At 31.6% G+C, this 72,089-nt stretch overlaps 6 protein-coding genes across 8 annotated transcripts; 3 read left to right on the top strand and 3 right to left on the bottom strand.

The window, feature by feature from the left end:
* Positions 1 to 15,226: 15,226 nt before the first annotated feature.
* On the bottom strand, positions 15,227 to 20,361 carry LOC130950561 (uncharacterized). Its single transcript, XM_057879091.1, has 7 exons — positions 20,095 to 20,361; positions 19,933 to 20,000; positions 19,682 to 19,802; positions 19,075 to 19,505; positions 18,408 to 18,499; positions 18,188 to 18,321; positions 15,227 to 17,204 (listed from the first exon to the last, which is right to left on the bottom strand). The coding sequence occupies exons 2-7, from the start codon at positions 19,971 to 19,973 to the stop codon at positions 15,501 to 15,503; spliced, it is 2,523 nt and encodes an 840-aa protein (XP_057735074.1). The 5' UTR covers positions 19,974 to 20,000; positions 20,095 to 20,361; the 3' UTR covers positions 15,227 to 15,500.
* Positions 20,362 to 20,448: 87 nt separating this feature from the next.
* LOC130950562 (protein GLUTELIN PRECURSOR ACCUMULATION 3) lies at positions 20,449 to 25,003 on the top strand. Of its 2 annotated transcripts, XM_057879092.1 has the most exons (15): positions 20,449 to 20,633; positions 20,717 to 20,814; positions 20,920 to 21,061; positions 21,148 to 21,176; positions 21,301 to 21,397; positions 21,480 to 21,535; positions 21,657 to 21,764; positions 21,936 to 21,992; positions 22,387 to 22,478; positions 22,753 to 22,837; positions 23,143 to 23,295; positions 23,694 to 23,794; positions 24,053 to 24,330; positions 24,455 to 24,536; positions 24,786 to 25,003. In XM_057879092.1, exons 1-15 carry the CDS (start codon positions 20,572 to 20,574, stop codon positions 24,855 to 24,857), a joined length of 1,512 nt encoding a protein of 503 aa, XP_057735075.1. In that variant the 5' UTR covers positions 20,449 to 20,571; the 3' UTR covers positions 24,858 to 25,003. The 2 variants fall into 2 exon arrangements, with proteins under 2 accessions (XP_057735075.1, XP_057735076.1); XM_057879093.1 differs by lacking the exon at positions 21,148 to 21,176.
* Positions 25,004 to 25,585: 582 nt separating this feature from the next.
* LOC130950099 (uncharacterized) lies at positions 25,586 to 26,117 on the top strand. The gene is made up of 2 exons (XM_057878649.1): positions 25,586 to 25,777; positions 25,887 to 26,117. The coding sequence occupies exons 1-2, from the start codon at positions 25,586 to 25,588 to the stop codon at positions 26,115 to 26,117; spliced, it is 423 nt and encodes a 140-aa protein (XP_057734632.1).
* Positions 26,118 to 38,857: 12,740 nt separating this feature from the next.
* LOC130951742 (uncharacterized) lies at positions 38,858 to 39,997 on the bottom strand. The gene is made up of 4 exons (XM_057880451.1): positions 39,755 to 39,997; positions 39,460 to 39,570; positions 39,242 to 39,322; positions 38,858 to 39,122 (listed from the first exon to the last, which is right to left on the bottom strand). Exons 1-4 carry the CDS (start codon positions 39,965 to 39,967, stop codon positions 39,039 to 39,041), a joined length of 489 nt encoding a protein of 162 aa, XP_057736434.1. The 5' UTR covers positions 39,968 to 39,997; the 3' UTR covers positions 38,858 to 39,038.
* Positions 39,998 to 49,691: 9,694 nt separating this feature from the next.
* On the top strand, positions 49,692 to 55,672 carry LOC130948488 (uncharacterized). 2 transcript variants are annotated; one of them, XM_057877237.1, is made up of 4 exons: positions 49,692 to 49,874; positions 50,030 to 52,408; positions 54,197 to 54,507; positions 54,842 to 55,672. In XM_057877237.1, the coding sequence occupies exons 2-4, from the start codon at positions 50,067 to 50,069 to the stop codon at positions 55,207 to 55,209; spliced, it is 3,021 nt and encodes a 1,006-aa protein (XP_057733220.1). In that variant the 5' UTR covers positions 49,692 to 49,874; positions 50,030 to 50,066; the 3' UTR covers positions 55,210 to 55,672. The 2 variants fall into 2 exon arrangements, with proteins under 2 accessions (XP_057733220.1, XP_057733219.1); XM_057877236.1 differs by having other exon boundaries at positions 49,692 to 52,408; positions 54,842 to 55,671.
* Positions 55,673 to 59,077: 3,405 nt separating this feature from the next.
* LOC130948487 (pleiotropic drug resistance protein 2-like) lies at positions 59,078 to 68,823 on the bottom strand. The gene is made up of 20 exons (XM_057877235.1): positions 68,180 to 68,823; positions 67,748 to 67,868; positions 65,947 to 66,035; positions 65,611 to 65,695; positions 64,928 to 65,218; positions 64,747 to 64,837; positions 63,756 to 64,656; positions 63,309 to 63,469; positions 63,053 to 63,156; positions 62,810 to 62,975; positions 62,665 to 62,730; positions 62,175 to 62,296; positions 61,711 to 62,043; positions 61,338 to 61,628; positions 61,164 to 61,247; positions 60,949 to 61,082; positions 60,633 to 60,860; positions 60,160 to 60,331; positions 59,817 to 60,071; positions 59,078 to 59,535 (listed from the first exon to the last, which is right to left on the bottom strand). The coding sequence occupies exons 1-20, from the start codon at positions 68,548 to 68,550 to the stop codon at positions 59,266 to 59,268; spliced, it is 4,335 nt and encodes a 1,444-aa protein (XP_057733218.1). The 5' UTR covers positions 68,551 to 68,823; the 3' UTR covers positions 59,078 to 59,265.
* Positions 68,824 to 72,089: the final 3,266 nt, after the last annotated feature.

Genomic DNA, 72,089 nt, shown 5'->3' on the forward strand with positions numbered 1-72,089 from the left:
TATTAATTGGGGAGAATCTGAAAAATAAAGAAAGAGACTGCAACTTTTTAATGTAACATGTACCATCTCTGTGGATCTTATGACAGGTGAACTCCTAGCTACAGTTTTCGAGATACCGACTTTCGGGACTCCTGTCGACCAATGCAGTTTGCGAGCTAGTGGGGGCTTCGAATTTGCTACACGAGACTTAGGCCTCGGTGTAGAACGTTGCTCATCGATGATAACATCGTCATCGTAGCCCGGAGAATTGGGGACTATAATGTGAAACATCCCTACTAGGCATTCTCCTGCAATGCCTTTTCCCTTGTCATGCAAGTTGAATGTAGTTGTGTCTGTAATTTTTTTGTGCGCTGGCATAGGGATTTCACCGGGGAGGCATTCATCAGTCTTAGAGTATAACTTTGGAGCAGTTAGTTGTGCTTGTGATGGGTTCCGCATGCCCTGAGTATTAGTTCTACAGATCCCCGACATGAATGTTTCAGCACCTTCTTTAAGATGGGGTAAAGAGTTATGAAGGTCATTGAAGTTCTTCTCAATATTTAACAGTCGCTTCTCAAAACACTGCATGTTATCCTCGATGACAGCAGTTCTGACCTCATGGTTCTACAGAAAAAAACAACTAGCATTACTTTTGACTATACTATCAAGGGATGAAGTTCCAACAGAAGTGTCACAATAAAAATATGCATGGTTAAATAATTGATGCATAAGATTTAAAAAGCATTTATCTATGTCACAAGGCCTTGTCCACCCATATGAACACAACATGTACCACATATAACAATGAAAAAAACACTCAAAATTTGTACAGTATACAAACCTGCACAATATCTAGCACCTTCTGGATCGAGGCTTTATTGACAACGTCAACAGCATCATCGGTAGATTCCTTATGCACAGATTGATCTACTGACTGTTAGAGTCATGAAAAAGTGAGACAACAGCACAAACAACATGCGGCACGTTATCATTAAGTAAATAACTATAAAATTAACGAAATGAATATAAAAAAAGTTAGACACGTCACCCCTTGGATCATATGCTCCAGATTTAAGTTATTGTTGTCTTCCCCGGAATGCACCTCCAGGACAGACGTGGGACTCAGTGCTGGAACAACCCTACAGTACAAACAGTAATGTAGTATGCTTAAGCCAAGAAGTATAACAAAAACTAGTGTGGTTGGACATGTGGTCCGAAAAGTACACCATAAAACAAAAAGGAACTAACAGAAAACTTAAGGCATTGTTATCGCACTTACGCATCATCCATCTGAGGCTCTTGTGAGTCATCCGCAGGAAGTGGCCGATATTCTTCCATGGTCACAACAACTTCAGAACAAAACAAATATTAAGACTGAAAGTAAAGGAGGGAGAAATATGTAGACTGGTACATAAGAGCATACCTAAAATGCCCTATTTATAAGGCCAGGATGGTTCCTTCATTCTAACAACAGTTGCTGACTCCATTCCGTTATATTGCTCAAAGATTATGGCCCACAATTATTGGATTATTCAATCGACATGCTTTTTTAATTTAAAACAACTGTGAGAAATAAAACCGACTTAATATTAGAGTTGTTTAAAATTGTTGGTTTAGCAACTATCACAAAATAAATGGATATTGATTTTTTTTATAATAATTTAACTATTTTTCAACAAATATAAAATAATAAAATTTTTTTAATTTAAAGTATTTTTTATTTTATATTGGACAGTGTTTAAAACATCGTTTTAATATAATTTTTTAATATTATAAATATTTTATTGCATAATAATTAATCATGACGAATAAAATTCTTTTATATAAAAGTATTAATACATCTTATAATTTTTAATTAAAAATAAAAAATTAAATTATCATCTAAAGTATTATATATCAAAAAAGGGGTATTTATGTACTAAAAAATTCTATACTTATTAAAATACCTCAATTCTTTTTTTATATCAACTTCTAAATTTCGTTTAATAAAATCTGATGATATATATTAATGTGACATATCTAATGTGTACAGAATTGTTATACTAAGTTTAGACATATCTAAATAAAATATATTTTTTAATTAAATTATAGTAACTAATTTGACTAATTTACCCCATTAAAAAGAATTTGACTGATTTAGATCACATTAATATAAATATTATATGATCAAGAATGATCACCAAAAGAAATACATAATATTTTACTATATTTTATGAGTACAACAGATGAAATTAATAAAATTGAAAATAATTTTTTTATTGTATTTAAAAAATTTTTAATAGTAAAAATAAAAATAAGAATAAAATAAAAAAAAACATTTTTAAAAAGCTACAACTAACATTATTTTCCAAAAGATTTTTTTCTAAAAAAAATATTAACATACATGATAATAAATTTAAAAAAGTACTCTTATCTTATTTTATCCAAATATTATTTGAAAGAGTAAACAAGATTTTTTACATGAGATTTCAAAAAATAAAATTATTTTTATTTTTGTAAAAAAAAATTTTAAAAAACATCTATTTTGTAAAATAATTTGATGAATATTATGTGCATATAAAAAAATAAAAACAAGATATAAAATGTGCTGCTTAATTTAGCAAGTTTAATCCAAATAAACAAATAGAATAACAGAATAAAAAATATATAAAAAAATTAATGTAGGATATATTGTCGAAAATAAAAATAAATCAAACATTGATAACGTATTTTCTGTGTACTTACTTTATTTTTCAATCCTACACTTACCAAAATTTAAAGTCTCACCACAGTCTATAAAAATTGTTAATTAAAATTGCTTCCAAAAAAATATTAAAGACTACAGAGCATGGGATAACCAAATCGAGTTAAAAGATTTGGTTGCTGATCCGTGTTAGAAAAATCTTTTGGCATTCTGAATGGCATGATACAAATTTTGTAGACTTTCTTCATCTATACTGTGCTATATCTAGACTGACAAAAGCAACATCATCATTAAATTGTAACAGCTGCACCTTTTCAAGAAAATCCAACCTTTTCCGCCAAAGTTAATATGTTTGACATGGAGAAAAAAATTGGACTGATGGTCATCTCCAACCCTTGTGTAGTTCTCGGAAAGCCGCGTAGTAATTTTCTATGTTAGACACCTATTATGGGAATGGCAAGAGTTTTTTTCATGCCGTGGATTTTAAAAAGTCATGCTTGTGCCTATTTACTAACAACAAAAGTTAGTGATGGATTTAGGGGGAGGAAAGACACAGTGTAATTCTTTTATTTTGAGTGAAGATTAAAAATGTGAGTGAAAAGTAGGGCTTAACGAATTTTTTTCAAGTAATAAAAAAATAAATTCCTTTATTTATAAAAATAAAAATTTTAAAAAATACTTATTTTTAATAAATGAAATAATGCTTAGAGGAACAGCTACAAAATTTTCAAAAAAAATTATTTAGATATTTTAAATAAAAAATTTATGTAGCAAGTACAATTTTGTCAATAAATATAAAATAATAAATAATTAAATACTTATCTGTTACTTAATTTACTAATAATTTAAATTTTGTTTAGACTTCATTTTTGTTTTCATATATTTTTTGTCATTATTTATAAACTTTTTAGGATTTGAACATCCATATGCATGATTCAACTAGGTACGAAGGGCTACTATAAAAAAGAATAAACAACATTAATAAACCAAATAAATTTGAGTATTACATGACACTACAATAATATAGATTATTTTTTAGGGTTACATAAGTAGAAAGAGAATTAAAATTCGTCCAAAAAATAAAATTTGACACTATTTTAAGTATCAAAATATATGCATCACAAATATCATATGCATCACATGTAACTTTTTTTTGCGTCACTGTCTCATTAGAATTTGTCTGTACCTCTTAAGGCTGGCAATCTATACCTTATTCGCGGCTATTCAATCCGGATCAACCCATTCGGATAGAATAGGATTTAAAATTTTAGGGTGCGGGTAGAATTAGGGTTAAGAAATTCTCAACCCGCAGATAAGATAGGATAAAATTTTAAAAAACTTTTCAACCTACTAATAAAATTAGGGTAGAGCATGGGGAGTGGAGAATTAACTCATCTTAATTTCATTCATCAATTCCATTAAAAGCTTTTTCACTCTTCTCTCTCTAGTTTCGGTCATGTCACAACAAAGAAGAAGTAAGTTATCAGAGAAATCATGAGAGGAGTGAGTTTTGAACAAACAAAAGGCTAGGGTGATGGTCCTTGCAAAAGGAAGATCTACAGCATGAAGTGGCTGAGATCTTTACCACAAATGACAAGATGTGGTGAAAAAGTCTCAAGATCTCTATGTCCAAAAATGGTTGCTATCCGATTCGGTCAGAAAAGAAGATTCCTTAGGTGAAGCTCGTCTCTACTTTTTGTTCATCCATCACAGAAGGTAGCTACTGTAACTATGTGGAGGAGGAAGCAGAAGTGGAGCAGATGGAGCTGTCAAGGATCAAGGGTTCATCAAGGATCAGAAATCCTTCTTGGTGACCAAGTCAAGATGGAAGGCTTAGATTGATGAAGCTTGATGAGAAGGAATGAGAGAGAGGTAATTGCATGTTGGTTTTGCTGTCGGTTTCCCTCTCTCCTCTCTCTGTCTGAACCGATTTTGGTGATTGAAGAAGAAGAAGTTGGCTTCGTTGAACCGTTTCAACCTTGGAAGCTTTTCCTTCTATAATAACGGTGAACGGCCAAGACAAGGAGAGAAAGCACAAAGTTCTCATAGTTACCCAAAGCTAACAAAAGTTCTTCTCCTTCAATGTGTTTCCTTTTGTATTTTCTTTAGTTTTGTCTGTCTTGAGTCTCATGGTGAAAAAGACAACAGTGTGAGGTTTGTAAGAAAAAGCCAATGAGCGAAAAAAGGCAGACTGTACAAAATTAAAAAAAAAAATTTATAGGTGTCTTAGAGGTCCTTTGTACATCTATGTATTGTGTATCATGATTCTGTGGGAGTTCCCTTACAAATTGGGTTAGCACTTAGCAGTTGAAAGTTTGGTAGGTGACCAAGTCAAGTTTAAGATTGGGGATAGATTCTGGACTTGTCTCGGATAGGAAAGGTAGTTCATAAGGAGAATTGGTGTTTGTAATATGTATGATTATAGTGAAATTCCATCATAGTTGTGATGGAGACTGGATGTAGACTGCATTGCACTTAGCAGCTGAATCAGGATACATCTTGGTGTGATTCTCTCATTATCTTCTACTCCATTACTGCTTCTGTTGCATAGGAAACAAAATTGAAAAATATATCTTCATCAGTCACGAGACAAAAAAAAATGTCTCTTAGCCAGTAATGAGACAAAAAGTAGAAATATCTCATAAAAGTTTCTTAAAGGGCAGAAAGTGTTCGCAGCAAAAAAGGAGTTAAGATTCAACCCCCATCTTTTAGCCACTGATAACCATTAAAGACAAAAACATACATTTTCTTTAAAATTCCAACTCAAATTTAATAGTAAAAAGAATAAAATTAAAAAAAAGACAACAATTTAGAGCTTTAAGAAAGAAAATAATTATCAATAATATCATCCTATAAATATTACTTAAAACTTAAAAGTGTCTTAAAAATGTTTATTAAAAAATTAAAAACTTTTTTTAAATATTTATTAATATCAAAATCACATTATTTCATCATTTTTAAAAATTAATCAATGACGAATCTTAAATATAAAAATAATTTTAATATATATATCCAATTATATATTATTAAGACAATAAAAATTATTTATTTATATTTACTGTCTGAATAATTATAAAAAAAACAACAAAATAAACTATTTTATCTTTTTACTTTTTGACTATTTCTAAAAAAATAAGGTCTTTTTAAATTTATATTTTGAACTAACACATTTAAAAGATGAAGACAAAGATAAATATTTATGACATTTAGGTAAAATTTATCTTTTATAAATTATTTCTCAATAAGATAGATATATATTTATTGTGTACTTTTATAATTTAGTATTTTAAATGTATTTTTTATTAATTTTATTTTAACAAAAAATTAATGATATAAATAAAGTTAGGACAATATTAAAATGATAGAAAATATTTAATTAACAAAATAAAGTCTGAATAATATAATTAAAAAAAATTATTTTAAATAAAAAATAATAGGAAAGCAGCTGAACATGCACGATAGTATCTGTTGAGCCGCTAATTTCTATGTAAATTTAATTCACCAAATTCAAATTACCTTCTCTGATGTTAAATCGAATTAATCTTATTCGAATTAATAAGATAAATGGGAACTCGAAATTGATAACTTTGATTTATGAAGGAATAAAATTTGATACAAGTAAATCGACACATGTAAATTTACTTGAGTCTAGATATGTTGATTTACTTATATCGAATTTTATTTCTTCATAAATCGAAATAACCAATTTTGATTTATATTATTTATCCAACTAATTCGACTCACATTGATTCAATTTAATACGAAAAAATATAATTCGAATTTCATGAATTCGATTTACATAAAAATATATATATAAGATTCATATAATGTTTTTTTTTATTTAGGACTTTCATATAATATTTAAATTTGTTTAGTTTATTAGTTAGATTTATCTATAAAAAAATGAGACTCACCTACATGTTACATGTCCCTGTTTGTGCTTTTTACCACGTAATACTGTGTCCGTCTTTAAAAAAAAATTAAACAAGGAGAAATATTAGTAAAGATGAATTTAAACAACATAAAATATAACAACTAATTTTAAATCAAACTTTAATTATTCATAATAAAAAATTAATAAATTATTCAATATTCACTTCTCATGCAATGTGAGTTTTTAACTCTACCTCAACAATATATTAGCAATAATAATAGACTTCCCTATTATTTCGAAATACATTAAAACACAATAATAACATAATTTTTTAATATCTAAAATTATTATTTTCAAAACATGTAAATGGGCTTAATTTGTTTCTCCTTTTAAAAAAACACTATATTTTTTACTTATGTTGTTTTAAACAGTCCAAAATGTGGCCCATCCAATTCTACTAGTCTGAACAAACAATACAGTAGTCGACTCTAGTTAATGTCATGGCTGGCTTAAAAGCTCATTAGGACAAGCTAGACCTTATCATTGTCAATAAATGGGTAAATGGATCAATCAGTCTAATTCCATCCTGATCCATTTCGTGTTATGCACACAAAATTTATATCCACCAAATCTGATCCTTCCATTTAATTTATTCATAAAATGGATGGTGATTAAATTTGGTATAACTTAGTTCCAATAAAGTGGAATGGAACAGGTGAAAACTTTCCATTCATATATATACGTGACGCACGATGCTGGAAACAATTTTACGAAGCGCGCAGCGATTTTGTATGTGATGTAAACTGTGCGTATATATATATATATATATATATATATATATATATATATATATATATATATATATATATATTTATGGATGGCTCTGATACCACTTGTTGGAATAATTAATTTTCAATAACCCAGATCATCCATATTGAATCACAAAAAATATAACATAATGCGGAAGCGTACCTGAATTCATAAACATGAATCATACGATCGGAAAAATTTGGATCTTGTGGTTCTTTCGATCTTCCTCAACCAAAACCTTCTGTATTCCTAGGCGGCTGAACTGTAACTCTTTTGATGGGGAAAGAGCAACAAAGGCGGCTTTGGTATATTGGGGACCGAAACCCTAAAGGTCTATTTATATTTGAGCATGGCACCCATTAAACCCTTAAGCCCAAATAAAATAGTATCTAAAACCCAAAAGATAATATATCTAAAATCCAAAAAATAATTATCTAAGGAACAAAAGATAATATCCGATTTTATTCTCATTTAATTCCAAATCAAAAGTAATAATGACTTATTCAATTAGCATTTATAACAATAAATGAGATCATCATTATATAAGTCATTTAATTTGAAATAGCATCATTTGTGATTATAATTGATATATATATATTGCCCACAAATAAGTTAGGAAATTAAATAATTTCCTAACAAAACTAAAATAATTATAATTAAAATTTAAAATTACACCATAGAATATCATCTTAAAAAAACATTCACACCAACAAATAAAAATAATTTATCTGCTTATAATTGAATATAATAAATAATTATATTATCTATTACATAAAAATACTAGAAAATACACATAAATCAATATGGGCAAAAATAACATTATGGACAAAAATACTAATTTTGTAACTAAGTCTCCGCCGTGACAAAAACGTTAAAATTAATATTTTGTTAAATTATACAAAATTTTAAGTCAAATATTAGGCATATTCGTTATGTTTAACGGAATATTATGTTAATTTTAGTATTTTGTCACGGCATGGACTTAATTATAAAATCTGATATAGTATAACGACTCAATAAAAAAAAACAGTATATGGACTTAATTGAAAATTCAAACTATAAGGATCAACCAAATAATTAAACCAAAAAAATATAGAGTTTAATTTTTTATGCTCGGACAATGTAAAATGTTTTACACATTCGTGTAACCATATTCATTTTTTTGGATAATCATTCACGCGATCAATGAAGAAAATAGTAATTATTTTTTATGATGTAGTATTTGTGATTAAATGTACATGTAAAATTTTTTACGTATCAGTTAAATTTTAAAATATATCCATGATTTAAATTTATCTTTTTATATTTAAATATAAAAATTATTTGTTATATACTTATTGTTCATACTCTGACCCAACTCTAAGACCCAGGTCCAAACTACAAATCCAACCACAAGATTGGGCTCCTCAGTACACCGACCTTCTCTCAAGAAGTCGGTTCTACCCACGACTTGCTCTAAAGAAGTCGAGAGCAAATATTAGCTGGCAGATAATAACTGCCCCTAAAATCTTTCAACCCACTTCCAGGAGTCATATCGTAACCTCCCTAGGATAAAGGGACGGTTATCCACCCTAATAGGTGAAACTACTCCAACGGTAGTTATTGGTTCACCACTATAAATACACTGACACCCCTCAGGTATCTCTAAGTCCCAATACTCTCTAGACCTGCTCACACCCTTGCTAACTTAGGCATCGGAGTGTCTTTGCAGGTACCACCCCCATTCTCTCACACTCACAAGTCGGAAGGAGTCTCTAAAGGTGCAAATCCGCTCAAAGGCTTCCTCCCTCATACGATTGGACCAACCCAACAAGTTCAGCTCGTTAACCTCCGATTACCCAACGTAACACTTATATTATACACAAATTAACATAAGCAAATATGTAAATATTTTTTATTTAAATTTAAATAAAATACTAATAATACTTTTATAATGTAAAATTTAGATAAAACATATGAAATCTTAAGTTCAAATATTGTCAGAGTCTTGTTTTAATTGTTATATGTTAAGTTATTTTTAGAGATTATTCAAAAACTAAATGAAGCAAAATATATATATATTTAAATTAGTATATTTTAATTTCAGGTAATTTCACAGTTTTTTATAATAATATTTGATTTTATAATTTTTTATATTAATATTTTATTTGAGTTAAACAGTATATGTTGTTACTAATATTGTAAAAGTTTTAAGACCCGTTTAAAAAAAGATTACGTGATACGCAACGTTGGCTCGGATAATTTATTTAATTATGGCTGGACTCATAATGAAGTCTTAAAAATCTTTTTATCAGTGTCAATTTTATCAGAGGAGAATTGGATAAGAAAACTATCAGTTGAAGACCACCTATAAACCACTCACATTGCACACCCACAACATATTTTCCACCTCAATCTTGACCGTTAATATTTTTTATATTAAATTTGAATGATTAAATAAGTTGGAACGAAAAGTTTCAAATTCGTACTATAGAATAGGTGATAAGCTTCCTATAATATATACGGAAAATTTTCACATGTACTCTGACAGAAAATGGAACATGAAGTTCATGTATACGAAAAATTATTTAGTAAAAAATTATTCTTTATTGAATAAAAAATGACTAAATTAACCTTATTTAAAGAGAAAAAGTGTCAAAAAATGATAACTTTAAAAATAGGTAATCAGCTTGTAGCTTATTGATGTAAAGCAAATGGCAACCTTGAAGATATTGGGTCATTAGAATTTTTTTAAAATTTAATGCTACTACTACTTACATGATTATTGAAAATGCTAATGCTACTACTTACTATGCAAACTCGATTAGATTAACTTCATTTCGCTTTTTTGTGGTGAAGAATTAACTTTATTTTAATCATATTTAAAGGCAACAAACACACTTGGACAAAAAGGTAAAGAAATATGTTATATCGAGAAATTTTCACCTTTTCATCCGATTAAACACAAAAAAGCAAGAAGTTAGACAAAAGATTGTGAATATCACAAACTCTATAGATATTCTACCAATGATTACTATGATTTAAAGAATGTCATTGAAAAATTTGCTAGAGAATATCGACTAAATAGGTACTTGACAGATAGATTAGACGATTAAAGAAAAAGAAAAAAAAGATGAAGAAGGAGGACGACAAGAACGTCTACCTCAAACTCCCGAACAACACATACACATGATTAATGGCCGGAGGATTAGTTGGAGGAGGGATATCAAAATCATCATGAAAAAGGCATCTTAAAGAGGTGTACCATGTCGGGGAAGATAGCAGATCTCCCGACTTGCCAACCATCTCGTTCACTAAAGAAGATCATTAAGGGATAATGCCTGGCCATGACGATCCCATAGTTATAACAATGATCCTTGCCAATACAAACTTCCATAGAACACTAGTGGATCAAGGAAGCTTGGTAGATATATTGTTTAAACCTACTTTTGATAAGTTCGGGTTAAAAGAAAAAGATCCAAAGGCATACCCAGATAACATCTTTGTGCTGGGGAATACGCCAGTTCGATCTCTTGGATTTATCTCCTTATATACTACTTTTAGAAAGGATGCAAAGTAAAAAATATTAAGCATTGATTACATCATTGTTGACGTTACTTCGGTATACAATGGTTTAATAGGTCGGACAACCTTGAACTGACTTGTATAGTAGTCGTTTCTACATCCCATCTATGCCTGAAGTTTTTTACTGTAGAAGGAATTGCCACTATAAAGGGAGATAAAAAATTAGCACGCAAGTTTCACAACGAAAGTCTTAATTTAAAAGGTAGCCCGAGAGAAAAGGAAGTCAACACCATCGAGTTTGGAGATGTTCGAATTCGGGAAAAATTGCGATCCCAATGTGGAGAAAAGGTGGAAGAAGTTCAGATTGGAGATCAGCTCGAGAAAACAACAAATATAGGGCCAATGCAACCTGGAAGAAGGACTAAAAAAGTTCATTGACCTTCTAAGAAAAAACTCCGACATCTTCGTCTGGAAAGCCTTCGACATGCCTAATATAGATTTCGACCTGATGTCTCATAAGTTCACTGTGTATCCAAGCTCCCGACCTATCCAGCAAAAACGTCGAAAACTTGGGAAAAAAAAAAGAATATAGATCGTGAAATAATAAGTGCAAGCATTATTGGAAGTCGGATTCATAAGAGAGGTAAAATATCCACTTGGCTGACAAATGTGGTTCTCGTAAAGAAGTAGAATAGAAAGTAATGGTACGTATTCGTTGTTTTAGTTAACAAAATAATATTACTAATTTATCTTTAACATTATTTTTATACTTGTATTTATAAATTTTTATTAATAAGAAATTAGAATGTATAGTTTATGAGTTTAATTAAAATTTTAGATTTTAGAGAATATTATATAATTTATAAATAACTAAATATCATTTTTATATTCAATAAATTAATATCCATTTTATTTATCTTAGAATATATTTTTTGTAAATTAATTAATATTTATGTTATCAAAAAATGATATTATTATATATTTATAAAGAATTGAAAATATATTATTTAAAAATAAATTATTAATTTTAAAATTTAAAATGAATTATTAATTTTAATTTACAAAACCAAACACATTGCATTATGACAAGAACGCAAATACTTTATAACAAACCATTTACATATATTATTAGATAATTAGACAAAATTTTGCTTAAATAGCCCAACATGATGTCGGTTCTGCTAAGCTCCCAACATGGCTTTTCCATAGTGCACCACGAAGCTACATTCTAACCGAGCAGGACACAAGGGTTACCTTCAATTTCACGCAAACGGGTAACACAGTTGCATGTCCATGCTTAAACTCTATCACCTGCGGTCCACAATAGATCAATTTCACTGAATTATGACCCTTAACATTGTTTAAATTAAATCTGCATGGTCTGGACAATTGGAACAAAAAATTTCCAACTTAATACAATAGTATACGTGAACATCTTCCAATCATATAAGCCATGTTATATGTCCTTTAAGCAACGGATAAGACAATAATATTTTTTATTCTTATTAATAATAAATAAAGTTTGACCTAAGGCCAAAGGAATGGTACACCAAAGTGTATTTCACATCATCATTTTCAAAATATAATATCATTATCCAATTTTAATAAGTACAGGAAATGGAGATGACACCATGATGGCCGAAAAATAATTCAACTCGTATAATAATGAGAACATGGATGAATTGACTAAAAAAAGCATTTGAATATGATTTTAGTTTTTATAGAATAGAATATACTATTCTTTTTTCTATAAAATTTAAAAGATTTTAATTGTAGTCATTGTAATTAATTTGCTTCGTTAAGTATTGATATGAAATTAAAATGCTGATATAACAAAACATGTTAAATTCGTGGGGTTAATGCTCAAATTCGTCCCTGAAAGATCACACGATATTTATTTTCATCCTTGAATGATTTTCTTAATTAAATTAGTCCCTAAAAGATAAACTGTTAGTCAAATTAGTTCTTCCGTCAATTCAATGATGACATGTCACGTTAAGTGCCACGTGGCATAATGACGTGACACGCCACGTAGCAGGACAATGACACGTGACACGCCACGTGACAAGTCAGTGACACGTGGCATGTCACGTGTCACTTGACATATAAAAAAGTTTTCTATTAGTCAAAATAGTCCTTGAAAGTCCAGACGTAAGTCATTTTCATCCCTTAAATTTTAAAAATTAGTCAAACTAGTCCTTATATAATTTTTTTTCTTCATAAAATTATCTCTCTCCTTTAATTCTTCTCAAAATCTCTCTTATTCTTTTCTATTCTAAAACATTTTTTTTACATTACTACATTTTGCTGGAATATATATATATATATATATATACTCAAAATTGAAATGTATGTATTTATTAACCTAAACAAAGTTATATGCTCAAAATCAAAATTTATGCATGTTAACCTAAACAAAGTTATACCACTACTTTTTTCTACTACATCTTTTAGGGACGAATTTGAGCATTAACCCATATATATATATTCTAGCAAAAAGTAGTAATGTAAGAAAAATGTTTTAGAATATAATGGTTTTCAGTGGCTAAGAGAAGGGGGGTTGAATCTTAGCCCATTTTTCGTACTCTGAACACTTGCTTGTCTTTGAAACAACTTCTGGAGACTATTTGATTTTTGTCTCGTCTCTAGCCACGAGACTTTTATTTTTGTCTCGTCACTTGGCACGAGATATTTTTCAGTTTTATCTCCTGTGCAGTATAAACAGAAATGAAGTAGAAGAGAAAGAATATTACATCCAGATATATCCTGGTTCAGCTGCTAAGATCTCATCACCATATCTTACCATAAGTGATAAGAATCTCAGCCATTACATTTTTTATATTTTCTTTTTCGTGCCATCATAGTGATGGTCTTTAGGCGTGCTTCTTCTTTTCTATGGTAGCTTGCTGTAGCTTCCATGGTTGCTGAGTGAAATGACTGAAAGAGAAGCAAGTAGAGAGAGAAGTGAGAGTAAGAAAGAAAAGCAATTAAATGTGTTTGAATAAATTAATTAAAATGATTTGCTTTTACTTCCCTTTAGTTGAGTAGCGTGTAGCATTGATGATTATCATCATGTCAGTCACACTTTCTCTCTCATTGTTCCAAGGTCTGCAATAACTCCAGTTAATAAAATTTGGATTCCACCAAAGAGTAAAAGTGATATCCGTTGGAGCATGCAGTAACATGATCAAAGGAATGGGTTTCATTTGTTAAAAGGATAAAGCAATATTGTGCCCCATCTCTCAATTTTGAGAAGAATTAAAGGAGAGAAATAATTTTATGAAGAAAAAAAATTATATAAGGACTAGTTTGACTAATTTTTAAAATTTAAGGAATGAAAATAATTTACGTCTGAACTTTCAAGGACTATTTTGACTAATAGAAAACTTTTTTATATGTCAAGTAACACGTGACATGTCACGTGTCACTGACCTGTCACGTGGCATGCCATGTGTCACTGTCCTGCCACGTGGCGTGTCACATCATCATGCCACGTGGCACTTAACGTGACACGTCATCATTCAATTGACGGAAGGACTAATTTGACTAACAGTTTATCTTTCAGGGACTAATTTGATTAAGAAAATCATTCAGAGACGAAAATGAATATTGCGTGATCTTTTAGGGACGAATTTGAGTATTAACCCTAAATTCGTGTTTAGTCTTGTAACGTCAGTATTTAATAGAGCAAATTAACAAAAAAAAACACTTTTAAATTTTACTAAACTAAAACAAAAAGGGAATCACTTAAATAAAGATGTCAAAAACGTCTTTTTTTTAAGATGTTTTTTAAAAATTAAAATTTAATACATATAATCAATTAAATTATATTATTTTTATTAAAATTAGACTGGATAAATCAATTTAGCAAAAAAATTAATAAATTAAATTTTAAATTGGTATAAATTAATATTTTTTATAAAAAATTACTACAATATTCCTATTATAAACACAACTAAAATATCCCTATTATATATATATATATATATATATATATATATATATATATATTGAAATCTTTAAATTTTAACTCTATAACCATAGAAAAGAAAAGGGTTAGAATTTAGAATTCTCAAAATTAATATATATAATAAGAATATTTTAGTAATTTTATATAATAGAAATATTGTAGTCATTTTTTATAAAAAATAATATTAATTTAGACAAATTTAAAATTTGATTCACTATTTTTCGATCAAATTAATTTGTCTGACCTAATTTTAACAAAAATAACATAATTTAAATGATTATATGTGTTAAATTTTAATTATTAAAAAATATCTTTAAAAAAAACCATTTTTTGCGTCTTTATGAGAGGATCCAAACAAAAAACCTTATTTAAGTCCGCCATAAGATTATAAGTTTGTTTTCCGTCATAAATCAATCTCTTCCCACGCAACTGGATACAATACATAGAATCATTGCCAAGGAACATGAGAATAAAACAATCACTTCAACACCATTGGTGAAGCTGCTAGAAAACTAATAATGGAAATTATATATACATGTTTGCTCTTAAACTCACATCAACTAAAATGAGAAATCATATGCTCCAGGAATCCCAATCCCAATCCCAACCCCAATTTGCTTCTTGTATCGGATCTTGAAAGAGCATCACCAAATGGCATTGACATCAGTGTTGTTGCATCTTTAATAGATTGGAAAGATAGGAAAGCAAGGATAAACTTGTTTCGTAGAAGATAGTATGCCTCCATCACAGAAAGCATCATAGGGGTCCTTTCTAGAATTGAATCTTGACCCATTTAACAATTGTGGGTCGGCAAGAGATTGATCCACTCCAGTGAGGCTCCAAGTTTTGCTAAAATAACCATTAGTTCTAGATATTCTTCTATCAAGGAAGAAGTTTGAATGAAGTCTGGAAGTCGAATCTTGAACATTAGAACCCGTCAGTGCTTCATCAGGAAAATGTGTTGGTTGCCGGGAGAGACTGGAACTTCTGGCCGGGAAGTCTAATTTTTTCTCACTTTTGCTAACATAAGCCGAGGGTTTACATGCTTTGGTGAAGTATTCGGTGTCGACTAGTCGCAGACTATTATTGAGCTCTTGTAGGAATGTCTTAGCTTGTTTGAGTGATTCAAGTACACCACTGAATTGATGAGGTTGTTCATGACAGACTAATGCATTGAGGTCATCTTTTTTGTTTCTTGAGGTCTCATTTTGGTGCAAACCACCATGAACATCAGTTGGGAAGTGATCTATTTGCTTGTAATCAGGGTAATGATAACCATATGGTTCTTGATTGTGCATATTTGAGGAATCATGATAGTCTTCTGTACTCTCATTTTGGTTCTCCTTCAGTTGGGAATGTGAATTTTCATGAGCAAAGAAATCAGAAACACTAAAAATTCGGCTCCTTTGGTTGCTGTAACCTTTTGTTCCATCAACTGACGTTTGCATCTTTTCCTTGGCCTCGGCTCTTAATATTCCTTTAAAGAAGGAAAAGTCTGTGGGTTCTGCTTTATCTATTTGCTTGGAATCAGGGTAATGAAGACCATATGGCTCTTGAAGGTGCAAATCTGAAGACTGATAGTGGCAGTTTACCAAACTCTCATTTTGGCTCCTCTTTAGTTGAGAAGTTGAATTTTCTTGACCAAATAAATCAGAACTAAAAGGTTTGCTCTTTCGATTGTCATAAGAACCTTTTCCATCAAATGATTTTGGCATAATATCCTTCACACCAGCACCTAATAATTCTTCTAAGAAGAGAACGCGTGAGGATTCTGCTTTATCTATTAGCTTTGAATCAGGGTAATAATGACTATATGGTTCTTGACTGTGCCGATTTGAAGACTGATAGTGGCAGTTTACCGAACTCTCATTTTGGCTCCCCTTCAGTTGAGAAGTTGAATTTTCTTGACCAAATAATTCAGAACTAAAAGTTTTGCTCTTTAGATTGTCATAAGATCCTTTTCCATCAAATGATCTTGGCATAATATCCTTCACACCAGCAGCTATTAATTCTTCAAAGAAGAGAACACGTGAGGATTCTGCTTTATCTATTAGCTTGAAATCAGGGTAATAATGACTATATGGTTCTTGATTGTGCTGATTTGAAGAATGAGAATGGTAATTTTCTGGACTCTCACTTTGTTTTTCCTTTAGTTGGGAATGCAAATTTTCTCGACCAAGGAAATCATCAGAACTAAAAGTTTCGCTCCTTTGGTGGTTGTAACCTCTTGTCCCATCAAATGATTTTGGGACTCTTAAGGATCGTTCAAATAAGCAAATATCTATAGCTTCAGTGTCATCCTCTTGAGCATTTGAGTTAAGCTGAGCCTTGCTTTCATCTTTTTTCTCATACATATCAGAATGATTCCTCCAGTTATATGAGCCCTGGATTTATGACCCAAAATGTAAACTTTAGATGAATGAATATAAATAGAATAGAAGAGCAATGGGAAGCCTACTTTGAATACAAAAGATCATTTAATATACAAAGCTAATTAAAAAAAAATCATTTATAGATATAGCATACAATTTGAGCCATCAGGAGAATGTAATTATTACCTCAAAATTATTAAGTACATTTTACAATATTTAACGAGCAACAAACACTCATCTGATAAAATGAACTTCAATTAAGGGTTTTATTAACTTATTAACTCCAACAAACACTGTGCATAAACCCTAATAGAAATACAACCTTAGAAAAGAAAAGGGTCTCAAAAATTTAGGCAAGTGAACAACTTAAAAGTCAATTACACAAACTAACAATTTCCTAGCACCATATAAATATATTCACATTCCCCCTAAGCAACAAATGATAGGTCTCACGAATTATATCACACCCATCTTCCAAATCTCCATGCATGATTGCCCACTTCCATGATAGAAAAATTTGAGTAAGCAAGGAACAAAGTTATGCTATATGTTAAAGTTTATCAAATCTTTACCTATTGCCACGTGTCACCTGCCAACTCCATTTATAATAGTACCCTTAAACTTTAAAGCAGTATAAAATACAAATGATTTTTTTTATTTAAACAAATTAGAGCTTCACAATTATAGAATAGGGACAGATTGCTTTCTTCTGCACCCTACTAACTCCATATTTTAAGGAATCTCTGCCTCCAATACCATGGTCATGCCAAAAAGAAGAAGATGCAAAACCTAGTATTGTCAATGGTTACTAAAAAAAGATAAGATCCTATGAGAAGTCTGGCATGCTCAGTTTCAGCAATTTCTTTAACATTAAAATTGGATCAATGTATCCTCAAATAATATCTCAACTTCCCTACCAGTATCATATAGGCAACAACCAAACAAAAACATTTTGAAAAGAAATTAATACTATGATAAGTTAAGGTGAAGCATACTGATATGGCATAGTTATTCTCTCTAAATTTCTCTTCCAGATCAATTTGAGCTTTAGCCATTGCTTCATACTCGTCAATAGGTAGGCTCCGGTGTTCAAGTGCCTTCTCCATGTCCTTATCTCTTTCATATCCATCTGTTCCATGAATTTTGTTAGTTAAGCACGTCTCTGAATCATCATCCTCTTAATATTATGACATATTATTGGCACATCAGGCTCACCTGAGCAATTTTGAAATCCTTCAAAATAGGGCACAACTTCATTTTCTTGGCAGTCAACCTCACCAGAAATGTATCCAGGGATTGATGCTGATCTGAGAAAGATAAAACTAATTATTAACTTAACAGGCAACCGAAAAGATAAATGTCCCAAGAGAAATATAAAAGTAATTACCCAACATCATAGCCAGCTTAGTCAAAGTTTAAAATAGAATTGCAATTAAGAGCTTTCAGCCTTTGATGATTGTCTTTTCTATTATAATTATCCTTTTCTTTCTTCCAATTCAGCAGAAAAAGAATAAGTTATGAAAGTAGAAAAATATTTTCCTCAGAATTTGCTCTGATCAATAATATTAATATCAATATCATGTGCATACTCATATTATCGGTCCCCATTCCACTTTACTATCACCATTGTTTAGTTTATTATTCTCACACTGTAAGTTAATATACACCCTATGTGCTGAATTTCAATTACACACAACACAACCTCCTGGATTAGACAAAAGAGATCAAACCAAATTCAACAACATAGAAATGTGAATTTAGCATTAGTTATCTTGCACAAAGGGAAAAACAAAAAAAAGGAACAATGTTATACTTATTAGTAGACCTGATAAATTAAATGGCAAGAGTACAAATTTAACGAGAGTAAAACACCAAGAGTTACCTCGTTTTTTTATGTCTTATCTTGTGAAAAGACATTCCATGGTGATGATTCTTTGAAGAAGAACTGATAGATGACCAACTGGTTTCCCTTCTATGTTTGGGATTGTTGTACTTTTTTCGAGAATGAGAAGAATCATGATGTCCTTTCCAAGGGAAACTACCATATAGTGGTGAAGAATCCGTATCAGAACTAGACAGCGCTTCTGGTCCATTCTGTCTCCCTTTTGAGCTCAAAAACCTCTCACCATTGTTTCCAGAATCATTATTCACACCATATTCACATGGTGTATCACGGCCTGATTCAGATTCAAATTCATTAGATAAATCACTTAGTCCATGATTCTCCAAAATGGCAAGAACATCTGCCGTTGCTTTCTCAGCTATCTTCCTCTGCAGAGTCACCATCTTAACTTGTTCTTCTAATTCAATGACCTGATTGGTTTTATTTTGGATAGAAAAAGAAAATGCAATTGCAAGAGAAGGCTACATTAGAATCGAGGATGCTGACGCCGAAAAATGAAAAATCACAAAGCTAAAACCTAAGAGGATGAACCATGGAACAGCTCTTAAAGATTTGTAAAGAGAAGGTTGAGGAACCAGAAATATGCCTTTTTTTCCAGATCCTCAGCTCTCTGTCTAGCTCTTCTTGAGATGGACCGTTCGAAAAGCAACCTTCCCCGAAGGAATTCAATAGTTAATATAGTGGAATCCTCCATGAGGGAAGTTCTCCTAAGTTATGAACACATTTCTAATTAATATGGCTCAAAAGAAGATCCAATACAGAAGAACAAAACCAGCAACATTGAAAACAGCATAGTAAAACATTGGAAGCACCTTAAAATGGTGAAAATCGAATTACCTCCGATTAAGTGGATCCATCAAAGAGATTTGCACAACCATGAACAAGCTTCCAAGTTTGAAATTCAGCTGCTCATAAAAAAATAATAAAGGAATAATGAATAAGAATTCAGCAGTACCAATGAAAGAGAAGCCAATTGTGCAAAAGAGAAATGGAATGTACCTTTGAAAGGAGGAAAAGATGGTGTAGGCGAATATAAGAAGGAGAAGGGAAAAAAAAAAGAAAGAAAAGAAAAGTGGATGAAGAACCCTAGGTTATGCCATTCTAACCCTAGGTTAATAATGAATAAGAGTTGGTTGTTTGGGGCAGCATTTGATTTTGAAGTGGTAATCTCATTCTAACCAACTCCACCTTCGACCTCTCACGACGGAGGGAAGGGAGAGAGGTACACTACCGGATCTTGCTCTTGCCCCGATCTTCATCTATTTTCTTGCGGGAAACTCTACGGTGAGATAGTAAAATTTGTCAACACATGAGGATCTGACTTGGCACAGCTGTAACAGTGCCACGTGTCCCTCGCAACTACTTCTAGGTTCAGATTGTACAAGAGATTCATTCATACACTTTACTACTAAGTTCTAATTGGATTGCATCTTCAACAACTTCAATTCTTAAAACCCTTTCTTGATTGAATGAACCATGCATTACTGGGTTCGAGCCACCTCTTCTGATTTCGCTGGAACTCCTCCCCAACCTCGCAGGTAACAAACACAACAACACACATCTCTGTCTATTGATTTTTCGATGGATTAGGTTCAAGGAATTTTTTTTCTTTTTCTTTTAGTGGACACTCTGCTGTTAACATCGGCAAATCCAAGGTTGTAGTCTTCGGTGGTCTTGTCGATAAGAAGTTCCTCTCCGACATTGCTGTCTATGACACTGGTTCCCATCCTTTTTCTTTTTGCTTTGATTTTTTTTAAAAAAAAAAAAACAGATGGTATTTTTGTTACTTTCAACAAAATTAAAGCTTGTTTTTGCTTTATTCAGAGGCCAAGCTATGGTTTACGCCAGAGTGCACAGGAAGTGGGTCAGATGATGGGCTTGTGGGTCCAAGCCCGCGGGCTTTCCATGTTGCTGTTGCCATTGATTGTCACATGTTCATCTTTGGTGGCCGTTCTGGTGGTAGAAGGTTTGTGATTTCAATGACACACTCACTTTGTTTAGCTGCTCTAAATGCGTGTGTATAATGTTTCTAATAAGCTCTGAATTCATCAGGTTAGGGGACTTTTGGGTATTGGATACTGGTATGACATCTTGTATAGTCTTTGAGTTGTGTTTCTATTGTGAGAGTTGATGTGTTTTGGGTTAATGCTTTCATTTCATGGCATAATGACACTTGTGGAACAAATGATCTGATCGTTGTTACAGATATATGGCAATGGTCTGAACTAACCAGTTTCGGTGACATGCCTTCACCACGAGATTTTGCTGCAGCTGCTGCTGTTGGAAACCGGAAAATTGTTATGTAAGGCCTATGGCATTTGATTTTCTCGCATTCTTTTTTCTCCTTAAAAGCCATGTAATTAGATGGATTTAATGTGATGCAGGTTTGGTGGATGGGATGGAAAAAAGTGGTTGTCTGATGTTTATGTCTTGGATACAAGTATATTCCTTTTTCCCAGGCTTTCCAAATATAAATTTTATGCACCAAAAGAAAATGTTGTTATACTGTGGAAGAAAGTGGCAACATAATAACATTCTCTTATTCTCTTTTCCTGTTGTAGTATCGCTTGAGTGGATGGAGCTCTCAGTTTCTGGAACATTGCCACACCCTAGATGTGGCCACAGTGCTACCATGGTTGAAAAAAGGCTGCTTGTTTATGGCGGCAGAGGTTAAGTGGCATAGTTCTCCTCTATTAAATATTGATTTTCTTTGATGTTGAATTTTAAGGAATTTAGCCTTGTTATTCAAATTAAAGAAGAAAATAAATATAGGGGCCTGTGTAAGTGTTTTGTGTATGAAGTTATTAGCTGAAATACGTTCCCAACCCTTACTTTAACAGGAGGAGGTGGACCGATCATGGGTGATTTATGGGCCTTAAAGGGCCTTATTGAAGAAGGTGTGTATTTTCACCATCTTTATCTCGTGTCGTTCTCTGCAAGTCATCATATCTGATTATCTGTTTCTATTGAAATGTATAGTGATTAAATGGTGTTGTAATTTATTTTAATTTTCATCGGTTCTTCCATAGATTGTACTCCCTTTGATTCATAACAACTATTGCTTGACCAAGATACCTTGATTTATGTATGTACCAAATTGGTCGAGCCATAGTTATGAAACAGATGGGGTACTTTGTTTGAACTTTGAAGCAAATCCTATGGTTCCTCAAGTCGCACCTTCCTTCTCTAATCATGATACAGTTTCTCATTCTAAAAGAAATATTTAGTTCTAGGTATCTACTTATTCAGTTCGGTTATTTACTTATAGTTTGTATATGTTGTGGAGGGAAGAAAATGAAGCTCCTGGGTGGACTCAATTAAAGCTTCCAGGTCAAGCTCCTTCTCCTCGTTGTGGCCATACTGTTGTCTCTGGAGGACACTATGTAATCATATCAGCACAATCCTTCTTGTTCTATTACAGCACAATACTTGTTAACTTCCAATGAAGCTTTTCTGATTAGAAAGAGTTTAAATTCATCGTCTGCAATTACAAAGATTAAATTATGATAGTATTATGTTGCTATCATCATATTGTTTCTGATGCGGTTCCAATTCCCCCATTCTCCCATTGGGGACTTAACTCTTTATTTGTTCCATATGAGTGATAGTTTCACCTCATTTATTTATTTATTTATTTTGTTGGAATTGATTTTGCAGTTATTGATGTTTGGAGGGCATGGGACTGGTGGATGGTTGAGTCGCTATGACATCTATTATAATGATTGCATTATCTTAGACAGAGGTGAGAAGTTTTCTATCTATATGTGGCATTAAGACTTATTATATTGTGTGCCTCTATTAATGTGTTCTATACTTCTATTTACATCCAACTAGTTAATAATCTCTGGCATCATCCTTCCTTTTGATGTTAGCTTTCTGAATCTCCATGTTGATCTGTTGCCTGTTGCAGACTTGTATACATTACTACTGATGCTGCATGATTAACATTTATGTTCTGGTTGAAGAAATTTGTTTTCTATTTTTTATTTTAGATTGACTTAGTTGTTGGGTTAGGTTAACTTTTTTTTGCTATGCTGTTGCTTATAGTTTCGGCACAATGGAAGCGGCTACCCATTGGCAACGAACCCCCTCCTGCACGAGCATACCACTCTATGACAGTAATTGGTTCGCGGTATCTTCTAATAGGTGGCTTTGATGGAAAATCAACATATGGTGATCCATGGTGGTTGGTCCCTCAAGGTTTTCAATAGCTAAATTATTATTTGGTTTAATTGCTGAATTCTCATTTTTGAATCCATATATTTTGACTGATAAAGTATGCAAATGAAGTTAACTGATTAACTGTTTTTTATTTGGCACTGATTTCAACTGATGCAAGATTTCATCTCTCTCTCTCTCTCTCTCTTTGAGACAGAAATACTCAATATTGGATTTTTTTCTTGTTTGTTTTGTGCTTTGAAACACCCAATTGAAAATGATCTTTTAGTCAATGCTCTTTTTTGATAGGGAATATTTTCTTAGATGCAGAAATATTTCAAGATTATACAAGTTTTAAAAGAACTGAACAGTAAACAGTCAGAGGCTCTAAAGTCAAACCACATCCTAATTTCCTTTTGCTTCTGTTTCATCTTCTTCAGATGACCCAATTGCGAAGAGATTAACTGCATCTCCACCTAGAAATATTCCTGAAAGTAGGGATGCTGCATCACTGAATGATGATTTTCAAAATCAGTTCAAGGTATTCGCTAAATTTGTTGCGAGTTGTGAAAGCACCCTTCATTTCTCTGATCTAGATTCTGGGAAAAGTGTTTACACCTTCAATATTTCTTTTTCTGTGTAGCCCATGATTATTATGACTTTGATGTTAATCTTTAAAATCTTGAATTTCACCTTTTAGTTCTGTTGTAAATTTTGAACACTTACACCATGTTTTTTTTCAGTCATCTTTACGGATTCATCGTTATGTCCTTAGATTAATTGACTGCTGATATGCCAGGAAAGCCAGGTGGAGAAATTTCCTTTCGCAGAATTGCAAAGAAGATTGCAAATATCAGTTCCAGTGTCCAATTCTAGGCTTCCAATTGTAAGTGAATTGGAAGATAAAGAGCTTCTTGAAGTAGCATCAAGATTAATTGGAGGAAGAATTTCTACAAGTGACAAGGCAATCGAAGCACTTCGTGAGCACTGGAAGAAGTCTGATCCGAATTTAGTTAAACTCAAGGAGCTTGGACCACTTCTTCGCGACTACCAACGTCTAATTTACCGGCACTATCTGTAAGAACTATATCTTTCGAAAATTCTTTCTTTTTACTATCTTGCCCTTTAATTTTTACAAGGCTTGTTCTGCCTTTTGAACTTGACTGATGAATATTTGTTTTTGTTGTGTTTGTAACTTCAGAGAAAGAAGTGCATCTGATGCAGAACCGGGAATTGGTGAAAAAGTGATGCATCAATTTTACCATGTCAAAAATGTTTCTCAGGTGAGGTCTGCTTTTTGAGGTTTCATGTTATGTATATCAACTCAAATGTTCTTTTCTTTCTTATTGGATATTATGGCTTCTCATTTTGAACTAACAAGAATTATGCACCTAAGACACTTCATTATATTTTCTTTCTCATTTGTCTAGTGTGCATCAATAATACTAAGTGCAATTTACCCTTAGTAATATCACAATTTATCTATACCCCTTTTTCCCTCTCATTGATTCCCCCCTTTGATCCTATTGCAGTTGCACATGGATGATGTTCCAAAACTATTGGCAGAGTACAAACTGCTACCTGTGATGAGCATTGACAAATAGATAGTCCCACTCAATTAATGGTATCTCATTATGTATATCAACATATGCTTGATGATTTTGTAACTGTCTCCTTGAAAACAAGGATCAACAGAGCACTGTGATGAATATGTTCTAATTTATAAGAAATGCAGAACTCTGTTGCCACATATTCCTGAATTACTATATACTTTTTCATATATTTTGCAAATTTTGGTTATTTAGCATATAATCTATTCATAGGCGCCATTTGTGAAATATGATTATAATAAAAGAATAAACTACCATTTTTACCCACAAAATGTTAAACGCTTGACAAAATTTACCCATAAAAAAAAAAGAAATTAAAGTTATAACCAAAAAAAGTTAAAATGAACCAAACACTAAAAAATCAAGTAAATCCCCATAATAGTCTCTGAGATTCGAGTCGTTACCCAATGTGATCCCTGAGATCCCAATTGCACCATTATAATCCTCCAGATACGGCTTCGGGCACCATAATAGTCCCTGAACAGTTTTTCGGTGATGAGTCATCAACAAGACGCTGACGTGGCCTCATTTTGCCACGCTGGATGGTGCTAACAGCTAGTTGAGCTGGCACAGTTTCAGTTTATACCTAATGTGGTCCCTCCCCCTATATTTAACCCTAAATTCCCAAAATGTTCAGTAATTTAATTTCTTCTTCTTCTTCTTCGTTCTTTTTCCATTCTTGTTGTTGCTGTTGTTCCTGGAGCTGGAAGTGAATATCCATGATGGGTGGTGGAAGCACTAGAGTTGGAAGCTCTATTAGTTCACCGTGCAGTGGCCATCGAACGAGAACGCAAAGCAGGAGCAGAAGATCCGGGGTGCCGGAATGGTGCGGTTGCGGCTGCCGGCCAGTTCTCAGGTGGTCTGGGACAGATTCAAACCCAAATAAACCATTTTTTGGTTGTCCCAATTATAATGTGAGTTATCAGTATTAGTTGTGTTGTTATGATTGCTCATTCCTACCTGACTGTTCTTCTCTTCTTCTTCCCTGAAGTTTGAGCATGTTACATGTTTGCTTGATTACAGACAAGTGGAAAGAGATGGTGTGGGCTTTTTGTGTGGGCAGATACTGGGCAGGATGAACCAGTTGAGAAACCAGAATCTTATGGAGATAATCATGAAGTGAAGATGAACTTTGATTGGAGGCTTGGGAGATTAGAAGAAGATGTCCGGAATCAAAAATTGGTTAACCAATTGTTGGTATTAGTTGTGTCTGTATTGGTTGTGTTAATTGTTATCCTGTATTGTAAAGCCTGAGTTAAAAGAGTTGGTGGTGTATACCCTGTATTCATTGAATGAATAATATGTAAAAAATGATAACATGATTATGGTATTAGAAACTTTTGAATAGTGTTTGTTGATGGAATGTAAACTTGGATAACTCAATTAATTAAAACAGTAATATGCTAAAGAAGGCAGCATAAGTGATTGAAAACTAGCCAACACTAAATTAAGATAATGGTTCAAACTTAAAAGATAATTGTATTAAGCTAATGGTTCAACTTAACATAGTTAGTCACATAACAAAAAGGGCAGCCATCTAACATGAGCATGTTAAACAAAGTTGCCTCAAAAGGGAAGACTTTACAGCAAAACATAAAGGATTATTTTTTCCTTGTGTAGTCCTTGTCTAGCAAAAAGTACTAACATCAAAACAGATAGCCCTAAGTCCTTGTCCTTGCATAGTCTTTTTCCTAAGTCCACCACATGATTAGTTGGGTGTCCATGCACCTCAAACTTTTCATATCCATTGTCCCCTGTCCAAATAGGCTTCCAATTCTTAGATTCTTTTATAACTTTCTCCAGTCGACTCTTTATAACTGGTGTGAGCACTCCATTGTGATTGTTTAGTTTCACCTTATTCTTGGCTATGCTTCGCATTACGAACATTCGAACCTCCTCCAACAATGTTATAATGGGCTTGGCTCTTGCATCCTTGATCTTTGCATTGAACACCTCGCATGCATTGTTACAAATACTATCCAACTTCGGCTTATGGCTGAATGCGCTTCTAGTCCATGCATCTCTTTGCCATTTATCTAAATATGCCCATGCATCTTCATTCAGTCTTTTTATTTTGTCCATTCCATCCCTGAACTCTTGATGAGTTGTTGCCCTTGCACATTCCCACAAAAGCTCCCTTAGTTGTAAATCCTTCCAACTCTTGTTAAAATTTCTCCACAAGTGCCACACGCAAAAACGATGGTGCACATTGGGCATCACCTCTTGCACTGCTGATATTAGTCCCTGCCAGTCATAGTCAATTAATAACACATAGTGTATTAGTCCCTGCCATTCATAATCGATCACCATAACAGTCCCTAACATAATAATACCTTCCCCATAATAGTCCTTCACATTTAACACGAGTACACATAATAGTTCCTGACGTTTAATTCGATAGCCCATGATAACTATGTACAATGGTAAAACAACATAGATAGTAACTATCACATGTTAACAGCAACAATAGGCGCACTAACCATGCCAATCAACAATTCAGTCAAATAACTTCAACAATTCAGTCAAATAACTTGCAAACTAAATGAAACCTTCTTCACAAGCTTGCTGCAGACCAAATTCCTATTAGCAGCCCTATTTTTGTCTTCCCTGGAACATGTGTGATCGTCATTAAAGGTTTTGATCTGCCAACAAGTGTCCTCATGGTCCCTTGATGCATAAACCACCCAAGGGCACTCCTTAACCTTACAAACTGCCCTGCACCTTATATTATCGTTCTTCGCAAGGCGTATGCGCCTACCCTCTTGAATTGTATACTCCCTAACAGCTTCTCTAAAGTCCCACTTTGTGCCAAATTTCATACCCACCTCAAGATGCAATTCACCAAATCTTGCACCCTCCCTAAACACTGGACATGCGTCATCAGAATCGTTGTCTTCTTCTAGTTCATCTTCTGAATTTGGAGGAGTCTTCATCTCCTCTGAGTGCCATGAATTGGCATCATCCGAGTCAGCTCCAGGATCTAGACCATACTTTACACCTTCAGCAAAACTACCAATAAAACCAAGATCAACTTCTTCATCACTAACTTCTTGCACAAATGCATCATCCTCCACCAGAATCTTCTCCTTTCCTTTAGCTAGAGGACCAACATTTCTCAATATCTTCTCATTCTGGTTCTTGTTCACCCTATTCTGACTCCCATTTTTGACATTCTTCACTCCAGTATCTGAATTAGAAGAGCTGTCTTGGTCAAGAGTTGGCTTAGAAAGGCTATCTTCTGCGCTCTCATAAGAGTCAGAAGACACCTCGAAAGGAATCTCATTATTAAAAACTTTGCTTTGGAATCCTCTGGCAGCAGACCTTGTACATGGTCTCCTAGATATACTATTTTTGTTGGGCTGCTTGGACTTGTTGGTTTTATCTGTTTTGGTGTTTTGGGTGGTCTTGATGGGCTTTGTGGGCTGGATGCTAACAGTGGGTTTGTTTGGCTTGGCTCCACTGACTTTGTTAATGGATTTTTTGGTCTGATTTTGATTTTTTGAAACTGTTGATGGTGGTTGTGTACCTTTGGTGTTTGAGGCAATTTTGGTGTTTGGGGGTAATGGTTGTGTTAATCTTGGAGAATTCTTTTTCTGTTGTGTATTTCCCTCCAAAACCTTTGGCAGTGATGCTCCATGCTCAAAATATACATCAATAACTCCGTTATTCATCTTAGCACACTTCACCATCTCTCTTATTTCCTTGTCATTATTCAAGCTTCTTAGTCCGTTCTCTAAACCTTTCCCAGGAACTTGCCACCAGCATTGCTTTATCTCATCATAACCAAGCTTTTTATGGTAGTTCCTTAGATAGAAGACGTCTAACGTATCCACATCTAGGTCACCTAAACAAGCCTTATTATCCGGATAATATACCATTGTTCCTTTTTGATCTTCTTTGAAATCACTCCCGTGATGAAACATAATATCCAACATCTCTCCCATCTGAAAAAAAAAATTCAAAATCCATTATTTGACAATCAAGATAAATACAAATAGATTTTTCTGTCCTATTTACACTAACTATTCAAAAAAAATACATATACACAAAAATACACAAAAAAATACACAATAATATTTTTCCAAAAATACACAAAAATCAGCTATACAAATATATTTGTATGTATGTGGATATACACGTTTGTATGTGTGTTATCATACATATATTTATTATATATTTTACATTTTAGTATGCGTTATATATGAGTGACAAATTAAGTAATTGAATAACAAAGTTCAGTTTTATGTGCTTCACCCTGTATGCGTCTGTTTCAAACATGAGCACCCTTCCCTGTATTCTTTTCATAGATTTCACCACCTCCTTCACCAACACTACCGCAACCAAGTTAGCAACATCTTTGCGTTCTTCGTCTACAACAGCAGCAATTTGCATCTCCTTGAGAAGAAGACTTTGGTGGAGACATTATTCAGATCTAGTGGCATGACGAACCGCAAGGGGAAGCAGCCGACGATGGGTGATAGTTGCGGTGATGCAGGGAATGGCGCTAATTTCGTCCAGGATGGAGGTCGCGAAGCTCTTCCTCGCGGTGGACCTCGAGAGGGTAAAGAGGAGGAGAAGACAAGAAGGTTGGCGGGATGCACGGAGGTTGGACCTTCGATGTCTCTGAATTGGTGGCCGGCAGCTGGTCCTTCACAACGAATTCAGTTGCAAGGGAGATCTTCTCTCTAACTCCTTCTCCCACCACACAGCCCTCTTCCTTACCTTCTTTCCTCCACCTCTGTGTTTGTCTTCTATATCTCCATTAGAGACAATTTTACTTCTTCTTTCTTTGCATGGTCTCTTTCTTTATTTCTGCATTTTCTCTTTTAAAAAAAATTTAAAAACTTAAAATTGAATGTTGTTGCATTTGTTGTTGTTGAATGATTAGATGCTAGTGATGGTGGGATTGTACCACTGCAGTTAGAAGATGAAGAGGGTAAAGGTGTTAGTGATGGTAAAAAGATAGAATTATGGGACTGAGAATTTGGCGGTGTAGTGAGGGGTGTTTGGGATTGACGGCGGCAAACGAAGATGAGGGCGATGGGTGGTGGTTGTTAGAAAAAGAGATAATAAATTGATGTTGAAGATTAAGAGAGAAGATGATGATAATAGTGGTAGAAGGAAAGATAATTTGAAAATTTTTTGGTAATTTTGTAGGATTTGGATAATTTTATAGTAGGAAGTTAATTTTTTATGGGTATAATTTTAATTTTGTTGTTGTAAAATAAATAAGAAAGAGAAAATAAATATAAAATAAAAAAATATATAGAAGATTATAATATTAATATCCACCAATATTAATATCTCAATATAATAGAGATGATTGATATATGTATTTATTAATATTATATATTATAGTGTACATATATATAAAGAGGGAGAGAGAGAAGTATTTAGTTACAACGTAAAAGAAGAGAGAGAATTGTTTTTTATTGCTGCATGTTTTTGCCATAGGCTTAACCTCCTATTTATATGCGTATAGAAGGTAACATTTTTAACTTTATTAAATTCATTCTCTCTTGAGAATGGACATCCACGTAGTGATCTTTATCACAATATTTCCCTTGGATATTTATTTAGGATTATGCCTCGTTAAAAAATTGCATAGGAAAAAATTTTAGTGAAGAAAAAAAAAGTACAAAATCATTTGCGATGAGACTGCCTCATTAAAAACCTCATCAAGAAAAACCAAATAGGAAAAAAAAACTTATCAAGGAAAAAAGAGTATAACCTCCCCCTCTTGTCACCATTATTTAATATCTCAAAATTGGCGCATCCTAATCTGATGTACCAATCTTTTAAAGGAAAATTTTTGAAGTGACTTTATAAATAAATATGTCAAATTATCGCTTGAGCGGATCTGTTGGATATCAATTGTTCCTTGATTTTAAAGATCATGAGTGAAGAAGAATTTGGGAGAAATATGTTTTGTTTTATCACCTTTGATATATCCATTCTTAAGTTGAGCAATGTATGTTGTATTATCTTCAAATAGGAAAGTTGGAGCTATCTTATGATCAATTAGTTCACATGATGACAGAATATATTAGATCACATTCCTGAACCAAAAACACTCGCGACTTGCTTCATGAATCGCTAGTATTTTAGCATGATTAGAGGATGTTGCTGCTATCGTCTATTTTGTGGACCTCTATGATATAGTTGTATCACCATATGTGAACAGGTATCCTATATGAGATCTCCCTTTGTACGGGTCAGACAAGTATCCTGCATCTGCATAACTAACTAGTTTTGATTTGGATCCATATGGATAAAACAATTCCATGTCAACCGTTCCATGAAGATATCGAAAGATTTGTTTGATTTCATTCCAATGTCTTCTGGTTGGAGAGAAACTATACCTTGCTAGTAAGTTCACAGCAAATGATATATCAAATCGTGTATTATTAGCAAGATACATTAGCGCTCCAATGATACTAAGATATGATACTTCAAGATCAATGATATCTTCATTTTCTTCTTTAAGACAGGAATTGATCATTTTTCACATCCAAAGACCTTACGATCATTGGGGTACTTAATGGATGTGATTTATCTATATAAAATCTCTTCAAGATCTTTTTTGTGTATGTTGTTTAATGAATAAAGATCTCATTTTTTGTATTCTCGATCTGCAAGCCAAGACAAAATTTAGTCTTTCCAAGATCTTTCATTTCAAACTCTTCTTTTAGAGCTTTTATAATTGTTGGAATCTCTTCAAGGGTTCCAATGATATTTAAATCATCAATGTACACAGCAATTATAATGAATCCAGATGCATATTTCTTTATGAAAACACATGAGCAGATATCATCATTCTTGAATCCGTTTTTTGCCAGATACTCAATAAGACGATTATACCACATTCGTCTAGATTACTTTAGACTATATAAAGATCTTTGCAATTTTACTGAGTATAACCCCTGCAAATATTCATGGCATGATTTAGATATCTTTGGTCTTTCAAAAACTTTCATATATATATATATATATATATATATATATATATATATATATCACGTTCTAATGATCCGTAAAAATAGGATGTTATCACATCCATTAGATGCATATGTAGTTTATGGTATGCGGACAAACTGACCAAATAACTCAATATTATTGCATCCACTACAAGGGAATATGTTTCTTCATAATCTATATCGGCCTTTGTGAAAAACCTTGTGCCACAAGTTGAGTTTTGTAGTGTACAACTTCATTTTTCTCATTTCGTTCTCTCACAAATACCCATCTGTATCCAACAGGTTTTACATCTTTTGGTGTACGGACTGCAAGTCCAAAGACTTCACATTTTGCAAGTGAGACTAACTTAGCCTTCATAGCTTCCTCCCATTTTGGCCAATCATTCCTTTGTCGACATTCTTCGACTATTCTTATCTCAAGATCCTTACTTTCATACATGATGTTTAATGCCACATTATATGCAAATATTTCATCGACAATTGTCTTATTTCGGTCCCATTTTTCTCCTGTAAAGACATAATTTATCGAGATCTCGTCATTTTTACAATTTTCAGGTACCTGAACATCTTCTGGCGTCAAAACTATATCAGAATTTTGGACAACTGCAGATGTCTTTACTATGTCTTTATCTTTTTCAATAGGAATAGTATTTACCTCTTTTCTTTTTCGAGGATTTTTGTCTTTGGAACCGACAGGTCTACCACGCTTCTGGTGTGAATTTTTTTCAGTGGCCACTTGTCCAACTGTGATATCAATTTGAATTGGGGCATTTTCAGCTGATATATAAGATTTGGTTATCCTCTTTGTATTAGAAAATATATCAGGCAATTCATTTGCTATTCTTTGTAAATATATAATCTTTTGAACTTCTAGTTCTAAATGCATCAAAGATAATGCATTCCAATTAAGTTCCTTCTCAATAAGCTTATTTTTTCTGCCTAATGTTGAAAATTTTGATTTATCAAAATGATAATTTGTAGATCGGACTTTAAATACATCACCAGTTTGTATCTCAAGATATCTCATTATAGAGGAGGAATCATATCCAACATTCCAATTTTCTTTGGGGTCCCATTTTGGTGCGAGAAGGTGGTGCAATGGGAACATATATTGCACATTCAGATATTCTTAAATGAAAAATATTTGGCTGCTGGGCAAAAGCTAATTGCATAGGAGAGAACTGATGGTAACTTGTTGGCCTCAAACGAATAAGTTCTGCGACCTGTAAAATAACATGTCCTCAAACCAAGGTTGAGAGATTTGTTCTCATAAGAAAAGGTCTAACAATTAATTGGAGACATTTAATAAGTGATTCTGCTAACCCATTTTGTGTGTGAACATGAGCTACTAGATGTTCAACGCTTATTCCATTAGCCATACAATAAGCATCAAATGCTTGGAAAGTAAATTCACCAGCATTATCAAGATGAATTTCTTTGATTGGATTTTCTGGAAACTGTGCTTTTAATCGGATAATTTGAACAAGTAATCTCGCAAATGTCAGGTTGTGAGAAGACAATAAGCACACATGTGACCATCTCGAAGATTCATCTTAAAACCATTATCTAAAAAATCCACATGGTGGATGAATAGGTCCATATATATCGCTTTGAATCCTTTCTAGGAATTCAGGAGACTCAAATACAATCTTTACTAGTAATTGCCTTAAAATTAGCTTTCCTTGAGAACATACAGTACAACAACATTCACTAGATTTAAGAATCTTCTGGTTCTCTAGTGAATGTCCATGAGAGTTTTGAATAATTCTTCACATCATTGTTGTTCCAGGATGGCCAATTGATTATGCCAAGTTATAAATTCATTTGGGTTAGTAAACTTCTGGTTTACAACAGCATGTGATTTAATTGCACTAATTTTAGTATAATATAACTCATATGAAAGTGAGGTTAACTTTTCTAATATAACTTTTTTATTTGAATCATGAGTCGTGATATATAAGTACTCATGATTTTCCTCATTCATTATTTCAATATGATATCCATTTCGGTGAATATCTTTAAAACTTAATAAGTTTCTTTGAACTTAGTAGACAATAGTGCATTATTTATTATAAATTTTGTTCCTCCGGAAAATAAAATTATAACTCTTCCGGAGTCTTCTATCACATTACTTAAGCCAATAATAGTAAACATATTATCAGAACTTGCACTATCCGCAAGACAAACATTTTCATTATATGCCCTTGACTCTTTGCCATTTTATTCAAAAACAAATAATAATAATAATAATAAAATGAGTAAAAGTATATACACAGTAAAATTATTTTTTTGACTGAAGTCGTTTTTCTAAAAAATATTGTACATAGTATCATATACTAAAAAATTTTTTTATTATTATTATTTTAGAACTTGACATCTTTAGTAATTGTAAAATTCATAAACACACATATTTTATTAAACATTATTTATATACCTCATACTTGAAATTCAAATACATAGGGAATAAACTTAAATTTTTTTTACATTATTTATTTACATGAGTACTTAACATACCCACATATTAAACTATTCCATCATTGATCAAATGACTAATATTTCCTTCAGGATCCTCAAAGAAATCAGATACTTCATAATGAGTGGTGTAATTTTCAGCAACATTGTTTGAAACAAAATTCGTCTCTTTTCTTTTATCGTTCTTTTTCAAAGATGCTTGATAAAGATCGATTAGGTACCTTGGGGTACAACAGGTACGCGACCAATTGTCCTTTCCACCACAACGAAAATATTTGTCTTCTGTTGATTTATTTTGCCCATTATTTCTTTCTTTATCCCACTTCTGGTGATATCATTTCTTATAAACATAATTTTTCTTGTTACCAAAACTTTGTCATTTACCTCTTATGGGGTAATGATTTACCGCATTTGCTTCAGGAAATGGGGCAGCGTGCTTCATGATTTTTTAAAAGCAACTCATTGTTGCGTTCAGCAATAAGGAGACAAGAAATTAGCTCAGAATATATTTTAAATTCTTTTTCTCGATACTGCTGCTATAGGAGCATATTCGGGGAATGAAATGTTGAGGAAATTTTCTCTAACACGTCATTATCAGTTATCTTTTTCACACATAATTTCATTTGTGAGGTAATTCGAAACATTGTTGAATTGTATTCATTTATGGATTTAAAATTCTGTAGACATAAGTGCGTCCACTCATATCGGGCTTGAGAAAGTATCACTGTCTTTTGATTATTATATCTTTTTTCAAGGTTTTTTCACAGATCTGCAGAATCTTTTAGTGTGAGATATTCATTTTTCAATCATTCGTCAAGATAACAATGAAGGAAGATCATGGCTTTGTCTTTATTCTTCTGGGATGCATTATTTTCAGCTTTAATGGTATCTTCTAGATCCATTGAATCAAGATGGATTTCGGCATCTAGTATCCATGATAAGTAGTTATTTTTAGATATATTAAGAGCATTAAATTCAAGATGAGAGAGTTTTGACATAATGAAAATTTATTAACTGAGTCTTCCTAAATTTTGATCAGAGTCTCGTGCTGATAACGTGTTGTAAAATAAATAAGGAAGAGGAAATAAATATAAAATAAAAAAATATAAATAGAAGACTATAATATTAATATTCACCAATATTAATATCTCAATATAATAGAGATGATTCATATATATTTACTAATATTATATGTTGTAGTGTACATGAGTAAAGTACCAATCCGCTCCCTGTCCATTTCCCAAAATGACAAGACGATCCTTAACCAAAAATTCTTTCCATTACGGTTCCTAACCCTGTACTCCGTCTGCCAATCCAGTCATTATGTCAGTTTTACGGCGAAAACTCGGAAATTGCTGACGTGTCAGGTGCAAAAATGGACAGAGACCTAGTTGTCTCTAAATTTAAATTGGTTAGGGGTTTATTTGTCCTTATTATTCTTTAAGCAATATTTTTTAATTATTTTTTTATTCATTGTATTAATATTTTTTTTAATAAATAAATATAAAGTAATTAATAAATTATTCAAATTCTTTTTTTAATAAATAAATACAAACTAATTAACAAATTATTCAAATTTAAAAATATCATGTATTATGAAACCAAATAAATAATTTTTAAATATATAAATAATAAACATTAAAATTCAGTTAATACATTAATAATAATAACCCTATGATATACTATTAGTATTATGATCTAGCTAATTTTCACAATAAAGTGAAAATTAATGAACACAATATTTGATATATAGTAAACTTTTTTTGACTAATAATAAATTTAATTTTTAATCTCTTTAAACTAGATTAATAATTCTATTATGTTTTATTTCATTTAGTATTAGTAGCCTACTTATAGTGTATTTTAGTGCAAAGATATCAAATAGAATTATTAATTTAGTTTAAAGAGATAAAAAATTAAATTTGTTATTAGTCAAAAAAAGTTTACTATATATCAAATATTGTGTTCATTAGTTTTCACTTAATAGAATTATTAATTTAGTTTAAAGAGATAAAAAATTAAATTTGTTATTAGTCAAAAAAAGTTTATTATATATCAAATATTGTATTCATTAATTTTTACTTTATTGTGAAAATTAGCTAGATCATAATACTAATGGTATATCATAGGGTTATTATTATTAATGTATTAACTGAATTTTAATGTTTATTATTTATATATTTAAAAATTATTTATTTGGTTTCATAATACATGATATTTTTAAATTTGAATAATTTATTAATTAGTTTGTATTTATTTATTAAAAAAAGAATTCGAATAATTTATTAATTAGTTTATATTTATTTATTAAAAAAAGAATATTAATACAATGAATAAAAAAATAATTAAAAAATATTGCTTAAAGAATAATAAGGACAAATAAACCCCTAACTAATTTAAATTTAGAGACAACTAGGTCCTTGTCCATTTTTGCACCTGACACTTCAGTAATTTCCGACGAGTTTTCGCCTTGAAACTGACAGAAGGACCGGGTTGGCAGACGGAGTACAAGGTCAGGAACCGTAATGAAAGGGGTTTTTGGTTAAGGATCGTCTTGTCATTTTAAAAAATGGACAGGGACCGGGTTGGTACTTTACTCTAGTGTACATATATATAAAGAGGGAGAAAGAGAAGTATTCAATATAGTTGCAATATAAAAAAAGAGAGAGAATTATTTTTATTGCTGCATATTTTTGCCAAAGACTTAACCTCCTATTTATATGCGTACAGAAGGTAACATTTTCAACTTTATTAAATTCATTTTCTCTTAAGAATGGACATCCACGTAGTGATCCTTATCACAACAGTTGTTCATAAGTAGATTTGTTGTGTCTATAATTTTTGTGGGTAAAATAATAATTTACTCATATAAAAATAAGTGTCTTTTTCAACCTTTGGTTAAATACATCAATTTTTCAATGAACCTAAAAAGTGAAAGAGATACTTATTTTAAAATGGCCAAAGTAAGAGTAAATGATCAAATTAGTCCCTTAAAAAATCACGCAATCTCCAATTTAGTCCTTGAAAGATTTTTTTTAATCAAATTCATCCCCAAAAAATTTCAGTTTAGTCACGTTAATCCTTTTGTTATTTTCTACGTTGATGACATTAACGGAAACTTACATAGCACGTTAAGAGACATATCAGCATTAAAACGGCGTCGTTTTTAAAGGTGAGGAACAGTGATTGAAACTACGTCGTTTTGATCTCTCTCACTTCAATTCACTCACAGCAACACACAAGACTCTATTTCTCTTACAAGAGTCTCCCTTTCGCTCCCTTTTCCACGTCGCTGAGAAGACGAAGAAGTCTTCATCCTTGTCGTCGATTGAAGCATCCGGCGCGGCGTCCCTGTTTCTCTCACAAGACTCTCCCTCTCACTTCCTTTTCGATATTGCTGAGGAGAAGACAAAAAAGCCTTCATCATCATTGCCAATTGAAGCATCTGGTGCGAGGTTCCTGTTTTCTCTCACAAGACTCTCCCTCTCACTTCATTTTCAACGTTGTTGACGAAAAGACGAACAAGCCATCATCATCGTCACCGATTGAAGTATCCGACACAGCGTGTTTGCGAGTTCGCCATTGAGGAGTGGCTTCAGCACAGTGATTGAAGACATGACCGATGACCATTTTTATTATTGTTTAAGGTTTTATTTTGTTCTGGTTACTAACCTTGTTGTTAGGATTGTTCCATTGATAAAATTTGTTTCTTGTTAGTGTTTTTTGTTGGAACTGAAACCGATTATGGGGTTGGGGTTTTGCTCTTTGTTGATTCATGAAAGTTGATCAAGGATTCTATTTTTCTGAATATTAAAGGAGCACTGGTTACCAATTTCTCTTATCATTGTTTATGTTCAGTGTTTGTTTTGTTGTTTGGTTTTGGGGTTCGCATTTTCTTCGTAGAATTCGATTTTGTGAAAAGGAAGTTTTTCTTTTTAAGATTGTGCCATTGTTAAATTTGATTTCTTGTGGTGTTTTTTGGCTGAAATTGAAAATTGTTTTTGGGGTTAGGATTTTGTTTTAATTGATTAAACATTTTCAATAGCTCAAAGTTGATTAGTTCCACCACCATAACCTCCATCTTCACCAACCATCATACTGGCGACATCAAATATTGTCGTCTCAATTGCTACAACTACACTTCATAGGAAGGGGATATATATGCAACATTTTGGGATTAGGATTTGTCGTTTAGGGACTGATTTAACTAAATTTCATAAAGATATTGTATTGGCTGCCAATTAGAATGTAGATGGGTATGCTGACATGTAACTTAACGTGCCATGGCAGCTTCTCTTAATGCCCTCAATGTAGAAAGTGACGGAAGAACTAACGTAACTAAACTGAAATCTTTCAGAGATCAAATTAGAGATCGCATGATTTTTGAGAGACTAATTTGACCATTTACTCGCCAAATAACACAACAAAAATACCACCGAACTATTAATCATACCTAGCGCTCATGGACATAACCTTTGATGTTGAAATTTGTTGGTAGATTTAGAATGGCCATAACAATTTCTGGCTACTCTTTGCTTCTTTCAATTGATAAAATGTGAACAATTAGTAGTTAGTACATTGCTTGCATTGTCTTTTTTACTTTTCATCATAAACACAGCAACACAACAATTTGAATAACATAAAAATGTAAGTACAATTAAATACAAGCCACTGAAATTAAACAAATCAAGCTTAATATAATAAACATAGCACCCGCATACAAATATTATTGTTTCCTTGACAATGAATCTATGGTCTTGCATAGCTCTTCCAGTTTCTTCATCCTCTGTCTTTCACTCTCAGTTAATAGCTATAAACAAAATTTGCATAACATAAAAAGATGTTAAGCAGTTACCAAGAAAGTTAAAAGCATAGCATCAGAACTAATTGTCTCTATAAAATCCCAATCTTAACTATATAAAACTATACCTCAACTAGTGTGGTTACAAGATGAGATTTCTCTTTGTTCTTTTCATTGAAAGCTTCCAAGGCCTCTTTATACTCTTTCTCCTATAAGTAAACCAAAGTTAATCATTATTGAGTTCTGCAAATTCATGATTAAATTTTCCTTAAACTGGTAGAGTAGGATGTTATATACTAGGAGTGGACTAGTATTTATTTTGTAACCTCAAGATCAAGAATTTTACCTTCTTCTGGTAGTTTTGTCCCAATGGCTTCAAATCTCTGATAGCCAAGTCAATCTTCTTGCGCACAATTGCAACTTCTTTCCTCAAAGGATCATCTAGCACTTCAAGCTCCTAGTACAAATCATGAAATTTGAAAACACATTGAAGATATGTGAAGTATGATTAAAATTAAACACAAATAATGAAAATATATAGATTCTAATACTACATAGAGAAATATTTTATTGTACTTATTTTGTTCAATATTTACTCTATCAACTAAAAACTTCTCCATAGTCCATATTGAAGAACTTACTTCCCAAATGTGTGCCAAGCGCCTTGTCTCTTCCTCGGCGCGGCCAAGTTGAAGTTCAACCTTCTCTCTCACCTCAGTCTTCTTCCTCTCAATCTCTTCTTCCTTGGATTGAAATGTGGAAATGGGCAGCTTTGAAATCTGCTCATCCTCACACTCTTCTGTGGATAGCCTTCCACTACTTCCAATGCTCCCAAGGTTCTTCATCTTTTGCATTTCTTCTTTGTTGCAGCAAACAAGGCACCACATATGCTCCCACATCAACTCACTCCAACAACTCCAATGTGTTTATCTATCAAACGAAGACGCTTGTTTTGCTTTTGCTTCAATTTTCTTTCTGTCCCTCTCAACAAACTATATCCTTCTCTTGACTTCTAAAAGCAGCAAAAGGACAGCACTAGCCTTTCTTCGAATCTGTTGTTTCTGTAACAGACAACATATTAGATTCATAAGAAGAATATTATTTCCTTGCTATATAGCTATAGTTAAGTGCTTTTTTTTGGTTTCTTACTGTTATACCCCAACCTGGTAGGACAATGACTAATCTGTTGCGGTACTGAGTTCTATTTAAGAGTTTGTTGCTGGCCAATGGATTTTTGCATACACAAAACAGGATTCAAATCTCCTACACTTGCTTAAGCAAACTAGTGAGCTAACCGCTAAGTGTGTGTTTGGATTTACGTTGGGCAAACTAGAGTTTGAATAGAAGTGATTTTGTAGAATTGATTTTCGGTAAAAGTGAGTTTGTGCCAGCATGATTTATGTTTGGTAACTTTTACTAAAATTAATTTTAATAAAATAAATATTGTTTGAATAATATTAGTTAAAATCACTTCTAGATAAATAATTAATTAATTATTAAAAAAATATAATATTAAATTATAATATCATTTTTTTAAATATATTTAATCTTTTTTATATTTTTTAGTATTTTTTATATAGTATTTTTTATAGTACTCTATTTTAGTATATTATAATTTTTATTATTATAATAAAATTAATATTTATTATGAAATTAAAAATAACATATAAAAATTGACAATTTTTTAAGTATTTTTTTATAGCAAAAATTAATATTTATTAATTAAATTAAAAATAATATATAAAATAACATATTTTAATACTCTTTTTAAGTACTCTTAATAATCTTATTTTTATTATTATTTTAGGTTCTAATTTTTTACAAGTTATATTTTTGTTATTATTTATAATTAATTTTTTATTTAATTTATCATTTCTAATAAGAACAATAATACATATTATAAAAAATTAAAATAGTAAACAGTACACAAAAATTAGAATAATTGTTTTAATATTCTCAGTATTTATTTAGAAAAAAAATTAATAAAAAACCAATAATAACTAGCAATTAACCTAAACGTAGGTTGAATAAATGCAGAAGCTATAATTTCTTACTTCTAGTGAACGAGCTTTTGGGATGCAGAATCACGTTAGTGTTTAGAGAAGAAAAAAAAGTTGCCAAACATAAAAGAACAGCGTTCAAAACATTAAAACGCACTTTTATCCTTTTTAACGTGTTTCACAAACACACTCTAGATCAACCTACCTTAGTAACTGTTTTAAGACACAAAATACAAAGAGTTGGGATGAAAAAAATTGTCTCCGTTATTTCCACATTTTAAATGGATAAAAGGTATATATAAGAAAAAAAAATCTATTTTCTATCTCCTACTCCAAGAAATATCTGCTGAATTTTTTAGATATAAGGACAATGAGTCAATGACTGTGAATTGCTAAAATATTGGTCAATTTTGTCATTTACTAACATACAGTAGTGCGATTTGTCAAATTAAATTTACGGTGAATTTTTATTTCTTTTTTTTTGTGTAAATGTAAAAGTCTGCAAATACAAAATTGTTAGGGGCTTGAAAAAAATTAAATAAATATAAATAGTCATATATTTTAAAAATAAAAAAAATAGAGAAAGAAAATCATTGAGTGACTTTTTCCAAATATTCGCATAATTTAAAATTAAAAAAAATGAAAATAGGAGGACTGATTTTCAACGGGTAAAATGCGCTCATATAAAGGGATATCACCATTATTGTTCCATGTATCCGCTATCATTATCACTCTCATATTAAAAAATAAAAAATAAAAAGCCATATATTTGATGATGCTTTATATTTCTATGGCAAGATATTCTCTACACACGCATAGAGCCACTAATCATTGCCAGCCAAAATTTTAGCAGTGAATCTGGATTTAGTGTTGATATTACAGCCACAATGAGCATACACTTGATGGTGGATTATGATGAGGATTGTATTGTATATGTGTATATTTTACAATCTTTTGCTTTTTCCAAAAGGCACTTGCAATCTTATGTTCAAAGCCTGAGAATGGGGCAATGGAGACTGAAGAAGGAAGTAATCTCAATCTGCATGTTCTGGTACCAACTTATGCATTCCTTCAAGCAAAAGATATATCTATATATGTATTTATGGAAGTTGGTACAATTTATTTGTGGTCAATAATTTATAATCTTAGTTTAATTAATTAACTGTGTGTGTCAAAGCTCTAAATTGAACTCTTGTAGAAAAAGGAAAATGTTTCATTTCTATAAATTGGGAAGAGCAATAATGTCTTCCTATACAAGTGAGAGTATCTATTTATCTATTCTTATTATATAAAAATATTAATTTTTTGTACATTGAATTTAAGTCATATTTTTTTTCTAATGATACTACGTCATCAATTTTGATTATTTGACAAAACTTTAGAAATTAGGTGGTTACTCCAATAAAAATTTTATGATTATTATCATGTGAAGATATTTTATTTTGACTATTGGATGATAAATTATAAAGCTTGATTTTTACATATTATAAAAGTGTTATCTTTATTTAAATGTGGCTAAACAAATAGATCATACTGTGAATGAGTTATAACTCAAATGTCATAGTCTCCTCATACTCATTTAAGAGGTCATGAATTCGAATCTCTCTATTTTTGGTAAAAAAAATAAAACAAATAGTTCACACTTTTTAAACAAGGAAAAAAGACAGATAGGTCACTGACTTTTCAAACTTTTGACAAATACATCCCTGACAAAATTTAAATACAAAAAAGTCCTGACTTTAACAAACGGAGGACAATTTAGTCCTTCCGTCTATTTGCCTCTCATATACCTAACGGAACTGGCTGACGTGGCTGAAACGGTGTACATGTGTCCGTTATGGTGCCACGTTGAAAGGGGAAAAAAGTTCGAAGGACAAATAAGTCCTTGACGTCATTTTACAAATAAAGTTCGAAGGACAAATAGGTCCTTGAGAATTTTTTTTTTCATTATACTTCTATTATGCTTCTATTATGAGAATTTAGTTTATAAAATTAGGCTAATTTTTTTTTTGTATGGAAAAAATATTGGTAAACACGTGGGGTGGATTTTTTTGTTGAAAATGGGAGAATGTAGTGTAATTATAGATGGGTGGATTTTTTTTGTGGGAAGTCAACACGTGGGGGCGTGGTGAACACGTGGCATCATTTTGGCCAACACGTGGGGGCATGTTGAACACATGGCAGCATCTTAGCCAACACGTGGGGCGTGTTGAATAATTTCCACAATACTGTAATACACTTCAAATGTCAATATTCAACCAAAACACCAATTTTCTTTCCATATTAAAAATAATTTCTGATAAAATTATGCTTGTATTTTGAAATCTAGTTAACTTATTTTATTCTACAATTTAAATTATTTGTGTTAAAATTGTAGAAATTGGGCTTGTTATGTTTCTACTCTTTTTCTTAAATTGCATTAGTTTAGTTTTAGTGCATTTGTGTATTATATTAGAATTTGTTAAATTGCATTAGTTCAGTTTTCATCATACCAGTGGCATTAGTTAGCATCAGTTCATTTATGCATCAAGTTAACATTAGTTCATTTGTGCATCATTCATATATTAAGTTAGCATTAGTGCATTTGTATATTATATTAGAACTAGTATTTTTATGCATAATAACATTACGAGAATATATTTTTTTTTAAATTATGGTTCACTTTGTTCTAACAGTATAAATTATGCATGACACAAAAGATTTATAAAATCAAACTACTTTTACAAAAAAATCGTAAGTTGACAAAAGTTTTTGACTAAGAAGACCAAGATATCTACAGATAAAAAATTAAATAATAAGATTTTTAGTTATTATTTTTATATGAAAAAGTCTAATTTTTTATTAGTAATTAATTTTAACATTCGTTATCTAAAATTTAAAATAATTTAATGTGTATAATTTTACATTTAAAATATTTTAATTGTAAAAAAATATCGAATGACATATTTTGATTTGTCAAATTACTAATATAAAATATAATTATATATAGAGTAAAAATAGTAGAGAGAAATATAAAAATGGAGAGAGGTAGATGAGAGAATTTAGGAAATGAGTTTAATAATTTTGAAAAAAAAAATTCTCAAGGACCTATTTGTCCTTCGAACTTTATTTGTAAAATGACGTCAAGGACTTATTTGTCCTTCGAACTTTTTTTCCCTTCCAACGTGGCACCGTAACGGACACCTGGACACCGTTTTAGCCACATCAGCCAGTTCCGTTAGGTGTATGAGAGGCAAATAGACGGAAGGACTAAATTGTCCTCCGTTTGTTAAAGTCAGGGACTTTTCTGTATTTAAATTTTGTCAGGGATGTATTTGTCAAAAGTTTGAAAAGTCAGGGACCTATCTGTCTTTTTTCCTTTAAACAAAGATCATTATAAAAAGATGTTTTTGATATCTTCATTAGAATAGTTACCTAAAAATTAACCAATTAACTTTTAGTAAAATATTAAAAAAATATTAAAACCATAATTCCCAAGCATCATTAATTAATTTATGGGCAAATCACTTAATTAAGCCATGATGAGAAAATTTTTACACAAATCCGCCAAACCAAAATCTGGTTCATGAATCAACCAATGCACGTCTCGAACCAGCTAAATTCGAACTCCATTTACATATAATTCGAATCACCTTGATTCGAATTATACACACGTACATACACTAATTCGAATCAACCGAATTCGAATTACACAGAGTCAGGGTGATTCGAACTACACCGACGCACGCATTTTCAAGTAATTCGAATTTGACTGATTCGAATTATTCATGGTATAATTCGAATTATGCTGTAAAAAAATTATTAAAAAAATTAATAATTTAAAATTAAAAAATATATATTTTATTTCATACATGAAAAAAGCTAACAAAATATTTAATTACGAGACTTCTTTCAAATATTAATGAGCTATCAATTCGAATTCTATACAATACTCTTTTCTCTATTTTTAATAGCTCATGAATATTTTTTAATAAAATTTTTAAATAAATTTATTTAAATTATATGACAAAAAATATTTTATTTTATGCAAAATAATTTTTAAAAAATGGCTTAGAAAATGTTAGGAGTACTATAAAAATTTGTAATGTTCTAGTGACTTAGGTAAATACATGCATGTACTCAAATTTTAAATAAAATACTCTACATAATCAATAATAATTTAGAAATGAAAGAAAATATTTTATTCCAGACAAAATAATTAAAAAATATCTTTTATTCTATACCAAATAATTTAAAAAAAAATGGGTTAAAAGATGTTATGAGTACTATAAAAGTTTGTAATATTCTAGTGATTTAGGTAAATACATGATAAAAATATATTTTCTTTAATTTCTAAATTATTATTGACTATGTAGAGTATTTCTTTAATGTCCTAAGTCATTATGACATTACAAATTTTTATAGTACTCTTAACATCTTTTAAGCCATTTTTTAAATTATTTTGTATAGAATAAATTTTTTTGTGGTATAATTTAAATAAATTTATTAAAAAACATTCATGATAATTTTTTAACAAAATTATTTAAATTATACGGTGAAATATTACATGATTCAAATTACGCATAGAGAAGTTCGAATCACTGATTCAAATTATATGGTAAGCAATTCGAATTCTATATAATACTCTTCTGCCCATTCTTGATAGCTCATGAATATTTTTTAATAAATTTATTAAAATTATACTACAAAAAAATATTTTATTCTATACAAAATAATTTAAAAAATAGCTTAAAAGATGTTAGAAGTACTATAAAAATTTGTAATGTCCGAATGACTCAGGACATTAAAGAAATACTCTATATAGTCACTAATAATTTAGAAATTAAAGAAAAAAATATTCTTATCATGTATTTGTCTAAATCACTAGAATATTACAAACTTTTATAGTACTCATAACATCTTTTAAGCCATTTTTTAAAAATTATTTTGTATGGAATAAAATATATTTTTAATTATTTTGTATGGAATAAAATATTTTCTTTCATTTCTAAATTATTATTGACTATGTAGAGTATTTTATTTAAAATTTGAGTACATGCATGTATTTACCTAAGTCACTAGAACATTACAAATTTTTATAGTATTCCTAACTTTTTTAAGCCATTTTTTTAAATTGTTTTGCATAGAATAAAATATTTTTTGTCGTATAATTTAAATAATTTATTTAAAAAATTTATTAAAAAAATATTCATGAACTATTAAAAATGGATAAAAGAGTATTATATGAAATTCGAATTGATAGCTCATTAATATTTGAAAATAATTAAATATTTTGTTAGCTTTTTTTTAATGTATAAAATAAAAATTATATTTTTTTAATTTTTAAATTATTAATTTTTTAACAGCATAATTCGAATTATACCATGAATAATTCGAATCAGTCAAATTCGAATTACTTGGAAACACGTGCGTGGGTGTAGTTCGAATTACTCTGTGTAATTCGAATCAGGTTGATTCAAATTAGTATGTGTGCGTGTGTGTATAGTTCGAATCAAGGTGATTCGAATTATATGTAAATGGAGTTTGAATTTAGCTGGTTCGAACTACATATAAACTTGCATTGGTTGATTCATGAACCAGATTTTGGTTTGACGGATTTGTGTAAAAATTTTCTCACCTTAGCTTATTTGAGTTTTTTGTCCTTAATTTATTATTCAATAAAAATAGAAAACATTAATTAAATATAATAAACATCTATATTGAAAGTATCATAATAAATTTTAAATTACAAAATATTCAAATTTCATCCTATTTGACCTACTTATATATCGTACATAAGACTTTTACTACTATTACTTTATTTTACAATTCGTTATTTATCTATGAAAAACATTTACACTAATAAATGAAGAGGAGCTTATCTACTTAAAAATGATTCTATTAGATGATTAGGTACAAAATAAAAATATTTATTATATTTTTAAAATAAATTTACGAAAAACGCTCTTATTACTTTTATTATTTATAATTTTTTTAAGTTTTTGTAATACTTTATATATAATTATATTTTAAAATTCTTCTAATTATACTTATTTTAATATGCTATTTAAATAAAAAAAATCAATTTTGATCTTTTTCAATACTATTTTGAGTTTGTATCATTTAAAATATTGTCTGAAAGAGTGAATTTAAAAAAAATATTAACAGATATTTTTGCTTTATACTATTTAAATTATTCTTATTAAAAATAACTTATTCAATATATATATATATATATATATATATATATATATAGAACAATAAATATTCTAAAAAATTTTATTCTTACTATTATAAATGCCATTAAAAATATGTATGCAATAGGAGAAGAAAAATAAGTAGATGTAAAAAAAATCTACAAAAAATATAAAAAAATAAAGTTTGTGTGCTACAACATAAAAATTATTACAAATTCAAATTATAAAAAATTCTATCAAATTCCATCAAATTATACTTATCATAAAATTTTTTTATCAAATTATAAATTAAGGTTAAGTACGATTTTGGTCTCTAACGTAGAGGTTGGAAATTTATTTCATTTCCAACCTTTTTTTTGCTATAAAATGGTCCTTAAGGTTTCAGTTTGTTTTAAAATCGTCTTATTTACCAAATTTTTTATTTTTATTACCAAATTACTCCAACTAAAAAAATTATAAAATAAAAAGGAAAAAAAAGAAAGGGACGGGGGAGAAAGAGAATCCGTAAGGGGGAGGGTGTTGTTTCCAGAGAAGAGGGGGAAGGGGGAAGAGGCTCCACGCCGCCGCAACCGCTCCTCGCCGCTGCCGCTATTCCTTTCTTCCTCAGCACATACACTAATGGCAAGAGAGGAGAGAGCAGAGGGAGAGAAAGAGAAGAGAGGAACGAAGCCCTCCACAGAGCCGCCGACCACCACAGCGCCCTCCTCGTGGCGATTTGTAGTCCGCCAACACCGCATCGCTGTTCACCGCCGCAGCCCCTCATCCCAACCACCGCCGCAACCCTTTCCCTTTGTTTCAATTATTATTCCTTTTTTCTTTAATTTTTCAGATTTAAAGGATTCCATTGTTGTTGTTGTTGATGCTTCTTGTTACTTCTGTTTATTCTTTTTATTCCATTGTTGTTGTTGATGTTTTGGTTGCTTCTACCTACTTTTGTTTTTGCTTCTGCCTTCTGCTTCTGGTTCTTTTTTGTTGTCGCTCTGATTTTATTATTTATTGTTATTGTTGTTGTTATTCTGCTGATTGTTGTTGTTTGATTGGTGTTATTCTACTTTTGGTTTCTGCTTTTGCCTGCTTCTATTTCTGCGTTTGCGCTCCTGCTTCTGCTTAATGTTGAGGAAGAAGATGGGAGGGATGGATATTTTCGTCCGAAGGACGATTTTAAAAGTAAGGTAAACCTTTGGGACCATTTTGTAACGAAAAAAAAGCCGGGGACGAAATAAATTTTCGACCTCTACGTTAGGGACTAAAATCGTACTTAACCCTTATAAATTACTAACTCAATAATATTACATATTCAAAATTAAATTAAAGGTTGCAAATCAAAGTACTACAATAATTTTTGTGCTATTTGATAAAAAAATAAAAAAAATTATTGGGCACAACTGCCTTTAATCTAATTACACTCCAAGTCACCAATGTCACTAAAACATCATTTCAATTGAAGAATTTATACAACCTCACACTTATATTAGAAATTAACGTAAATGATTTTAACTTTAAAAAATACTCTCAACTGTTATCAAAATATTTGTCCTAACAAAAAATAATGAAACTCGACCCACTATTACAACAAATCTAACAAGTAATATTACAAAAATTTTATTTATTTAAAATATCATTTATATTGCTTATTTACATTCTTCATTGATTATTACGTAGTTAATTTTACTGATATAATAATATGTGTTTCGATAAATATGTAAAACTATTTTATACTAATAATGCATTAAATTGAATTCTTAAAAAAAATTTAATTTTAATATACTATTAATATAAAATAAAAATTTATATACAATTATTTTTATATAAAGTTAATAATTTAATATATTTAACTTAAATTATTTTACACTTGTACTCTCAATTCATGAAAATTCATAAAAAAAATCTAGAAAATTAATTCTATATGCAACTAAGCAACTAATTTTTCAAAATAATTCTTCTTTTTCTCTTGATCTAAATTACTATCACTTCCATCTCTCTAGAGTGGAGAAGCTAAAGGATTATTTTTAATAATTCTAGATATTTTTTTTAGTTTTGAATTATTTTAAATAATTTTGAACGATTATTTTTTTAGGTATTCTAATGTATTATTTTTATAGGTTTTAGATGTTTTTTTCAGGTTTTAGATGTTTTTTCCTTTTTAAATTTTAGTGAATTCTTTTTAATAGTTTTAGATATTTTTTGTTTCAGATTTTTTTTATTATGTTTTAAATATATTTTTTATAATAATTTTAGATATTTTTATTATATTTTTTATTTTTATTTTAAGAGTTTTTTAAAATTAATTTTAAATAATAATTTGAATTTGTTTGCAGCCCAATTGTCCAATTAATAGTTGGCTACTTGGCTGTTTTGAGCAGGATTGTAAAAAGAAAAACTTTTCTAGCACAAAAGATATAATATTTGAGATACACGGCATAATTGTGAGAAGACCAATGACCAAAACCGATCTGGAGAAGCTTCCTTCACTGCTTCATCACACAAACAAAAACACACACTCTTTTCGCTGCTCCTTCCATGTTCCATCGCGATCAATCTTCTCTCTATCTCCATCGATGCTGCTTCCTGCTATCTTCCATAAGGTTTGACCACACAACAACATCAATCTCATTCATCACTTTGCTTCTTTCAAATTCTTGCTTGATCTGTTCTCTGCAAATTTCAGCATATTTCTAGGGTTAGGGTTTCTCCGTTTTTACTGAGATCTAATTCGGGATTACTAAAATTCGACCAAAAGGGTATTTAGGGTTTGTTTCTGTTTACTCAATTAAACGATGCAACAACAAGAACAAGAGCAACCACAGCAACAGCAACAACAACCACCACTCAGAAGACGCGAGGAAGAGCATGCTTCGCTGTCTCCATCTACGAAGCTGCGCTCTCAGAACCATCTCGAAGCGGGTCCCGACCCTTACCGGAGGACCCGCCCTGAGGGCTCAGACCGATCACCGGTTGTCCCGCAGAGGAATTTGAGCCCACTGAAGGTTGATGGAGTGAGAAGGGTTGGTTCTGGAAATAAAGGGGTTAGTGATGGTTTTGAAGGAAAGGATTATGATTGGCATTCGGGTTGTCGAAGGAGTGGCCAGCCCCGGTCAAGGTCCCCACCTGTTGAACTAGTCAGGAAAAGGGCACATTTTGATGATGGGACTGGGCATGGGAACTGTTCACCACCGCCTGTGGGGTTGAGACCAAGATATGAGCTGTCACAGACCATGGATTGCTGTGTTGATGATGAAAATCTGGATGCAAAGCGAGTTTATGGTGATAGAGAGAAAGAATTCATTGATAGCAGGTTTGGTGGTGGGCATGGTATAGTGGATCACAAGTTTGTGATGCGTGAAAATGAGGCAGGAGGTTCGTATAGGTCAATTGCGGATATGGGTTTAGCTCCAAGGTATGAAGAAACTGACATGGGTGTAGCTCCACGGTATGAAGAAAATGACGGGCACTTGCCCCCACAGTCTAGGAGTGTTCCTATGGCTAGGTTTGACCATGAAAGGCCACAACGAAGAGACCCTCTACCTATGGATAAGACACACATTGCAGCATCCCACAATGAGGCTGAGAAAACTATGTATCATGCAAGGGGTGTCTCATATTATGCAGTTTCTCCCCCTTATACGAAGGATTTTGCAGGCACTTCTCACATCCGTGGTTATGGAAACTCCTCCATAGAAATGTCAAGGAGTGATTTTCTACGTTCACGTGGTAATGGAGTTTATTTGCGTACATCTTATGATGTGCCAAGGAGCAGTGGAAAACTAGCAGAACCTGTAGGATTTAATGGACATGGGCAAAGGCCATCGGTACACACTAGTAGAGATCCTGAAATTGGGCAGAGGAGTATGATGTGCCACCAACAGTGTGAGTTTAGTCCTGCTAGGGCTGAGCATGCGGATTTTATTAATTCTAAATTACAGGTTAATTCAGCACAGGATGAGCGTGTATATCAGTATGATGATATACCTAGAAGAGTAGCTCCTCATGGTCGAGTAGACTATGAGCAACCATTAATGGATTATGATAATAGGGAGTTATCCGGACCTTATATCTCACATCCAGATTTAGATAGAACTGAAAAGAGTGAAGATTCTTATGGCTATCAAAGGAGGGTTGTTTTACATGACCACCCTCCATTACAAAGGCCAAGGTATTCTGACTATCATGATATGAGAAGAACATCAAATGCACCGACACAAGGTGAGACCTATTCACATTCTGGGTATAGTTATCCTGAAATTGGAAAGAGAATACCACAAGATCATAAAGTTTCATATCTGGGTGCGCCAGAGGTTGATCGATTATCAAATCCGAGATCAGAATTTGAATCTCGAAGAGATGGAGGTTCAGGACTTCATCAAGAAAGGTTTCACAGTCCTCCTTTGTCTATGCCTAATTCTGGAACCTACAGACAAGCTGTCAGAGTGCAAGAAATGAGACAGGATTTTGGCAATCATGGCCATCCAGATAGATTTTTGAAAAGAAAATACAATGCTAATGATGAAGCTGATGTGCATGATTTTAGAAGAATAAGATCAAGTAAATGGGATGGAGCCGAAGAATTTCAAGATTTATATGAAAGTGAAGAGTGGGTAGATGATGAAGATATGGATATGACGTATTCATCTGGTGATATTGGATCCAACCATAACATGTATGTGAAGTATAAGAGTAAGTACAATGAGTTGGAGTATGATGATTTTCCATCTGATGACTGGATATTACCTCAAGAGTCTATGGGACATGTACAAAGACATTCGATTCGGTATCAGAAGTATTCCAGTCAAAATATAAAGCATCATCCAAGGGCTAGTACTGCAAGCTGGTATAAATCCCAGCAACATTCTAAAAGAAATGCAATTCATAAGCAACCTAAAGTTTGGAAAAAGTATCATGGTTACGATGAAAGTAAGCATACAACTAATGATGAATCATCTGAAGATTGGGTTTGTGCCACAGAATCTGAACCAACTGAGGGCTCTGAGGAGTTTGAACAAATGGTTCATGAGGCTTTCTTAATGTTCTCCAAGAGGTTGAATCTGAACTCATCTGTCTATAGAAGGTACCGGGATCAAGGAAAAGCTGGTAGTTTGTACTGCATTGTATGTGGCAGAAGGTCTGTTTTCTTTTCTATGATGCTCTTTTATGAAATTGAGCACTTCTGTTCACATATTGAATTAGGAGTTCCCTAGTATTTAACTTACAGATTGAGTCAACTACATGTGTTATTATTCCTGGGATCATGTTTTAGGTTCTACAGCTCCGGAAATATAACACGTTGATATGAGCAGTTGTTATTGCTTTGTTAAGGTGGATGCCGTGATGGGTTGATATCACTGTGCCTGTGCAAATAGGATCAAACATATGGTTAAGTGGTCTGCGGATGAACATGAATCGCAAAGCTAGGATAAGTGTTGTCTATTCTTTTGAATGGTGGTGAAAGTTACATTTAATTTTGCTGGTTTTGCATGGTTTCAAAGTTGGGTTAGAACTTTAGTTAACCTTATGTTCGTATAAATGTAAATTTTTAGCTAGTTGATTTAGCCTTTGGGTACTTAAAAAATTGGAGCCTAATTGTATTCAGGAAGAACGGTTAGACAGCTAGTATAATTTGAGACAGGAAAGATTTTATAGCTTTTGATTGTGAGATGGTAGATGAATTTTAAGTTGTTGATTTAAGGTTGACAACCACCAAACGGATTGCTACTTGCTTGGCCATGGCTTGACATAGTGATGATAATAGAGTACTGTTATCTCAAAATTGCCCAGACTACTGAGGGATCTTGGTTGTAAAAACTGATTTTCCAGTTACAAGTATGGCTGTAATTTTGGGTTTTAAGATTATTACTGGGAGGGGTGAATATTTGAATATGTGCTGCTTTCCACTGAAATTAAGAATAACATGAATTAAATAAAATAGCTGGGTTATTTAATCAATTTTTCTCCTGTTTGAGGGTATTCATGGCTGACATAGCCAAGTTCCTTAGGGTATGTTTGAGAGAGAACATTAAAATCAGGGGAGAGGCAGGGAGTGGTAAGAATGGTTCTCCAAAACCTGTGTTTGGGAGTGTCCTGTTAGTATTGAAGGCAAGGGTCAGTGAGGGACATGGCTTGGCTTAGCCATCGTAACAGTTAAATTTTGAGTTCACCCGAGTTGGATAGTCAATAAGAGAGGTTATATTTTACTTTCTCACATTTTATCTCTTTTAGGAAGGGATAATATTGGAAGATAAAGTTTATACTCCTTTCCATTATTCCATTCTTTTACATTAAAGACTTCCAAACATCAGAGTGGCTCTCTTCTAACCATTATATTCCGCACATCACTATTCCAAAATTTATTTTTTCATATAAGTATTTTTCTATTCCATTATTAACCCTTCCATTCCATCATCTTTTACTCCCAAGTATAACCTTAGGAACTCCTGAGAGGTCAATGACAACAAGTTAGTGGCTATGTGGCTGTTATTGATTTGATAAATAGATTAGGAAGTAGACCAGAAGGTTACTCACAAGCTGTTTCATGTACATTGATGCATATAAAGTAAAGTTTGGGTCTTTCTGATGTCGGAGAGTATAACATTCACAGAATTATTTATATTTTTTCTGATTAGCTTCAGTCATTTATCTTGAAGATTTGCCAGTAATGTTTGGGTCTTTCAATTTAGTTTTCTGTCATTGCATCAGGCAATTTTGTTAGTTACATTGTAATTAGAACATTGGGTTGCTATTAAATTTCCCGGTAGTCTATTATTTGGACCATTGAACAGTTCATAATATACTAATTAGACTAAAGTTTTGTTAAGTTTTTTTTTTTTTTTTTTTTTTTTAAAAGATGAAGTATAATTTCCATTATATAATTCTAACTTCTTTATTTGTACCCTTTATTTGCCTCATGATACAGCTCCTCGAAGGAGTTCATGGACACTCAACGCCTAGTTACCCATGCTTTTATGTCCCATAAGGTTGGGCTTAGAACAAAGCATTTGGGTCTTCACAGAGCAATTTGTGTTCTGATGGGATGGGATACTATTGTTCCTCAAGATACAGTGACTTGGGTTCCCCAGATATTGCCTCATTCAGAAGCTATGGCTCAAAAGGAGGATTTGATTATCTGGCCTCCAATTACTATCATCCATAACATATCAATGTATGATGACAATCCACAGAACTGGAAGGTTGTGAGCATGGAAACGATTGAATCTTTCCTAAGAGGTGGGTTTGTTTTTTGATGTTGTTTATCTTGGATGGTAAAAACATAATATGTAGAAAACTGTTAGTGAAGTGCACACGCTGGTTTAAAACTCAATTCAGGTAAGAGGTGATTTGTGATGATTTGATACTGTGCAACAAGAACTTTAAAACTTGAATATAACTTGATTTATGTTTTAGTGTATTTACAAGAATCATCCATTTGAATATGCAGGTTTAGCATGATAAATGTAAATTTATTCCACTTGAAACTTGTATTCCTAATTGGCATCTGATCATTGTATGTTGTCTTGGGAAAACTGCCCTTTTTCTTTTCTTTTAATTTCAAAATTTGCAGGTAAAGGCTTTGTAAGGGGAAGAATCAAATTATGCCTAGGGAAGCCTGCGGATCAAAGCGTTATCTTGGTGAAATTCCTCGGTACCTTTGGTGGTCTGGGAGATGCAGAGAGGCTTCACAGATATCTTTCTGACAATAATCATGGCAGGACTGAATTTGAGAGAGTAAAATCTGAAGGCATCAAAAGCTGCAACATCAAAGAAACACGTGAAGGAGACAGAGTGGAGAAGATTCTTTATGGTTATGTTGGAATTGCAGAGGATTTGGACAAACTAGATTTCAATAGTAAGAAATGGAGTATGGTAAAGAGCAGGAAGGAGATAGAGGACCTGGACAATGCTCCTGTTAAACCTGACGAGAGGCGATAGTCACAGCATACGATTGAAGAACCTTTCAGGAATTTCAGGGACCCCCTGGTGCTATGAATGAATTCAATTTTAAGTGCATATTTGTATTTTAGCTGTGCATGTTAATAGTTCATATATGGGTATAACTGGAATTCCAATGAATAGTCCTAAGATATCTGTTTCTTGTTTGAGTATTTGGACTGTATCTGACTGAAAGCTGATGTAGGAGAGTTGAACATAGGATGCCATATTCAAATGAGGTGCAGGAGATTTAATCATTAAGTTATGGGCTTAACTTTGAATCAAGCTATTTGTTAAATGAATGTTTGATGTTAAGAAAATAGTATATAAGGTCAATAAAATGTATCCATTTATTTGCAACCCATTGGCCAGCGGTAGATTCTTAGCAGATTTTTAAATGGAGTTTAGATTCACGACGGATTAGTTCTTGATTTGTCGGGTTAGGGAATACCGTGAGAAATTAAAAAAAAAAATTGTATCCATTTATTTGCAATATGAAGTGGATAAATTTAGGAATCTGTTTAGGTTAGTATTTTTGAGTAAAATAGGGAGAAAAAAAGCTTTCTTTTCTTCTCTAATATACTTATTTTATATATTTTTCTTATCATCTCATGTCTCCATTATAATATATTAAATGAAGAAAGACAAAAAAAAAAAAAATTAAATGAAGAATGTAAATTATATTTGATATAAGAAAACAAATGTTAAGATATAACTTAACTTATTTTACATGTCTAGACAATTTTCTATGTATTACTGGCAAACGGATTAGCCCGCCTCATTCTGCCAAAAGTCCACCAGTTGATGGGATGGCTGTTCTGCCTCACTTAGTGAAACGGTATCGAATTCCTCTTCTATCCTATCTAACGGCTGATTGGTGGGTTAAGCCTACTAATTCTCTTTTTTTTTATTAATTTATTTTTTTATTAATAAAATATTAAATATTAAACAATATATATAATTTTACAATCATTTCAATAAATTTATAATTTCTAAAAATATAAAAAATATTTTTAAATTCATAAATATTAAAGTCTTTATAATTCTAAATATGTGATAAACATAATCAGCAACTAAATTTTTTAAAACAAAATAATAAAATCAACGTTATAAAAAATAAAACAAACATTGGCTAAAACATGTAATTAAATATTCTCAAATCTCTAATCAATCAAACATAAAACATAATCCAAATTATAAATTAAAGCATTTTCAATTAAAAAAAAAGACGAGCTTGCCGGGAAAGTCCACCCCGTCCCGTCAAAGTTCGCAGATTAGGCGGTGCGAGTTAGACGGACTTTTTTAATTATGACAGTTTCAACCCGGCGAGTTTCGGGTCTGTTTGCCACCCTTAATTATAAGCTAGTAACATCTAATGACCTTTGCTAGCATTATCTCTTAATTAATAATAAATTTAATATTATTATTAGATTATTTTTTAAGAAAAAAACTATCATATTATTTAGTTGTCATTAATTCTATTCATTACAATGTTATTCTATTTTTATATATTTTACACTATAGATCAAAGAACCTATGCATTTTTTAATTTTTAGGATGAAATTAAAAGTTGTGAAATCATTTAATATTCAATGATATTAAGAATAACTATTGTGAAAATGTTTGGACTTATGAAAACCAAATAGAAGAAAAATAACGACTTTTTGTTATACTCTATCAAAAAGATCTACTTAAACAAATACTTCAATATATATACTAAATAGTAAATACAATAACAAAGTCATGTCCCACTAAGTGGAGTCGGCTACATGAATCAAACGACGCCATTGTGTTCTGTCATGTATCATGTCTACAGAAAAAATATTTATATGTAGATCTCGTTTGACCACCTCCTGGATGGTCTTCTTAGGTCTTCCTCTGTCTTTCGCCCTTTGTCCATCTTCCATCTCATCCACCCTCCTGACTGGATGTTCTATCGATCTTCTTCTCACATGTCCAAACCATCTGAGACGCGATTCAACCATCTTTTCCACAATAGGTGCTACTCCAACTCTCTCCCTTATATCTTCATTCCTTATTTTATCCAATCGTGTATGACCACTCATCTATCTCAACATCTTCATCTCTGCCACACTCAGCTTATGTTCGTGCTCCCCTTTAGCCGCCCAACACTCCGTACCATACAGCATAGCCGGTCTTATAGCGGTGCGATAGAATTTACCTTTAAGTTTTAAAGGCATTTTTTTGTCGTATACTCGCATATAAAATCAGATGCACTCCGCCATTTTGACCAACCTGTTTGGATCCTATGATTTACATCCTATTCAATCTCTCTATTATCCTGTATGATGCACCCAAGATACTTAAAATTTTTAACTTTTCGTAGGATGTTTTCTTCAATCTTCACCTCTATATTGGGGTTTTTCCTTCTCAGACTAAACTTACATTCCATATATTCCGTCTTGCTACGGCTTATGCGCAGACCATACACTTCTAAAGCTTCTCTCCATAACTCCAACTTCTTATTTAGGTCTTCCCTTGACTCTCCCATAAGGACGATATCATCGGCAAAAAACATGCACCATGGCACAGGCTCTTGGATGTGCTCTGTGAGTACTTCCAAGACTAATGTGAAAAGGTATGGACTTAAGGATGATCCCTGGTGTAATCCTATGCCAATAGAAAATTCCTCTGTCACAACCTTGAGTTTTCACACTAGTTGTGACCCCATCATACATGTCTTTAATTGTCCGAATATATGCAATCCTTACTCTCTTCTTTTCTAAAACCTTCCATAAGACCTCCCTTGGTACCATATCATACGCTTTTTCCAAATCAATAAACACCATATGTAGATCCTTTTTATTACTACGATACCTTTCCATCATCCTTCTTAATAGGTATATCGCTTCAATAGTAGATCTTCCTGGCATAAATCCAAATTGGTTCTCTGTTACTTGTGTCTCTTTTCTCGACCTCCGTTCTATCACCCTTTCCCATAACTTCACAGTATGACTCATAAGCTTAATCCCTCTATAGTTTTCGCAATTTTGTATATCCCCCTTATTCTTGTAGATAGGTACCAAGGTGCTTTCTCCACTCATCAGGCATATTCTTTGACCTTAAAATCTCATTAAAAAACTTGGTTAACCAGTTGATGTCTTTTTCTCCATGACCCTTCCAAACCTCAATCGGGATATTATCAGGTCCTACTGCCCTGCCATTTTTCATCTGCTTTAGAGCCTCTTTTACCTCGAAGTCTCGAATCCTTCGATAGTAGTCAAAATTTATAGAATTTATCATACTATAGAATTTATTATGATACAATTCTGTTTTAGGAAGGATTCTACTTAAACAAATACTTCAATATACGGATAATTTTACTAATTTCATCTGCACGAATGGTTACCATGAGTATTTCTTAATTTAATTCTAGAAGAGAAAAATGATGCCTATTAACTGAATATATATATTCAGTTAATAGGAATAGGATGAGTAGAATCCATAAAAAATACATATCGAAAAAAGTGATCCATTGAGTCATAGAAAAGGAGGTTCATGGCCAAGGGTAAAGATATTCGAGTAAGGGTTATTTTGGAATGTACCTGTTGTGCTCAAAAGAGTGTATTTTGTATATACAATAATCTAAATTTCCTTAACATTTTGCGATTCTGATGTCAAATCATACTATATTTCTGTAAAAAAAAATGGTCGATTTAAAAAATAAAATACTAATTATATATATATACAATATAATACAATGATAATAATATCATGAATTAGTTGTCTAAAAAATTTTGTACAAAAAGGGTATAGCATAAGTTTTCTGTATATTTTGCAGGTCTGAATCTAGTTGGATCTAATTTGGAAGGATAATAAAGATCAAACTGAAGATGTGGAGCAATATCAGATTTAAAACTAGATACAATTGATAATTTCCAGTTAGTGTATATAATACAAATTAAAGCAAAAATGCTGCTTAATATTTTCTTGACATACTTGGTACAGAACCCTGTAAATAATAGACACATTTCTTTCTTTATTTCCTGTTGCTTCTGTATACAAATTCTTTTCATTTCTAATCCTATGAAACGTTTATCTTGTCTGGAAATTGAGGTACCTGATGCTATATGCAAATACAAAGAGAAATATTAAAACAAAAGCAACATGAGCCACAGCAACTTCTCCAAGAAAGTTGTAGTGATAACCCATTTGTTTCTCAAGGTAGTGTCTCACTGATAATGTGCCAGATCCAGGAACTGCAACTGGAGAATCTTTGTCACCTATCTGTGAGGTTAGTAGACCATATATGGTCCAAGCAGGTGGGCTAGCCCAGTAGAACCACCTCCACCATATTGGAATTTGCTGCAAAAATTGAGAAGGACAATGATATTTCAGGTTAAAACTTTACTTACATGATTCAATATCTAATAGAAAGAATGGATAGACAATAATATAACAAAATATATGTAATACTAGCTTCTTCATGAAGATTCTTGATTACCTATCAACTTAGAGCCAAAAAAGATTTCCATATATGTGCATTTAATGTGTGATCTATATTCCTTAAACAAGAAGGATAATGTGCAATTTGCTTTCTTACTCATGGCTACAAACAGATTTGATCATTGGTTTTCTATACATACCGATTTTCGGATAAGGAAACCGGCGAACATGTTCCAGAACATCAGGAAGAAGGACATGACAATCGCAGCGATTTGGTGGTTTGGTGTGAGAGCCACAGTCATCATTCCATAAAGTGTGAAGTAGACAAAAGAAATGAATATGAAATAGTATAACCAGAAGAACTTGTCAGCATGCCACAGGAACCCCATCATTGAGTGAATGATAAGAGTGTAGATCATTGTCTGGATTGCAACATATATACATTCTATTGCTACCTGCATTAGATTTCATGAATCTTCTCAGTAATTGGGAATAAATTATCAATTGTTTTTGCTTTGTATCTGTGAAAAGGGTTTTGTTCACCTGAGCAATTGCATAAGGGAGAGCTGAGTACATTCCAGCCGCTCTTTCTCGGTAGAACACAGTTCTTTCTATTGCAACAACAGGTTGAACAGCATTTGTGTTGGTGGATCCAAGAAAGAAAATTGTAGTATACATAGCTCCCACTAGATTTATAAGGTCCTGCTCTGTTTCACTGCAAGAAAGAAAAGTAATTTTCCTCACATGAAACTAGTTTTAGGGGGAAAAGAGCAAATGTAAGCAAGCATTATTAAGAAGGTTTTGCTTGACAAGATTTTGATGATTCCTAAAAATATTTCAACTACACTTAACTTCTATTCAATCCAAAATTTTAACAGGAAGTATCATCCAACATGAACAAAGCTTTGAGATGTTTCATTGCCATCAAACAAGGAATTCATGATACTCTTGGTTTTATGTAAAGTTCAACTCTCTTTCGTATAAAACGTAGAAGTTAAAACATCTTGCAAACTTACGTTTTATCTCCTTTTTTCCAAAAAATGAATCCAAAAATTATCCCTACAGCTGTTGTCATGAAGAACCGGATGGCATTATAAGATGGATTCCTCCAGTATGACATTTGCTGTTTCCAAAAGCAAGCTTTGCACTGAGTTATGAAGGACTGAGAGTATCTAGTAGGGAAATAAAGGTCCTTTGTTCCCGGTAATGGTGTGCTTAGCTCTTCAATAAGCTCTTGATTCCTCCTGAAAAGAGTTGATATAAAAAATGTAAGATGATGTATAATTTCGGATTTGGCAGTGTTTGGCAATGAAGTTCCAAGCTATGCTTAACTGATATAATTCTGACTTATTGTACAATTCTGCAAAGTCTACACCAAGCTGAGATTCAACTGCAGGGGAACTGATCTCTAACATCCATGTCGCAGGGTTATATCCGTCTCTGACTTTCGGTACTCCTGGAATAGCCTGAAAAACATTACATAGTTTACATTGATTACTAATACATTTTGGCATTTGCAGTACAGAAACTTCAGAAATCATACTCACCTCAAAGTATTCTATAAGTTTTTGAGAATGTAGACCAAGGGGACCACCGTATATGATTTGTCCTCCTCTCTTCATCAAAAGAAGCTGAAGGAAACATGAAAATTAAGAGAGCACTGTGTCTTCATAACTGCTATAGAAAAATAATGTTTATCTTGAAATACTGGGAATTCATACCTCATCAAAAGCTTCAAATATGTCAATGCTTGGTTGATGAATGGTGCAGACTACAGTTCTACCAGTATCCACTGTATTTCTGACGGTACGCATAACGACTGCTGCGGCTCTAGCATCAAGTCCAGAAGTTGGCTCATCCATAAATATGATAGAAGGATTTGCAACCAATTCCACAGCAATGGTGAGTCTCTTTCTTTGTTCAGTTGATAAACCATTAATGGCAGGAAGGCCTACTAGAAAATTCCTCACCAGATGTAACTCAACAAGCTTCATAACTTCCTCAACAAACATCTGCAATACATGGAAATTGTTTTAGAATAATGGTTCTATTTACATCAATTTAGGGTGGTTTAAGATTTAGGAAGAAACACACCATCTTTGTTTCTTTGTTGATCTCTTTACCAAGACGCAGCCAAGCAGAAAACAAGACGGATTCATAGAGTGTTAGATTTGGAGAATGGATATCATTTTGTTCACAATAACCGCTAACCCTTGCAAATGTTTCTTGGTTCTTTGGATAACCAGATATGTAGATGCTTCCTTCAATGTAACCACCAGTTTTTCTTCCTGCAAGAACATCCATCAATGTAGTTTTTCCAGCACCAGTTACACCTACTAATGCTGTTAGTAATCCAGGCCTGAAAGCTCCACTAACATTCCTTAGTAATTGTAACCGATTCTCTTCAACTCCTTGTTTTTTAACTTCCTGATACCAACAAAAATGTTACCACATTATAAATACTCCAGAGGATTAACATAGTTACAAATATAGTAAAACTACAAAGTATTTGTCATAGGTAGGAAATTGATGTAGGACTAGAGTGTTCTGCAATTTACAGATGGCATATTGATGTAGTAGTTCACGTGATTGAATGCAAGCGATAGGGGCCGAAAGGGTAACACCATTCCCCTCTTGGCTTTTGAATCATCTGGATTGCTTCTTTCTGCTAACTCAGTGCCTGCATTTAGCCATTAGCTTGTTATTCAAAAGGAAATATACTATTTCTAATCCTAACAGATGGTGTAATTTTCAAACTGTTAAGAAAGAAACAAATGTTGAATACAAGATGAAAATCTTTCTGCATCAACTAGAAAGTTATCTGATTTCAGAATAATGACAAAGTACACATTATAATGGAACTTGACTAGTTTTGAAAGAACAAAGCAGGTACTTTTCTAAAAACTTGCTGTGACATATAGCATTAAGTTGACTCTTTCCAACAAGAGAGTGCATTTTCCCAGAAGAAAAGTATTTTTACAGGATATCAGCAAGAAAGAAAATGGTAAGATCTAGTAGGCTCAAATTTTTTAGCAGTTGAAGCATTACTCTGTTTTGTAGTTCCCTCCGTCTCGTCTTCATCATCCACAATAATTGATTTGGAATCACCAAATGCTGCAATTTAACTTTCAACATCTTGTTAGGAACAGTCTTATATTATATCACAACAGAAACAAGTAGTCTTGAAACTTACGATTCAGAAATGTCAGAGCAGCAATGAAACAGATGTTGAAGAGTAGCGAAAAGCCTAGGAGAGCACCAACAGAAATCCAGTACCAATAGTCTTCTGTAAACATGCCTCTAGCCCTGAGAAGAGCTTTCCCAACTGTAGGCTCAGGAATTCTGGGGTCCGTATTAGGCTGAAAAGAAGATAAGTGAATGCAGTTATACAATGAAATCAAATAAAGAAAATTTGGCCACATTTTCAAGATCTTACAGCACTCCATCTTTTGTCAAGGAATTCATTGATGGCAATGGCATTTTGACCATACATCATTGGAGATGCATAATAGCCCCATATCATCCAAGGTTCAATATCATCTGCAAAAGTAGACTACTTGATTTTCATGAATTATTCCACTTCCTTTTTTGTGCAATTTCTTGAAATGATAAAAGTTTTCTGCCATGCATTATTTCATTTCATTTCATTTGACTATGAAGTAGAGAAGAAAAAGAAAACAACTGAGGCTCACCTCTGGCTATAATGAATCCACCAAGCACAAAAACAAGTAGCAGTACAAAGGTACCAAGTGTATTTGCCACAATTTGTGTTCTTCCCAGAGCCGCAATGAATCGGAAAAGTGATAAAGCCATCTGATGAACACAGAAGAATGCTAAGAACTGACGAAAAAACCTGCAACAATTATTCTGGGATCATTATTCAATACGGCAAAAGAAATATAGTTAAAATATTAAAAATAAAAATTAACTAGAGAAGCATATGAATTACTTTAAGCCCTATGTGTTTGACAATATTAGCTCTTCAACAAATTATTTTTAAGCATGCACATGCACCAATAGTACAACTAGAGAATGTGGAACAATTTATAAGAAACAATTTATAGATATATAATTAGCAGCACAAATTTATCAACTAAGGATATATTCTTTGAAATAAACTAATTACTGAACTGTCATACCTACTTGCAGGTGGAGCAAACCCTATAGTGTAATAAGTAAGGCAAACCCATAACCCTGACTCAATGAAAGATAGAGGGATCCGAAATATCCATACTGGAAGTGCGAATGCCCAAGCCGGAAAAAATAACAAATCTCTCTGCTTGAAGAAAACGGGGAGCCTAAAAATAGTCAAAGCAAGCTCAGCCATTCCATTGAACATTATATTGATGAGACTGAAGAACAATGCACCATAAAATTTTCCCCCATCCTGAAGTTGGCCATGTTTCATTGTTGTTCTAAAGAACACTGTCATAGCAATCAAAGACATGATCATGATCTGAGTTGTCTTGAATATGTATATAAAAGAGCTGCGCTTCATCAGTAGCCATTCTCTAGCAAAGCAAGCCTTGAAGAGTTCTAACTTTGGTATCCCATATTTTTCTTGAACCAAAGCAGCAGGATGAGATTTACTGCGGTCGAAAGGAACCTGAAGATCTTCACAAATCTTTTGGCCAATTCTGTAATTATAGAAGTGAGCTACAAACTCAGAAACACTGATATAATGATAAGGTGTGTCCCTTTTGAACCAGTACTGCTCTTGATCCTTTCTGGAAGTAACCTCCTGTAAAAAGTCAGCAACTCCTTTCCTTTCCGGGCATTTGAAGCCTACGCTTTCGAAAAAATCAAGAACATTTTCGCGTGGTCCTTGGTAGACAATCTGGCCTTCTGAAAGCAAGATTATGTCATCAAAGAGATCATAAGCTTCTGGTGCAGGTTGCAGAAGCGAGATTATCATTGTAACATCCATGATATGAACTAGTTGCCTCAAGAATTTGACTATTTGGAATGTTGTGGAGCTATCCAAACCGGTCGAGATCCCATCCATTAAGAAAACTTTTGCAGGTCCTACCAACATCTCACCTGCATACACAGCATAAAAGCAATGGCTTGATATTTCTAGAATGGAAAACAATTGAAGCATACTTACATGTTTTAGTTATTCCCACATACCGGTAGTTAACCGCCTTTTTTCTCCTCCGGATATTCCCCTTCTCATCTGATCTCCTACCAAAGTATCAGCACATATTTCCAATCCAAGAAGCTGAGTTCATTTTTTAGGATGTTAGGCATAGTGAAACTCAATATAATCTCTTAAGGAGTTGTCATTAAAATAAGAATTGAGGCATCAAACCTTAAGAACATAATCTGTAATGAGACTTGTTTCTTGACCTTCAACTGCTGTAGCTTTCATGAAAGCATCTATCTCGGGATCCGGCTTGATTCCTGATTGCTTTTCTCTTCTTGTCAACTCCACCAATAGTTCAAACCTCGTTCCGACTCCCAAGCAGCGTCCCGAAAAGTCTAATGTCTCTCTCACTGTCATTTCTCCATGATGAAGATTTTGCTCACTGATATAAGCACATGTTCTTTGAGGAACAAACTCTGATAACTCATGACCATTGTAGGTGACTCTTCCTGATGCCTATTGACAAGTTTTGATGGTGCACAATTAAAACCAAGAATTGATTTACACTCCAATGTAGCTTATTTTACTGGGTTTATTGTCCATGATTCACAGGTGAAAGGCACAATCCATTATTATTAGTATTTTGAGGTCAATCATATTCAGTGTTTCACTATATTCCTTAACATAATTATAATAATTAATCTGTTGAGAATGAATAAAGCATGAATAAATACTTGACAGGTTAACATGATATATTGTATGACATGATAAATTTATGGAACAGTTACAAAAATCCATTAACAAGTGAAGCATCAAATCCTAAGTCATGCTATAATATCATTTAAATTCAATAATGATCATAGTAATAATGGCTTTGTTTGTTGAAATTGAGCAAGAGGATGAACAACCCTTAAATCCCTGTCCAATTTCCCAGCAAGTGCCTTCAGCAGTGTAGTTTTTCCTGATCCTGGAGGCCCCAAAAGCAAGGTCATTCTGGAGAGTGTTTGAGTAAACATAGAATGGAGAATAAAATAAAAAAGTTAGCAGTATACCTGAAATAATTCATTGATGCATTTGTTGGGGTAGGGGAGATTATATTTTGTTATAAGTTAAGACTATTTTTGTGTAAGCTAACACAATTGAGTTGGGATTATCTTCAAACATCTTAAGCGCACAACTTTAATTTGAAGAATCTTGTGAATTAGGAAATAATAAATGACTCCATCATATATATATATATATACCTTGCTGGCCTGATGATTCCACTAACATCTTGTAGTATCTTCACAACACTTTTATTTGAGGGGAAAATTTTAATTGATCTAAGAACTGTCTGTTATCACAAAAAAATAAAAAGGAAATACCTTAGACAATGCTTCTTAAAATGAGTATACATCTAACATAACTTGAATCTTAGATGTTGCAAATCAACTTCTTGGAGTAAACTAAACTAACCAAACTATTTGGTTTGGTAAAGCTTTTTAAAGAAGTGTTTGTGCTTTTTAAAAGTTCAAATTCCTCATTTTGTGTTTGGTAAATAAAAAAGATCATGTACTTATGCTTGCAGCTTTTAAAAGATCAGGTACTTTTAATATAATCTCATATATTAACTAATTTTCAAGTTTAATACTTGCATTTATGTCTATTATAGTATTTTTAAATTTTAAAAGCTATTTTACCAAACACAATTGATGTTGCTTATGTTTATTAAAAGTTATTTTTGATTTGATTTATCAAACATAAATACTACAACTTTTAAAAAGTCATATTTTAGAAGTTAACTTTTATAAGCTATTTTTGAAAAGTAAAAGTTTTACTAAACTAAGCCTAAGACTAAATGATGAGTAATATGTCACCAAGCACAAAAGAGACCACTCACACGAAGTAAAAATTATTAAATAGTTTAACAATTAGTTAAAAATTGATTCCACTAACATCTTTGTTAAAAATTGATTTAGTAGTTGTAAAATTGAGTCTCATTTTTTGGAAAAAGAAAAACTTTTAGAAATTAATTTTAGAAGAATATTATATAAGATTGTTTACAATTATGTTTTATAAATAAAATTATTTTAATTAATAACCTGACTATAGATAAAATTTCTGATTGGTCAAGCGAAGTCCTACATGGCATGAGATCTACCATGGTCCCAAGAGAGTGAGAAGTGAAGAGCAATAAGATAGAAGAACATAGAAGGGTTCCATGATTGGGAAATCACTTTCAAACCTCCACATTCTACATAAATAACAGCTATGATTATTATTTGATATTTCCATTCTTCTTTCTCTTTTTTATTTATCGAGAATTGTAGAAATATATGTTATGCAAGAATAATATTATTATAAAAAATATTTTTTCAACATTCTAATTTTCATATTTGGTAGCATACTACATTTGAAATTTAATGTGATTCTTAATTTAACACTTAAACTTTTAGTTTCTACTCTTCGTCTCTTATTCGTGCTAATAGAACATTAACGTTTTAGAAATTCAAATAACACTATCGTAAAATTATTAATAAGAAAAAGGAGAAAACATCATGCCATGTGGGAATAAAATCAATTTCAAGTTTTTGTAATTTTCTATGGCAGCCTTTTGAAACATATATAAGAATCTCTACCCGACAAAGAATTGAAGTCTATCTAACAAGTAACAACCAATAATAATTAGTTAAGTTTTGATGTCTTCTTTTCAAAAATTTAATTTCAATGTATTGATAGTATATTTATACAATCGTTCAATTATATCTGTTTTTTTAAATAATTATTTATGTCATTAATGTAAAAAATAATTATTTTTATTAATATATTATTACATAATTAAATACATATGTAGATCTGCTTTATAGTTATAGTGCATTAAAACTAAAGTATTCTTTTAAAACCTCACCAACACGCCAAAAGTTAATTCTGTATTTATTATTTGAGTAGTAATAATATATAAAAGATTAACTACCACAGTAATAATTGTTTCTAAATGTGGCAAGGTTCATATTGAACCTACAAAATGGTATAAGAAGCTAAGGTGCTACTTAATTTTAGAAATACCTCAAGAGCATTGAGTGTGGAGTTGAATAGTGTTGGCAATGCTCTGGTTCCTTTATATGCATCACCTTCTACAAATAAATGCTCAAATCGAACTTCAACCTTAGCAATCTCTATACCCACCCTAATAATTAAAACACAAACACAAAGTGAAGCTTATTAATAATCAACAAGTCTTGTAAATTAGACAATTTGAAGAATGGAATTTTCAGAACAGAAACAATGTATAGATACAAATATAATTAACTATATGAAAAAAAAATGTAACCAGAATACTTTTCGTATAAAATCTAAAATTATATGACATGCTCACAAAATAAGCCCATAATTTATGTGTGCAAAATTAAATATATGTGTAAATTATTGCTGGTTAAGTACGGATAAAAAATGATAATATTTGCTAGTAATATAGTGTTATAGAAAATATTTTGTGACCTGTCAATCCTGTCCCTCATTCTGGAGAGGAACTTCTCATTATCTTCTTCAACAGTTCTGAGCATAGCTTCTAAGAACCTCTTCTTTTCATTGATACCAAGCTTGAATATATCAATTTCTTCATAGTTAGAGCTTCCATTCTCAAGAACTTGCTTCACTATGCTCTTTCTCATCCTCTCAAAAGTTGGTAGCCTCTCTATGGCTGCCCACTTGAGCTCTTCCTCATCATCTTCTCCTTCTCTTTCTTTGCTCCACACCTCGCTTCCGCCGCGCCCACTCGCAGATGCCCAGCTCCTCCTGCTTGATGATCCTATCCCTATGCTCCTCCTTATACTACTCATAATCTCACCTGAATCCAATGATTCCTCCATTTCCTTGTGCTAATCAAGAACAACGGTTTAATTTGTTATGTGAAGATGAGTGTTTATTACTAGTTGGCTCTAGAGTCTAAATTAAACTAGTTATAGAGAGTGTGTGGTTGAAGAAGTTGAAGAAGAAGAAGAAGAAGAATGTGAACATGTGAAACTAACTAGATTAAGAGAAGGTGTTATGAGAAGGACATAAATGGAAAATGGTGGGTACAACTGTGTTGTTTAGTAATTATCAGGGAAGCTACCTTTCTTTGTCCAAAGCAAAATTCATGAATCAAATTAAAGTTAAACAACAACGACTGTCTGTACAGAAATTAATCTTAATCTCTGTGACTTGTTTAACTAAACTTGCCTTTGCCACGGATGGAAAGTTATAATGCATATTAAGAAATTATTGAGTCTATTTTGGTAAATTAATAATCCAGCTTGCAAATTTAATGAGTAATAATCTCAAAACTGTTTCATACAAATGCATGCATTGCTACCGCTTCCTTTTTTTTATAATAAATTTTATGAAAATTTAATCGGTTATAAATTGGTAAAGTCAAAGATTTAATAGTTTAAAAGTTTTACTAAAATTAAATTGAAATTAATCAAAATATAATAAAATAATATATTATATATAAAAAATATATTTTAAACAATAATTTTTATATTTTCTTATTTGAAATTAGTTCATCACTAAAAATCAGACCAAATTTTTCAATTTTTTACTAATTTATTATCAATTATTTTTATCTTTAATTACATCGACCTGATTTAATTTCGTCAAATTGGCCGATTGTTGTGAGTCTCAAAAGTCAAAACTAGAATTGAGTTTATCTCTTGTTTTTTTTTATTGGAAATTAATTACGTACATGCTTTCAATAATACACAATCTTTAGAGAAAAGATTCGTTAGAATCATGTGATATGATTATTGATCTTGTGAGTCGTATTGCTTTAATTTATTTTATCTAATAATTATTATAATTGAATTTTATTAATCATGTAGTATATTAGGCAGTTGTATTTAAGTCAATGTTGGGATATTCTCGACTTTGTTTCAACTTTCAAGATGATAACTACAAAAAGAATAAATAAGATGTTTTTCTTCCAATTGCAGGCTAATGCAAAACATGCGTGGACAAATTGACGTCTTATGATAGCATATAATTTTAAGGTGATTACTATAGTGTCTAAAAATATTTGTCTAACTTATTAAAGAGAATTAAAAATTAATATTTAATTTTAAAAATAATTATTAAATATTTAAAAATTATCATAAAAAATAAGTTAGGCAAAAATTAGATACCAAATTATAAGTACTATAAAACTCACCTAATTTCAATATACAGGAGAATGGATGGTTAAAACTTTCCTGTTTCCATTAACTTATTATAATCTATCTTCGTTTCTGGCACGACTTTGTGACTTCATGCATCACGAAATGACAGTGGTGCTATCGATGCATACACAGTTGCATGCTATACAGTTGATAAATGAAAATATTATAATAAATGATGTTATAATTTTTTATTTTAAATTTTTTAATTATTATTATGCAAATAAAATAATATATTGTGAACCATATGGAAATCTCATTTATTGCTAAATAGTGACTAGTTGACTACTACTTAAGATATATTTTTTTAAAGATGAGTCATAATAACATGGTGGTCAAAATCGAATTCATGGATCGATCATGTTATTAATATATTGGGTTATTGGTTAAATTAATTGACTTAGTTTTACATAAATAAATATATAAAATATTAATAAAATATTAATTTAAATGATATAATTTTTTTATATTTATTTAAAAATTATAAATTTAAAATTTTTTATGTTTAATAAAAATAAATAAATAAAATAATTAAAATTTTAAAAATATATTTTATTAATATTTTAAAAATAATTAAATTTTAACAAATTATAATTAACAAGATATAATTTAATTATTATTAAATAAATATATAAAATTTTAATTTTTTTTATAATAAAAATTTTTTAATTTTAATTTTATTTTTATATTAATTTAACTATTTTAAATTTATAACTAACTAACTAATTTATGTTTATTATATATTATATATATTTATTGAAATATAATTATATTATAATTAATAAAAATATTTGATATGTTTTATTTATGTATGTTTAATAATATTTATATTTATATTAATAATTATGCATAATAAAAAATATAATTAACTTAAACATATGTAAGTATATAATTAATAATTATTATATAAAATAGCAAAGAATGGTATATATTAGTGACAAAGAGAATATGCAGGAATAAGAAGAATCTAAATTTGAAGTACGACTTCATATTTTTATCTGAGCAATTCGATGAACCACTTTCACCGAATTTGATTAATTTCTGTTAAATTTGATTAATTCCTGTCAATTTTCAAGCAGAAACGATCTTCGGAATAAATTAGACTAGTTGGGAATCTAATTTTATCGATTTTTTATCGAATCAATTGATCTAATTCAATTTTAATAACTATGTCTAATAAGATTAAGGCTAATTTGTAGTGCTTATTATTTGAGATCTAATTTTTATTTAATTTATTTTTATAATAAATTTTAAATATTTTAAATTATTTATTTTATATTTTTTAAATTAAATATTAATTTTTATTTTATTTTCTGATAAATTAAATATTATTTTCTAAGTACCATAATAATTACTGAAGATTGATTAAATTCGAGTCATGACTATCTCTTAAATTTGTTTAGTTGAAACATTAAAGGCACTAAAGAATTAGTTCACGATTGGAAAACAGTTATGGAACAGTAGTAGGTCACTTAACGGATATTAGTTTTTATTATGTTAGACCGAAAAATATCATAAAAAAAAATATTTCATTAATGATGATGCTTGGTAGTAATATCTTAGTTTATTAATTAAAGTGTGAATGTACAATCCGAGAAGAAGACGGGGATGAAACTGAAAATATATATAGTCTTAAGTGTTAACTCTCACCTCACAAGGATAAGCTAAAATGATAGCAACACCTAACTACTGTAGCCCTAGTGCTATTAATTGTATGCAGTTGAAAATTTAATTGGATGTAGATGTTTTTAAATCTCTCTCGTCAGATTCTGATTGGTTCTTGCGTTATGCCATGCTGAACCTCTTGATGAAGCTTTCAGAATGGCTTTTGCCGATTAATTAATAGGTCTTCTAAGATTAATCATTAAGATAGATTAGGAATTTTTTACTAAATTAAAATTAAATAAATTAAATATTTATTATTTTAAATATTATATAAATTATTGCGATTATTTTGAATAGGAAAATATTAAGATTCAATACTTTTAATTAAAAAAATGAAAATTAACTACTATTATTTGAAATATAAAATAGTTACAAAAATATTAATAATCTAATGTTTCTCTTTTGAGTATATCCACAATGTATTATTATGTCAGCGAAACTGTGAAAGTAATTATTAGTTTTCACATTTATTTTTAGAATGATCACAGAAAAAAAGAAAAATATATATATAATTTTAATGGCTATGCCAAAGGGGTTCATTTCGGCTAATT

This window comes from Arachis stenosperma, chromosome 9, assembly GCF_014773155.1.
Source record: "Arachis stenosperma cultivar V10309 chromosome 9, arast.V10309.gnm1.PFL2, whole genome shotgun sequence".
Classification (NCBI taxonomy): domain Eukaryota; kingdom Viridiplantae; phylum Streptophyta; class Magnoliopsida; order Fabales; family Fabaceae; genus Arachis; species Arachis stenosperma.

Bases quoted from the DNA above. Each gene is read 5' to 3' on its own strand.
- LOC130948488 (XM_057877237.1), top strand. From the start codon at position 50,067: ATGCAACAACAAGAACAAGAGCAACCACAGCAACAGCAACAACAACCA. The intron at 52,409-54,196 runs GTCTGTTTTCTT...CTCATGATACAG, and splicing joins TGCATTGTATGTGGCAGAAG to CTCCTCGAAGGAGTTCATGG. The intron at 54,508-54,841 runs GTGGGTTTGTTT...CAAAATTTGCAG, and splicing joins GATTGAATCTTTCCTAAGAG to GTAAAGGCTTTGTAAGGGGA.
- LOC130948487 (XM_057877235.1), bottom strand. From the start codon at position 68,550: ATGGAGGAATCATTGGATTCAGGTGAGATTATGAGTAGTATAAGGAGG. The intron at 65,696-65,946 runs GTATATATATAT...AACACTCTCCAG, and splicing joins GGAATCATCAGGCCAGCAAG to AATGACCTTGCTTTTGGGGC. The intron at 61,083-61,163 runs GTGAGTATGATT...AATGTTTTTCAG, and splicing joins AACTTATAGAATACTTTGAG to GCTATTCCAGGAGTACCGAA.
- LOC130950099 (XM_057878649.1), top strand. From the start codon at position 25,586: ATGGGTGGTGGAAGCACTAGAGTTGGAAGCTCTATTAGTTCACCGTGC. The intron at 25,778-25,886 runs GTGAGTTATCAG...GCTTGATTACAG, and splicing joins TTGGTTGTCCCAATTATAAT to ACAAGTGGAAAGAGATGGTG.
- LOC130950561 (XM_057879091.1), bottom strand. From the start codon at position 19,973: ATGGTTGTGCAAATCTCTTTGATGGATCCACTTAATCGGAG. The intron at 19,506-19,681 runs GCATATTTCTGG...AAAACCAATCAG, and splicing joins CTGAGGATCTGGAAAAAAAG to GTCATTGAATTAGAAGAACA. The intron at 17,205-18,187 runs GTATGCTTCACC...TCATAAATCCAG, and splicing joins AGAATAACTATGCCATATCA to GGCTCATATAACTGGAGGAA.
- LOC130950562 (XM_057879092.1), top strand. From the start codon at position 20,572: ATGCATTACTGGGTTCGAGCCACCTCTTCTGATTTCGCTGGAACTCCT. The intron at 21,177-21,300 runs GTATGACATCTT...TCGTTGTTACAG, and splicing joins CTTTTGGGTATTGGATACTG to ATATATGGCAATGGTCTGAA. The intron at 23,795-24,052 runs GTATTCGCTAAA...CTGATATGCCAG, and splicing joins ATTTTCAAAATCAGTTCAAG to GAAAGCCAGGTGGAGAAATT.
- LOC130951742 (XM_057880451.1), bottom strand. From the start codon at position 39,967: ATGCAAAAGATGAAGAACCTTGGGAGCATTGGAAGTAGTGGAAGGCTA. The intron at 39,571-39,754 runs GTAAGTTCTTCA...GATTTGTACTAG, and splicing joins GCTTGGCACACATTTGGGAA to GAGCTTGAAGTGCTAGATGA. The intron at 39,323-39,459 runs GTAAAATTCTTG...GTTTACTTATAG, and splicing joins GACAAAACTACCAGAAGAAG to GAGAAAGAGTATAAAGAGGC.